The 71,697-nt window shown below is 42.9% G+C and overlaps 1 protein-coding gene across 1 annotated transcript; it reads left to right on the forward strand.

The window, feature by feature from the left end:
* Positions 1-1,268: 1,268 nt before the first annotated feature.
* Positions 1,269-37,406, forward strand: Sucla2 (succinate-CoA ligase ADP-forming subunit beta). The gene is made up of 11 exons (XM_075948968.1): positions 1,269-1,424; positions 7,970-8,150; positions 11,807-11,906; positions 12,038-12,200; positions 17,052-17,180; positions 19,339-19,477; positions 31,187-31,348; positions 31,440-31,582; positions 33,353-33,473; positions 34,931-35,019; positions 36,623-37,406. The coding sequence occupies exons 1-11, from the start codon at positions 1,335-1,337 to the stop codon at positions 36,695-36,697; spliced, it is 1,392 nt and encodes a 463-aa protein (XP_075805083.1). The 5' UTR covers positions 1,269-1,334; the 3' UTR covers positions 36,698-37,406.
* The last annotated feature ends 34,291 nt before the right edge of the window (positions 37,407-71,697 follow it).

Consider the following 71,697-nt stretch of genomic DNA (forward strand, 5'->3'; position numbering starts at 1 on the left):
TCTCTTCACTTTGATGTCTTTTCTCTGAGGACTGAATGAGTTTCGGTAGGCTTGCTTACAGGAGTGTTGGCTACTCCACTGAAGAAACTGCCTCTCCACCATCAACCACTGACTGTCAATTAATCCTCAGGGAGGGGTGGGGCCTCATGAGGCTCTTACCCCCTCCATGACAGGATGCTGATGGGTCTCATTTATAGTGGGGTATTTCTCCACCTTCTTTTCTTCCCCTCTCCTTTCCACCTTTCCTTCCTTCCTTCCTTCCTTCCTTCCTTCCTTCCTTCCTTCCTTCCTTCCTTCCTTTCTTTCTTTCTTTCTTTCTTTCTTTCTTTCTTTCTTTCTTTCTTTCTTCCTAAGACAGGGTCTTGCTGACAGACATCCTGCCACAGCTTCCAGTGTGCTAGGATTGTGGGTAAACATCACCAGGCATTTGTTGGGGGTGGGTATATTTTTTAAATTAGCATATAGCTAACAGGTTTCCTTATGACATTTTTATATGTGGGTTTGATTGATCCCCTTCCTCCTCTCCTTTACCTCCCTGTCTCTTCTCACCTGTGTCCCCAGGAATATTAGTTTCTGCTCTCCCGCAGGCTCCTCTGTAGTTTCCTGGACTCTAACCTTTGCTCACAAATGAATACTCATAACAATTTAAAGATAGGATCTTTAAATGAGAAAGAACATATAATATGTCTTTCTGGGTCCTGGATTACCTCACTTAATATATTTTCCGGTTCAAAAGTGGTAGTATTTTCTCTTAATTGTATGTGTGTGGTGCTGTATGGATGTGCATGCGGGTGTAGGTGCCTAGGGAGGCCAGAAGAGGGTTTTAGATCTCTTTGACAATAGCGCCCTTCCTGACGTGGGTGCTGGGAATTGAGCTTAAGTCTTCTGCAACAGCAGTACCAGCTTAACCACTAAGCCACCCCTTTCAAAGACATTTTGCTAATGTTTTCAGAGTGTAGTCGGCTTTAGTGATTTCCGAGTATCAGGGCGCTGTCTCTTTTATTTAAGCTTTAGTATCCTAAAGACTCAAAACAAACCTACATTCACCATCACGAATTAACCCCATTTTTGAGTTGAGGTCACTAGGGCTCAGAGAAGATATGGCAACGCTGCAGTTCTCTAGGAAGTGTTCTGGGGCAACCTTTGAGGCCTAGGTGAAAGTTCTGAGGGTCAAAGTCAGATCTGTGCTTGCCTAACCAGGCCAGTCCCGCAGCGACAGGGTTAACCCGAGGCTCCGCCCCCTGGATTGTCCAGGGGTCGAGGGCCCGGTGCGCGGCTGCGGTGGTGGCGTCTGTGCGCCTGCGCGCTGCCGAGGGGACGGGTCGGACTCAGCAATGGCGGCGTCCATGTTCTACGGCCGGCAGTTGGCCACGGCCGCCCTGAGGAGCCACCGGCCGCAGCCTACGCTGCGGGCCGCCGCCCAGGTAGGTCCGCCTGGCCAGCTTCAGCCTCGGGGGGTCGGCGGCCGGGCGGCGGGGCTGTCCGCGGCGCTGGCACATCCCGGGTGTCTTGCGGGGCGCAGCGGCGAGGCTGCGAGCCAGGAGTGCGAGCCGGCTCTCCGGCAGCTCCGTTCCGCTCCGGCCCGAGTCCTCGGGAGGCCCTGTCCGGCGTCCTCGCTGCCCGCTTCGGCTCCGGGAGCGTGGCGGGGCTCGCCGAGAGCAGCCCGGTGCCGTCCTGGCCGAGGGTCGATGCTTCCGGGCTCCTTTTGGGTAAGGGGATGCCCTTCAAGTGTACCTTCGCGTCCCGGGAGCTGTCGTCCGGTGGGAAGGGCTTCGGAGCTCCAGCGAGTCGGCCTGTCCACCCTCCCCAAATAGCCGTGATCGGCCAGCCCCGGTAGTGAGTGCAGGTAACGAGTTTGAATTTTCAGATGATGAGCCGGGAGAGTAGGGAAGGGCTCTTTCGGAGCGCTTCGTTTCTGGACAGGCTGAAGTGGTAGTACCGACTTCTGTTTGTTGCTTTGCTTCTTGACATTTAGAGTGTGGCAGATGTTGACCTAAGGTCTTCAGGCTTGTCAGCAGCCCTGGGGTTGTCATTAAGACCAATTGCCATTGATGACGATCTGGTGGCAGAGAGAAGAACTTTGGCCTAAGAGACAGCAGCTGAGATGATGGCTGAGGTTTAATTCCACAGCTGTCCCTTTCTGAAACTGTGTGCTTGTGTCCGCTGTACAACTCAAGGACAGAAAAACGGAGTCTGGGGGTGCTGCTGTGCATTTGGTAGAGTGCCTGCATATAGGAAACCCTGGGTTCCAGCCCCAGCATCCCTAAAATCTTAGCACTCAAGGTAGCCAAAAGGATCAGGTCATTCAAGGTCATCATTTTCTACTTAGAGTTCAAGGCCAGCCTAGGCTGCAGGAGACCCTGTCTCAAAAGAACAAAAACAAACCACTTAAACAACAACCAGCCCTATAAAAATTGGTCTTCAGTGTTGATACCTTAAAACTGCAAGAGCAAGATCAGCTTCCTAATATAGTTCCAGAGTTTTTGGTTATGTTCTGAGGTAACTTCAGACACGTCTTAGTTGAAAAGATTTAGGCCCTCCACACTGCACTTCCTTAAGTAATGCTGCCGAGTTTAGAGAGTAAGGGTTTCGTCAACAGGTGGATTTTCATTTCATTGTAATAGTTTATCCGTTTGGAAACTGTTAGAAATGCCTTTGCATCTTCCTATGGGATGTGTAATGCACTGTCTTTGTTAGTGCTCTTTTCCTGCCTCTCCAGCATTAAGGGTATATATCTTTGGAGTTTGCCAGGAGTCTGACATCTTGCTCTTGATGTGGACACGTTCTCTTGGGATGAAACTTGTTCAAGGTCACACATTAAATTTAGCAATTCAGTTCTGTAAAAAGAAATTGTGGGTTTGTCTAGGAATTGTTCATTTTTCTTTTTCCTTAAGTTTCCTTTTTTATTTGATACATAATGTTTTAAATCATGTATACTTATGATCAAATCAGGGTAATTAGTATTTTTTTACCTGAAATAGTTGTCATTTCTTTGTGATGAGAACATACATAGCCACCTTTCCGGTTTATTTAAAAAAGAAGTACATTAGTGTTTCCCACAGCCACTGCAGTAGAGCACCTAAACCTCCTCCTCCTATCCAACTGTAACTTCTGATGCTGCCCGTCCTTGGGATTGCGTAGGGATTGTATTGCTAATAGAATTTAAAACTAAGGAAATTGGAAGTTATAGCAGTTGGTGCTGCAAGGACACAATTTATCTAAATACTTCAGATGTTAAAACTCTTTTAAAGAGCTGGGCATGGTGTTACATGACTTTAATCCCAGGCTTCTGGGAGGCAGAGGCAGGTGGATGGCTGAGTTCCAGGTCAGCTGGTCTATAGAATGTGGATAGGCAGGGCTACAAAGAGAAACCCTGTCTCAAAAACCATCTCCCTCCCAAATAAAACCAACCAAATCAAACTCAAGTTAGTGGAAGTGTTCCAACAGCAGTGCAGTGGGTACTGTGACGCTTTCACCTAATTGAGCATCCATATCCCCCCCCCCCCCCCCGCCCCAAGTCGCCCTGTATAGTCCTGCCTGTCCTGGAACTCCACTAGATGATGCTGGCCTCAACTCACAGACATCTGTTTGCCCTCTGCTGCTGCCACTGAGGCTGCCACCACCTGGCTCCATAAGAGCCAAAATCACCTAACAAAAATCTAAGTACTACACATGAGAAGCCCTCGTTTGTTGTTAGCCCAAGAAACTCCCAAAACGTATGCCCTGTTACTGTTGTTGCCCTTGGTTACCTCAAAGAAGTGGAAAGTAAGTCTCGGTTCCTGAAGACACCATGTGCTTCAGAAACATGGCCCAGACATCCCTGATCTGGAACTGTTCCAAATGCCCCCTCCCTGAAGACTGGCTCTCATGGTACCAAAAGGCACCCTGAAATCTTCCCAAAGGAGGGAGACAACCAAGAGTTCTACCCTGCTGTGTTGCCTGTGAACCACACTGACCGCGTGGTACTCTGAGGGCGTGCACGGTCGGGGCTCACAGACCTTAATGGTAATGAAGAGGGAGACCATGCTGTGTACTAGAAACCTAGCTACCACTCAGTGCTACTGAAGTCATGGTTATTGGAGGAAAATCAACAACCACTAATATTAAACCAGCACGTTCCTACAACAGTCTATGAACATTTTCCTTGTACCCACAGATAAGTGTAGTCTTCTGCCCTCATCAAGGAAACTTCTCTTGGCAACAAATGGAGACCACTACAGAAAACCACAATCAACCAAAATGCAGAGTTGTGGAGTCCAGTCCCAATGGATACGTCTACAGAACATTCTCATACCTGAGTCTCAGGGGACATTGATGAAGGGGCCATAATGATTGTAAGAGCCAGAGAGTCAGGATCAGGAAGTTTGTTCTGAGATTGTGTCTTTTAGTAACACCAGAGGCTATACCCATGAGGTCTCACCAATATGACTGCCCAAATATGAGTTGAACAAGGATGACACCAATGGGCATGCCAAACTGGATGAAGAAAAGTCCACGAGGCCTCCACCTTACACCAAGAACTATAGGCAACTAAGAGAAAGCTGGAAGTGGGAGAGTACATCAATTAGTTGCTTAGTGCTGAACGACCATCCCTGAAAACATACATACATATAGGGATATATTTAGGACTATATATGTATATGTGAATACATATATACATGTAATAACAACTAGTGAAAAAGCCATAAGTATGAAGGAGAGAAGAGAGGGGTATATGGGAGAGTTTGGAGGAGGGAGGACAGGAAAGGTAAGGAATAAATATTGTAATTAAATTTTAATCTAAATTATACACACACAAACACACACATATAAAATGACAGTTTCTTTTTGCTCAACTACCTCAGATGAGTTGCAAGTATCATGGCCCTTCACCCCTAGATACTTATACATACATACATACACACACATATATATTCTCTAAGAATGTATACATTTAAGAATCTCTCTCTCTCTCTCTCTCTCTCTCTCTCTCTCTCTCTCTGTGTGTGTGTGTGTGTGTGTGTATATATATATATATATATATATATATATATATATATATATATATATATTCTTTAAGAATAAAACTTTTAGCCAGGTGTGATGGCCCACACAACTAATCCCAGCACTGAAGCAGGCAGATCTCTGTGAGTTCAAGGCCAGCCTGGTCTACAGTGCGAGCTTCAGGACAGCCAGGGCTACACAGAGGAACCCTGTCTTAAAAAGCAAAATAAAACAAAACCAAAACCAAATAAAAAAATAAACATTTTGGAACCCTTAGTATGTGCAGTACCAGCTACCTAGGGACTGAGATGTCAGGATCACTTAATTCCTGGAGTTCTAGACCAGCTGGGCCATCTCAAAATAAACCAGACCAAGACAAACACACCCCAGTCTTCGAGGACTAAGACCTTTTCCAGGTAACCACAGTGCACTCTATGCGCAGGAATTTCATCACTGAGTTAAAGTGAGTGATGTGCAGTCCGGCAGTACCCTTTAGAGTTTATGTTTTAGGAAGTAGCATCCTTTTCTGTGGCATTTCTCTTTGATATGTGCAGCTAAGGAGGTGCCATCTAGTGACATAGACTGCTGAGTGACTTTTTTTTTTTTTTGCTTTTGGGTTTTTTGGAGACAAGGTTTCTTTGTGTAACAGCCCTAGCTGTCATGGAACTAGCTCTTCTAGACTAGCCTGGCCTCGAACTCATAGAGATTCACCTACCTCTGCCTCCGGAGTGCTGGGATTAAAGGCTTGCGCCACCACCCACTTAGAAACTTTTGTGTGTGTGTGTGATTGACTTTTTTTTTAAAAAAAAGATTTATTTTTAATTATGCGTATGTGTACGTGTGTGGGTGGCCACAGAATCTGATGCCTCCAAAGCTGCAGTTACATGCATCTGTGAGCCATTTAGCGTGGGTGTTGGGAACAGAACTTGGGCCCTCAAAAGAACAACAGTCTGTGCTCCTTACCCTCTAGCCCCAGCACTGAAGTTTGCAGCATTAGTGGCACACTGTCTCCTAGAGAAACATTAAAAAAAAATGAGTGTGACCACTTTCACTAGGTTTGTCTAGGTTCTTCCCTTCACCTTTATTTTTGAGGTCTAGTTTATGTGCGATAAAATCTATGGTTCGATTCAATGGCTATATTGGTTTTTATGTTTGTGTACAACTCTGAAATCTCCACTGAGATAAGATAGGTAGGTAGCTGGGTTGTCAGCTCGCAGAGGGCTCCTTGTCCTCCTCCTCCTCTTATCGTTTCTTCTTCCTCATCCCCTTCCCGTGTGTGTGTGTGTGTGTGTGTGTGTGTGTGTGTGTGTGTGTGAACTCTTTGTGCACATGGAGTATAGAGGACAACTTTGTGGAGTTAATTTTCTCCCACCCTTACTGGATTTGGGGCTTGAACTCAGGGTCACTAGGCTTGTATGGCAAGCCACTTTTACCCACTGAACCATGTTGTCAACCTTAGCCAGGCTTAACTAGATGAATTAGCAATGCATTGCTGTTTTATGTGCTTGACTTGTTAGGTTAGAGGTGCTCAAACTAGGGTCCATAAGAACCAACTAAGTGATTTATTACCAGTTCTGATTTCTTTGAGTCCAGTTCAGATATTCTGGTTTTATAGAGAATCCCATCTTAAGAAACAGTCTTAATTTTGATGCGATAGTTCAAAAATAAATTTCTTTCATTTCAAGAAACAGACTTTATGTAAAGGTCTTTAAGTCTTATGTTACTGTTTTTTTTAATGGGAATTATGTTTTTGTGTGTTTGATTTCATGCGGGAGTAATGGGAGTGTATAGCTAAAGCATAAAAGTCTGATTTCAGTGCAGTCTTGGAAGATTTTTGTGGCTAATCTGTTCTGTATATTGCCTTGGAGGGTTGTAGGAATTGAGGGTTTTAAAATTAGGAAAGGCAGGGTTTTCATCATCTTACTAGGTTTAGCTTAGACTGACTTGAGGTGTTGGGACTGATAGATGTTAGAGATCTAACTGATGAGTGTGCTTTCTGAGCAGTGGTCTTGGTACAGGAAGCTGCGAAGCTAGCTGCCTATTTCTCTCTCATTCAGCAGGAAGATATAAGTTAAAGATTTCTTTTTGACATTCTTTTTAATAAGAAAAAAATGTGTGTGTGTGTGTGTGTGTGTGTGAGAGAGAGAGAGAGAGAGAGAGAGAGAGAGAGAGAGAGAGAGAGAGAGAATGTCTGAGTGTTCCCCACAATGTGTGGATACTCACTTTTGCAAGGGATCTGAGGATTAAACTTAGTTCACGAGGCTTGTACTGCAAATATTCTCTCTGAGCTACCCCTTTGGCCTTTTTGGTCATAATTCTGATTAAACTGGAAACAGGGACGTTGTAATTTTCTCTCTGTGTGAGCGTTCTTTCTCATTCTTATTGCCAGCTGGCATGTTTGTTTCCTAACTGTCCTTGTGCACAGATACACACTAGACTTTACCTTAAGGATATCTGCACTCTTCTATTTCTAGTTCCTGTGTGCTTTAAATATTTAATAGAGTGAATGAACATTCAGCATGATTGAAAAGGGAAGGGGTTTGTAGTTGTATGTTCCCCAAGTCATTCTGCTTTCACATTATCTAATGCCAGGTAGTGTAGATCCCAGAGAAGGGTACAGAAAACAACGTGGGAAACAGTTTAGTTTTGTGGAAAAAGATGAGATTGACCTTAGAGCCTTTGAATTTATCATTCAGCTAGCCATTTCCTGTAGGCTAGTGGAGATAAGTGGTGGAGCTCAGATGTCAGGTAAGGACTAGGGATGAGTGATGAGGAAGCAGTTAAAAAATTACAAGGTAACACCTGATATTTAACTGGTAGGCCTGCTTTTAGTTTTACATTGCAATTCAGGTACTCTATCATGTTTGGATGATTTAATGTATCACTCTATAACCCAATATGAAGAGGTGGTTCATTGTTCTTTCTTTCTTGTAAAACAACTGCCAGACCACTGTCATTCTTAAATATGCCTCCATTCTTTTTTCAGGTTCTGGGAAATTCTGGATTGTTTAACAAGCATGGACTCCAAATGCAGCAGCAGCAGCAAAGGAATCTTTCACTGCATGAATACTTGAGTATGGACTTATTGCGGGAAGCTGGAGTCTGTGTTCCCAAAGGCTTCGTGGCAAAGTCATCAGATGAAGTTTATGCAATCGCCAAAAAATTAGGTATTTGAAAACAAACAAACAAATAAAAACGCTTAGTCACCTTGTCACAAACTTGAATAAGATGGAAGCTTTACTTGTGGTTTGATAACTTTTGACATTTGTTTATTTTGGGAGGTAGGTTCTCACATTGCCAAGAATATCTTTGAACTAAGATTCTCCTATCTTTACCTCTTAAAAAATGCTGGGATTAGTGATTAGGTGCATGCTACCACATTTGACTTGGCCTTTTTTTTTAATATTTTTGAGAAGGTAGGATTTTACAATTATTGAAAATTTACAGTTATTATAAGATAATTTTGAACTGTAGTGTAGTGACTTAGGAACCACTTATATTGGTGATAGGATGTGGTTTGAAATCCTCTTCTTAGCTAGAACAGACTTATGGGAAAAGTGAGTCTTTATACTTTGTAGCTTGAAGGATGGTGGCTGTGGCGAGGTTTTTTTGTTTTGTTTTAGAAAAATTTTGGTGGGGAATCTTAACTGTTCATGTGTGGTTGTGGAGAGGGGGCACGGACGTCTTTGCTTCCTATGTGGGAAACAGATGAGTAGGGATAAAGAAGCTGAGCTAGGCTAAGCTCCGTAGGAGCTAGTGGTGTCTTACCTGCTTACCCAACCATCCCAAAGGCTTAGAAGGATGCCTGATAGGTGTAGGAGGAAGCTGCTTGTTGGTTCCTGGCTGCTCAGCCCCGAAATAATCACACAGAAATCATATTATTTAAATCACCTCTTGGCCCATTAGCTCTAGCTTCTTATTGGCTAATTCTTACATCTTAATTTAACCCATCTCCGTTAATCTGTGCATCTCCATGAGGTCGTGGCCTACCAGCAAAGTTTCAGCACATCTATGTCCGGTGGTGGCTCCTAGGCTTCTCTCTGACTCCACCTCCTTTCTCCAGCATTTCATTTAGTTTTCCCCACCTAGCTCTGTTCCCCATAGCTCTGCTATAGGCCCAAAGCAGTTCCTTTATTAACCAAAGATATTCACAGCATACAGAGGGGAATCCCACATCAGTTAGGTAATCGGTATGTATTAGAGTTTGTTAAACAGGTTCTGGAGTTGCCCATATTTACTATTACATTCTTTTATTGAGAGAATCCTTAATAACTTCCATTAATTTGTTGTAGAAGTATCTTAAACAAGTTTTAATTTTAGGAAATAAGTCTAAATTTACATTTTAAAAGGTTTAGCATGAAAACATAATGAAATAGTGTAGTGTCTGTACATCGTTTTCTGTGTTTGAAGTGTGAGCAGTGTTTATGTGGGGAGTAGGTGGTCATCTTGGGTGGGCTTGTGGTTACTATGACTTTAAATGTGTTCAGTGAACTTTGTGCTAATTAGCTTTTCACACAGACTACAGAGCAGCTAGTCTAAGTGTTAAACCTAGACTACTAAGAAGTGTTTAAACTTACGCTTACTTTAGCTGTAAAAGCAGAAAATGAGAATGTTACTATATAAATTGTTTTCAGTGAGATGGCTACTCTTTTCCTGACTTGAGAGTATGACTTTATAGTTTTTATTGTTATAATAATTTTTTTCAGATTATTCAATAAAAGTTTTGTGGAATACTAATTTTAGTGAAATGCTTGTTAATTATAAATGCAGTAGGGTTTGAATTTGTGTATGGTCAGTGTTAGCAGGTCCTGATTTGTTTATTAATGACGTTAGTAAAACTGTACCTATTTCCAAAATATTACTTTCTTCACTTAGTTGAGTTTTGTTTCCCTGAAACAATTGAAAAACTTTTTTAAAAAACAAACAAGACAATTATTTTGATACTTTTATATTCGTGACAACTTTTATGGATTAGGACGTAGACCTGTGAAGGGCAGATGGAACTCTGACTTTTTAAAAATATGATACTTTTAAAAAAATTATTTGTGTGTGAGTACATGTGTACCACGTGTATACAGTTGCCCATAGGGCCCAGAAGACGGTATGGGACTTCCCTGGAACTGGAGTTCCAGGTGGTTGTGAACCTGCAAGATCTCCAGGTCATCTCTCCAGCCTTGGGAGCTCTGCCCTTGAGGCCAGTGGAAGGGCACTATCTAGGCTCTCCAGTCATGACAAGTTTTAAGAGAACGTTTTAGTCTCAATGTTGTGCTTTTAATGCCTTCCAAAGCTTTAGTCTGAGAATTGCTCAAATACTTTTAGTATACTATTGCAGAAATGCCTAATCTTTGAAAGGCAGAGATTTTTAAATTTATTTATTTATTCTTCTCTCATATTTACATCCCAACCACTGTTTCCCCTCTCTCCTTTCCTCCCAGTCCCTCATTCTGCCTCTCCCCCAGATCCACTCCTCCTCCATTTCCTTTTAGAAAAGGGCAGTCCTCCTGGGATATCAAACAAATATGGCATAACAAGTTACAGTAAGACTAGATCCATGCTCTTGTATCAAGACTGGACAAGGCAACCCAGTAGGAGGAAAAGGGTCCCAGGAGCAGGCAAAAGAGTCAGAGGCAGCCCCTGATCCTTCTGTTAGGAGTCCCATAAGAATACCAAGCTATACAACCATACCATTTATGCAGATGACCTAGGTGAAACCCATAAAGGCTCCCTGATTGTCACTTCAGTACTTCAGTTTGAGCCCCTATGAACTCTGGTTAGGTGATTCTATGAGTTGTGTTCTTATGTTGTCCTTGGCTTCTGTGGCTCCTCTTCTGTGAAATTCTCTAAACTCAGCCTAATGTTTGACTGTGGGTCTCTACATCTGTTCCTATTAGTTGCTGGATGAGGCCTCTCTGATTGATGATTGTGCTAGGCTCTGTAGTATGAGCATAGCAGAATATCCTATGATTCATTTTATTCTCTCTCTCTCTTCTTTTTTTTGCTAGTCACGTTTTGTTCTGTCCTTGGCCTCAGGGATATACTATATCCTGCCTCTGGTTCCTGGCCCTCCAGACAGTGTGAGGCGTAGACTCCCTCTTATGGCATGGGTCTCAAATTGGACCAGTTGTTGGTTGTTACTCCTGCACGTTCTGTGCCACCTGGACCTCAGCACATCTTGTAGGCAGGACACATTTAGGTAGAAGGTTTTGTTGCTGAATTAGTGTCCTATTCCCTCCACTGGAAGCCTTGCCTGGTTACAGAAGATGGCCAGTTGAGGCTTAGTATTTTTCATTACTAAGGAGTCTTTGCTAGGGTCGCCCTTGTAAGTTCCAAGGAGTTCCTATTGCCCTAGGTTTCTACCTTGCCCCCCAAATGCCCCTTCAGTTCCAGTCTTCTCTCCCAGTACTCTCTCCCTCGTTCCCTCCACCCCCACTTGATTCCTCTTGTTTCAATCCCCACCTGTCCCAAGTCAACCCACGAAGTCTGTTCTATTTCCCTGCTCCAGGGAGATCTCCCTCCAGCTTTGAGCCCTGCCTGCTTGTTACTTAGGGTCTCTAGGTCTGTGGATTATCCTTTACTTTACAGCTAATATCCACTTATGACTTAGTCCATATCATGTTTGTCTAATCTTTTAATGGCATATATCTTTAAGATGGTGAATGTTCTACTTTTCAAATCTGGAAAATCTTACATGGAATGCCTCGGTCTGACATGGTAGATTAATGGGACTTCATTTAATAACACCTATTAGTGTGAGTGTTCAATAAAATATTGTCTTGCACATGATTCCCCACTTTCTGTGTAATAAAAAGTATTTTTCTTCTAGGGTCAAAGGATGTTGTGATAAAGGCACAGGTTTTAGCTGGCGGCAGAGGAAAAGGAACGTTTACAAGTGGCCTCAAAGGAGGAGTGAAGATAGTCTTCTCGTAAGTCACAGTTTTTAAAAGAAAAGTCTTTATTTAAATCACCACATTGTTGAAAACACTGAGCTTTACTTGTGGTACAGATTTTTTTCACATGGAAAACAGAAGGATTTGAATTCTTTTTCTTATTATAGTCCAGAAGAAGCAAAAGCTGTTTCCTCCCAGATGATTGGGAAAAAATTGATCACCAAGCAGACAGGAGCGAAGGGTAGAATATGCAATCAAGTTTTGGTCTGTGAACGGAAATATCCAAGGAGAGAATATTACTTTGCAATAACAATGGAGCGGTCCTTTCAAGTGAGTACTTGTAGACAAGACACATGAGGAATTATTTATGACATTCAGTTTCAGAAGCTGAACATTATGTATATGAGGAATAAGAAGTATTATCCATAACGCACACATAATGAGAATTTATCATTTTTGAAAAACAGTGTGGTAAAATTTGACATGTAATACAATTTTTTAAAAACTGAGCTGACTAGTGGTAGCTCATGCCTTTAATCCCAGCACTTGGGAAGCAGAGGCAGTCAGATTTCTGTGAGTTCGAGGCCAGCCTGGTCTACAAGAGCTAGTGCCTAGATAGGCTCCAAAGCCCCAGAGAAGCCCTATCTTGAAAAACAAAAACAAAAAAACAAAGACAAAAAAAAAAAACTATCGAAAAGATCCCACTGTAATACTTAATACTTTGGGTTTTCAAGTTGTTAATGTTCATTTATAATAGCTTAAGTCTCTGGAGATCATAATTGAGTTAATGAACTGAGAAAATTAGTTTCTTGTGTGGCAAAATAGTCTTATCAAAACGAAAGTCAGAATAAAAAAACCGTTTATCTCTTGTCATCGTGTTCTTTTTCCACTTCTGGGTATATTCTGTTTTCCTCTTGGTTAGGTTTTTCTGTTTGACTGGGTCATTTGGTATGAGTTTAAGGGTACATTAAATAGTGAGTGATAGAGTTTTGAAGGAACATGGCAATTTAAGGAGCATTAGTACTACTACCCTCTGTGGAGCCTAACGCTCAAGCATTGAACATGGGAGGCATTAACTTGAGTTACACCCTTTTCCAGACAAGATGCGTGGTGGATATCCTATACTGTATCCTATACTGGCCTTTTGAGCTCAGTAAGTTTTTATAGCCTATTTGGTGTGTTAACTAGTAATGTTTAGTTAATATAAGCATGTTAAAATTTTTAATTTTTATGAGCGGTATTTCTTGAGGTATAACACTAGGTGGTAGTAAGAACCCACTTAATGTGATTTTAAAAAGCATTCTTTCACTTTTCAGTGGAGGGAAAATATTGCTCTGTGTGGTATAATTTAATTTTGTAAGTTATTTCAGAAATTACAAGGCAGTAATCTCATCACACAGATTTGCAGAAGTTTTATCACTTCCTTTCTTTACACATTCTTTTCCTACTTGGTATACGTGAGTACCTATTGTTGTGTTTGTAAATATCTGGACAAACCAAGGGAGACGTTAGGTTTTGTTTCGCTAGTGAGTGTGTATGTGTGTGTTCATGTGTGCGAGTGTACAGCCATGCATAGGTGTGTGCCATGGGGCTGTATGGAGATCAACAAGCTCCCAGGACCCACCTGTCTCCACCTGCAGAGGATTATGGGATACTGTGTTGTGCCCAGATTTCTTTCTATTTTAAAGGTTTGTTTTGAGACAGTCTTACTCTGAAGCCCATACTGGCCTCAGACTTGTAGGGATTCTTTTGCCTTCGCTTCCTGGGTGCTAGGATTACGACTTCTGGCCAGAATATCTTACCTTGAGCATAATGAATGCAGCAAATTGAATGTTTTATTGTTAAGGAAACTGAATATGTTATTAAAGATAGAGCATCTGGGAGAAGGATCAAATTTGAGTTCATTTTAAGAACTTGAATATTCAGAGAAGTATTTGGGTCTTATTAATGGAAGCATACTTTTATTTCCATTGTAAAAGTATGTGTATTAATTCAGAATCAGAATACTGTAATAGTGAAATCGTTTTACCAAAAGCACTATGCTCATTTTGTTTGAGACAGAGCTTTTCTCTACATCCCAGGATGGCAAATTATAAAGCTCTTTGATACTATCATCTTAGATTGATGCAGAATTGTTTGTGCTTTCTAGAGTATGATCAACTTTGGAAAAATCCCATGCATAGGTTTTGGTTAACCAAACAAATCAGGCAGCAGCTGGGGACATGGCTCAGCACTCAAATAGCATGAATAGGCCCTAGGTTTTAGAACCAACCATCTTAAAAGTCAGTCAACAATTATAGCTAGAAAGCAAAAGGTATTTATTGATTGAATTACAATTGTTCACACGGCTGGGTATGGTTATGCCTGCGTATAATCCCAGCACTGAGGAAACTGATGCAGGAAGCAGAAGACTCTTTTGAGTTTGAGACCTCTTGAGCTTCCTAGGGAGTACCAGGCCAGCTAGCGCGCCTCTCTCTTCTATACTTTAGTTGGAGATTCCTCTGGTCTTTGGTAGTAGTAACACATGAGAATACTTGAGCAGGTATTTCTTTTTTCTTTTCTTTTTTTATTGAGAAAAGGAGAAAAAAAAAACAAGTTTCCACCTCCTCCCAGCCTCCCATTTCCCTCCCCTTCCTCCCACCCTTCGCCCCCTCCTCCCACCCTTCTCCCCCTCCCCCCACTCCTTTCCCCCTCCCTCTCCAGTCCAAAGAGCAGTCAGGGTTTTCTGCCCTGTGGTAAGTCCTAGGTCCTCCCCCCTCTGTCCATATCTAGGAAGGTGAACATCCAAACTGGCTAGGCTCCCACAAAGCCAGCACATTACGTAGGATCAAAACCCTGTGCCATTGTCCTTTGCGTCTCATCAGCCCTCATTGTTCGCCATGTTCAGAGAGTCCAGTTTTATCCTATGCTTTTTCAGTCACAGTCCAGCTGGCCTTGGTGAGCTCCCAATAGATCAGCTCCACTGTCTCAGTGGGTGGGTGCACCCCTCGTGGTCCCGACTTCTTTGTTGAGCAGGTATTTCTGTGGGTTGGTGTGCAGACCAACAGACGTGGAGTAACCTCTCTAGTGCTTTGTTAAGTGAGTTACTGATGTTTGCCTACTGTCTTTGCATTGCCTTTGTCCTTAAAAAATCGAATTCATCAAATGGACTTTGCTACTTTATTTTTCTAGTAAACTTGATAATCTGTTAAATAAGTGGTTCACTTGACTGCCAGATTTTGGCTTTTGTAAAAAGTACTAAAACAATTCCATAAAAATTTTCTTAAATAGATCTTTACTATACTTTACTATAGTGAGTGGCTACTATAAACTTTAAATTCAAACTTATTTTAAGGGAAGGATTCTTGAAAGACAAAACAACAACAACAACAAAGAGCATAGGTTATGAACGTGAAAATAACATTATTAGTGTAAATATATTTGAACTTAGAGCTATCTAATTCCTAGAAGCTAAATTGTTTTGAAATATTATGATGGATTTGAAAATTAAAACTAGCCAGTGGTGGTGCACACCTTTAATCCCAGCACTTGGAGGCAGAGGCAGGAGGATCTCTTGTGTTTGAGGCCAGCGTGGTCTACAAGAGCTAATTCCAGTATAGGCATCAAAGCTACAGAGAAACCCTGTCTCGAAAAACCAAACAAACCAAACCAAACCAAACCAAACCAAACAAAAAACCAAAAAAAAAAACAAAAACCAAAACCAAAAAACAAACCCAAAGAACTAAAACCAAAACTCATTTTGAAGTACTTTTCAAATGCCTGTAGAGAATGAACAAATCTTTATTAACCTGTAAAAGATATCATAGACTAAGTTTCCTCTTCCTTCTTTTCCCTCCCTCCCTCTCTTCCCTCCCTTCTTTCTTTCTTTTCCTCTCTTACTTTCTACTGATTTCTTTGTTATTTGAATCTTGCTCTATTTGACAGTTTATTCATGTTGATCTTTTTTAGCTGGCTAATTCTTAGTTTTGTTAATTATTTTTAAATTCATGTCATATTATCACCAAATGGCTATCCTATGTTCTAGTATGTTACCATTGATTAAGTTTTATGATAGCTGCTTAAATCACTCCTCTTCTGAGGTACTCTGACTGCTACCCCTCCCTTGTCGTCTGGAAGCAGTTAAGAGCAGTGTTTTACTAGGGTTTCTATTTTTGTGAAGAGACACCATGACCATGGCAACTATTATAAAGGAAAACATTCAATTGTGGTGGCTTGCTTACAGTTCAGAGGTTTGGTTCATTTTTTTCATGGTGGAAAGCAAGGCAGCATGCAAACAGTCATGGTGCTAGAGAAGGAGCTGAGAGTTCTTACATCTTACAATAGGAAGTGGTCTGTGAGCATATGTGAGCCCTCACAGCCCACCTCCACAGTGACATACTTCCTCCAATGAGACCATGCCTACTCCAACAAGGCCACACACCTCAGTAGTACCACTCCCGTTGGGAGCCATTTTCTTTCAAACCACCACAGGCAATATGCACCTCATAACCCCTAATAATATTTAAGGTGACCTCTGAGAGTGGGCAATGAAGGGCTAGGAGATAGACAGATTCCCTGATAGACAGACAGGGAGAGGAGCCATGACTAGGAATAAAGGTGGTGAACTTTCAAGATAGCTTTTTCTTCATTCTTCTGACCAAAGACAAGTCTGGCAGCTTAAAAAGGCCTTGTGGACTTTTCTCCTGACAGTGAGGCCCCTGCTGATTTAATCATTGTGCTTATGCCTTATTTTCTTCATGCTTTTTGTAGCAATAGCCAGGGCTGTTATTGCAAGGTGGTTTGTTTTTATTTACTTGTAGGAGGACTAAGAGCTCAGAAAACCTGCAAATTTTTCCTTAGATGCTTTCTTGTTTTCACTTAAGCAGTACTTTAATGCCCCTTGTTTTATGTGTGAAAAATGCATGTTATATTTCATATATTTGATTATATATATTTGAAATAAGTGTGTTTTTAAATCTTTTTCTTTTACAGGCTAGGTATCAATTTTTTCTTTTTCTGCTTCTTTTACATTTCTCTCAGTTAAATATTTATAGTGGTTACTTGTTGGAGATATGCTACATTGTAAAGAAAATTTAAATATGATGTGGGAACAGTAGATAGAAATCTGATAGTGCATAGGTTAATTTTAAAATTGTATTGAGTCTACAGTAAAATTTGATACTTTGTCTTCTTCCTCTCCAGGGCCCTGTATTGATAGGAAGTGCACAAGGTGGCGTTAACATTGAAGATGTGGCTGCTGAGAATCCTGACGCCATTATTAAAGAACCTGTTGATATAATAGAAGGCATCAGAAAGGAACAAGCTGTGACAGTATGTTGTGTTCTGAAACATCTTTAGTTTTTAGTGAGATAATTATAATACTTAAGAAAATATAGTTAACTTTGTAAAACACTAAACAAAGCAGTTTGTATTTTGAAATTACAGTTTTTGAAAGTACCTACAGTATTTTTCTTTGTAGGCTTCATAAATGTTTCTGTTTTTTCTTTAAAAACAGGGCTACTTTTAATTGTCCACCGTGCCATTGCTGTATCAGTAACACTAGCAATAATTCCTTAATGTTTTCATATACCCAGTCATTGTCAGCTCCCTAATGATCTCAGTATTGCTTCTTAGAGAAGTCAAGACCATAAGAGGCCCTTCACTATGACTCATTAGTGAGTCATACAGCACTTTTTTTTCTTATGTATAGGTCTCCTTTTCCTCACTTTTGAATTTCAGTTTATTTGTTGAAGAATCGGATGATTATCGATCATTGTTTTCATAGTGTAAGTCATTTTAAATGTTCCTTGTCCCCATTTTTTCCCTGTAAATTGTGAACAGTGCTAGAGAGGCTATCTTAAAGCACACAGAGTCACATTTGTTTACTGTTCCTCTGGTTTTCTGTTCTTTCCTCCCCTCCTCCCAGCCTCTATACATCCTTTTCCAAACAAAATGTGGTATCTTTGAGGATTGCTTGATATTTTACTGATGTTGCTAAATTAGATTATTTGGTTTATGTATAAAAGTAAGTTAAATAGTTTGCTGTGGATATAAACACAAGGCTCATCAGTTGCTGTGAGTACAACATTGTTAAAAGTGAAGCCTAGCAACAGCAGAATTTGACTGGCACGGGGCTCCCAGAACAGTGGGCTTTCTCTAGTGAGACCATGGCTTAAACTGGTGAGTGGCATAAACAGGCAAAAGGCAGACTTGACTCATTAGGAGTTCTGTGAGGGTGAAGTTCAGATGAGGAAGCAAATATTTGTAAGAGCTAAGATGAAGCATTTTGAGAGCAGCAGGAATGGGCGCATCTCTCAGTGCTTGGCAATGTATTGCATATTGGATTAATGAGAACCATTTTGCACTTCTCTGGTATTTAATTATATATAAAACTAATGAAAATCTGTATAGTGAAATGGTGCTTATATAGTATTATTTTTAATTTAAAAAATCTCTTCACCAAATGACATTTTTGTTGGCTACTTTATTTTTTGCTACTTTATTTTTATTGTTTGACTCTACATGAATCATATTTGCTCTCAAAGGATTTAAGGTTCTTCTGTTACTGAAAATCAAGAATGTGTTGCACCCTTTGAAGGTTGAAACAGAAAAGAATTCTCTGTAGTGTTTCTGAGCAGACTACTGTCCTGTGTATCACCGTTTAAAATTTCTCAAGGAACTTTGAAACTGATAATTGTTCTAGCTGGGAAAATAGCTCGGCGGTAGAGCACTTGGCATGCATGTAAGAAGTCCTAGGTGCTGTTCCTGGCAGGAACCCAGCAAAAGAGATGTATACTCTCTTCATCATAGAAACTGTGAACGAGAACTGATGGCTTGTGACTTCGATATTTGTTGTTTAAAATGCTCCTAGATATCTAGTCTCTGATTCAGGTTTCTGCTCAATTCTGTAGCTCTTATAGATACCTAATCTCCAGGGCATGCCAGAGTTGGGTTTTGAATGGATAAGCTGGTGTCCTTTATCTATATCTGTTCTATTGGCCCAGTAGACATGCCTTGGTGTTACCTTAAAGGGGAAGTAGGATGCTTTCATAACTTTGATCAGTGTTTGGACCATTGAGATTATCAGCCCACTTTTTAGATGTAGTTTTAACAAAATGTAAGTCTCTCTTCTCTGTATCGTTCTAATGTAATCTAATCATGCTAAAGTGAGCATGTAAGTCTTTATTCCAGTTTAGGTTGACTGGGAATTGGGCAGTTGGGAAGCTATGGAATGAATGCTGGGACTGTAATTCAGGATAATGGCCAGCACTTGAGCTCTGAGTCATTTTCTGATTTGTAAAATGGGCGTAAAACATACCCTGTGAGGATTTTGAAACAAGTTTTGTTGTTTAAACCTTTAGTGGTGGCTCTTTAGTGAGTGTTAACTACAACTCATGCTCAGCTTTTGAAATGTTAGTTTTTGTTTGCAGTAGTTTAATGCTGATTGGACATGTGTAAATTGCTACTAAAAACGGCAAATTACTTTCAGCTTGCACAGAAGATGGGATTTCCAGCGAACGCTGTGGATTCTGCAGCAGAAAACATGGTCAAGCTTTATAACCTTTTTCTGAAGTATGATGCGACTATGGTAGAAATAAACCCATTGGTAGAAGATTCCAATGGACAGGGTAATGTATCTTCTTCTGTCGGGTGCCGTGTGTCATCTGTTGTTAGTGCCACAAGCAGGCAGGACTCGTTCCTGTGTAGCTGTTTGTGTTCTCATGAATTGATGTAGGCAGATTTGAAGAAAACCCACTGAAATGCAGATTGAGTTGCACTGTCTCCTATGGTGACCGCCAGTCAGTCACAGTCACGGGTGTCTAGTTAAATTAATGAAAATGGTAATGAAAGTCCAGGTGAGTAGTCATGGCAGTCACATCCAGGGGTCATCGTATCAGAAGGGACAGAAGTGGAGCATTTCCACCTGGGCAGAGGGGCCTGAGGGGCAGTGCCAGGTTGGAGTAATGAGGGCTGTGGCAAGAGTTAGTTGTGATCTGGGCCTGCATGCTTGGATCTTTTGTGTGAAAGAATATGCTCAGGCATGAAGTCGTTTCATTATTTGGAGCCACTAGAGAAGAGTAGCTTGTCTGGGCTCTCTTGAGCGTATGTGTGACTGGCACATCATTTAAATCACTGTGCCCTCCATGTAGCCAGTTTTTGTCTTTTTTTTTTTTAATGGAAGTTATTTTTTTTTCCCTACCTTAATTTTGTATTAACTGCTTCTACTGCTGAAATTTCTTTGGTTTTGTTTATAGGGTTTTTGGACATTTAGCTCTCTTTAAGGATCTGTAGTCCTGTTTTCACTTTTTTACCTATGGTTTTTTCTGTTCTTTATCAAAGAAGCCAATTTTATTTAGTCATTTATATGATAATGTAAAAAATGAATAAATTGTCTTGTAATAGTAAGCCCAGTTTGCAAACAATATAATGAAACATTTCTGAGGAGTGAGGGATTCCCATGTAAAACATCTGGTATTGCTGTTCTGATGATGCTGTTGAGAGAGGTCAGTCAACACTGGAAACAAGCCCTCGGACTCGCTGCAGCTGAATTACAGCAGCTACGTGCTGCTGTGGACTGCTGTTGTGGACTGCTGTTGTGAGCTGCTGTTGCGGGCTGCTGTTGTGGACTGCTGTTGTGAGCTGCTGTTGTGAGCTGTTGCGGACTGCTGTTGTGAGCTGCTGTTGTGAGCTGCTGTTGTGAGCTGTTGTGGACTGCTGTTGTGAGCTGTTGTGGACTGCTGTTGTGGGCTGCTGTTGTGGGCTGCTGTTGTGGGCTGCTGTTGTGGACTGCTGTTGTGAGCTGCTGTTGTGAGCTGTTGCGGACTGCTGTTGTGAGCTGCTGTTGTGAGCTGCTGTTGTGAGCTGCTGTTGTGAGCTGCTGTTGTGGACTGCTGTTGTGAGCTGCTGTTGTGAGCTGCTGTTGTGAGCTGCTGTTGTGAGCTGCTGTTGTGAGCTGCTGTTGTGAGCTGCTGTGGACTGCTGTTGTGAGCTGCTGTTGTGGACTGCTGTTGTGAGCTGCTGTTGTGAGCTGCTGTTGTGAGCTGCTGTTGTGGGCTGCTGTTGTGAGCTGCTGTTGTGAGCTGCTGTTGTGAGCTGCTGTTGTGGGCTGCTGTTGTGAGCTGCTGTTGTGGGCTGCTGTTGTGGGCTGCTGTTGTGAGCTGCTGTTGTGAGCTGCTGTTGTGAGCTGCTGTTGTGAGCTGCTGTTGTGAGCTGTTGCGGACTGCTGTTGTGAGCTGCTGTTGTGAGCTGCTGTTGTGAGCTGCTGTTGTGGGCTGCTGTTGTGAGCTGCTGTTGTGAGCTGCTGTTGTGAGCTGCTGTTGTGGACTGCTGTTGTGAGCTGCTGTTGTGAGCTGCTGTTGTGGACTGCTGTTGTGAGCTGCTGTTGTGGACTGCTGTTGTGAGCTGCTGTTGTGGACTGCTGTTGTGAGCTGCTGTTGTGGACTGCTGTTGTGAGCTGCTGTTGTGGACTGCTGTTGTGAGCTGCTGTTGTGGACTGCTGTTATGAGCTGCTGTTGTGAGCTGCTGTTGTGCTCTTGACTGGGTGTGCTTGTTTTCAGCTTGGCTTTTCTTAGTTTTCTTATGTGTGTGTTTGGGACATTGTGTGCTTATTAAAAATGTCAGTGCCCAGGGGAAGTGCCATGGCCAGGACTGTCTGTCTGTGCAGGGCCTACCAGGCCACACTGCGCTCTGTTGGTGCCTTGCACATCTTAGCCTTAAAATTACGTAGAACCTTTTCTAGTTATATCTTTACTACATCTGTGATTGTGTTTCATATATATTTTAGAAAATTTGTGGGTCAAATAGTATTTTTAAGGTATGTTTTGATCTTTCAGTAATAAGGCTTTATGAGATCTTTTTCCCTGGCAGGTTTCTCTTCATGCCTTCTCTCCTGTCCCTTTCTGTCATTGTTATATATCTTTAGAGTCAGTCTCCTGTCCCTCCTAGCCCATCATTCTCATGTATCCTCAGAGTCGCGAAATGTTAACATTCTGGGCTTTATCTTCAAACCTACCATGAAGAAATGGTGTTTTGTCTAATTTGGTCAGTTCTTTGATTTCTACTAATGTGTGCGTGTGTGTGTTTTCCATGTTTGTTGAACATGTTTTCTGTTGATGCTCTTTGTTCACCAGTGTCAGTTTTCTGTGTCTGATAAAACAATTCATAGCTCGAAGTGACTTAGAACTAGTTCTTTCCCTTCGTAGTTCTAAGCTAGAAAGTCCAAGCTCATTTTCACATAAATTCCTGTATCGGCGTAAATGAATGCAGACAGATTGTAATAATATATACAGCTTTAATGGGGAAATAGACTTACAGAACCACAGGTTCCCGCGGAGAACAGGAAAGCAGAAGGGGCAGTTGGGAGCACACCAGCAATCTTTATAAGTAAAAAATATCCTCGGGGGACCCCGCCCCCTGCTAGCAAGTTGATTGGCTGGGTCTCTCCTACAAATTCCAGTGTTAGCAGGGGTGCATGTTTTCAGAGGCTGTAGTGAAGTGTCTTTTCCTTAAGTTCACCCCTTCCTGCTAGTGCTCCTTGGTCTGTAGGTGCTTCATTTCAGTCTCTGTGTTGGTTCTTTCTCTTCTATGTGTGTCTCCCTTGTCTCCTTGCTTTCTCTTGTAAGGATGCTTTTGGTTGCTGTAATCCAGGGTAATATCTAATGTCAGTGTCCTTATCTTAACCACATCTGTAGAAATCCCCTTATATCAAGTATTACAGTTTCTGTGCATTAGTGACTTGCTTGCTGTAGTACACAAATTTGTTGAGTTTTTCTTACTACTTTGGTGACATCTAGATATTTTCATATTAGTTTCATATTACTCAAAATTAAAACAATGTAATTAAGTATGTTTACTCAACCTTAAAAACTTCTCTGCCCTAACCTGTTTTTCTGTTCTGATTTTTGGTTGTCTTTTTTTATTTACTATTCATTTTTACTTAAAACATTAGGAAATATGTTCTTAATTATTTTCTTAAACATTGTAAGCTATATGCATTTTGCATCTTGCCTTATTCACTTAGTAATGTATCATGTTGATATCTCCAAGTATACAGGCTTTTTGTTTATTGAAGATGCTAACTTCTTTGACATTTGATCGGTCTGTTTTTCTTAATTTTATTGTTTAATTTTGCTCACCTCAGGGAAACTTACTTAAGCTTTTAGTTTTTGTTTTAGTTAAGGTTTCTACTGCTGTGAAGAACACCATGACCATGGCAACTCTTAGAAAGGAAAACAATTAATTGGGGCTGGCTTACAGTTTCACAGGTTCAGTCCATTACCATCATGGCAGGCAGCATGAGAGCATGCAGTCAGTCGTGATGCTGGAGAGGAGCTAAGAGTTCTGTATCTTATACAAAGGCCGTAGGAAGAAGACTGTCTCACCCTGGGCATAGCTTGAGCATATGAGACCTCAAAGCCTGCCTTCACAGCAACATACTTCCTCCAATGAGACCACACCTCCTAATACCGCCTCTCTCTACAGGCCAAACAAGCACATGAGTCTATGGGGGCCATTTTTATTTAAACTACCTCATTCTACTCCCTGGCCTTGGGCCCAACTTTACAAAAGTTCTTATAGTCTACAACAGTCTAAAACTTGTATTAAAAATTCAAAGTTCAGCCTACAAACCACAATCCCAGAGAACTTAGACAACAGTGAGGACACTAAGAGAGACTTACATAGATATAATCTACATGGGAAGTAGAAAGTAGAAAAAGACAAGATCTGAGTAAATTGGGAGCATGGGGACCTTGGGAGAGAGTCGAAGTGGGAGGGGAGAGGGAGGGAGGGGAGCAGAGAGAAATGTATAGCTCTATAAATATTAATAAAAAATGTTGAATAACTGTTAAAAAAATCCAAAGTTCGAAGTTTCTTCTGAGATTCATGCAATCTTTTAATTGTAATCCCCTGTAAAATCGAAATCAAAAAGCATATCACATACTTCTAACATATGATGGCACAGTATATACATTATTATTCCAAAATGGAGGCCAAGGAGCATAGTGAGGACCAAAGCAAGGCCAACCCCCTACTGCGCAAACTCCAGACCCTGCATCTCCATGTCTGATGGCAAAGTGCTCTTCAGATCTCCAACTCCTTTTGTCTTTGTTGATCTCAACATGCTTCTCTCTCTTGGGCTGGTTTCACTCCCTGTTAGCAGCTCTCCTCAGCAGGTCTCCTGTGGCTCTGGCATCTTCATCGTTATAGGGTTTCCAAGGCAGTCCAGGCTTCACTTTCACAGCTTCACACCTCTTTGGGCCTCGTGCAGGGACTCTGCTGACACATGACTTGCCTCTGACTTTCCTTAGACATGGAGAAGAGTCCATAATCCCTTTCTCTATCCCTGACCCTATAGCCAGAACCGTGGGCTGAAGCTGCCAAGTTCTGTTGCTTACTTGTGCTGGAACATGGCCCCTTATTCAGTTGCATTTCATTTGCTTTCTGTTTTCAATGGTTTCCTTCACTGTCTAAACTTGTCTATTCTGGAACTCGCTCTGTAGACCAGGCTGTCCTTGAATTTAAACATCTGCCAGCCTCTGCCTTCTGAGTGCTGGGATTAAAGGCATGCACCACCAAACCTAGCTCTGAGCTTTCCTTTTAGTTTCTTTTCACAGGTTAGAAACTTAGCTGATTGGAGACTTACCCTGAGGTCACCACTCCCTTTATTTCATTTAATATACAACTCTTCTTTAATCTGTTTATTTCCTGAACATAGGACTTAACTCCATTCTACCTTCTGGTGCCCCTTTTCACCTCATTCTGTACATTTTGTATTTACTTGCTCAGCTTGCTCCTTTTCATTATAAAGTGTTATATAATGTTCATAAGAGGGAACATTGGTAACCACAAAACAGAGTCTGTACTAGGCTGTTTTGAGATTTCCTTTTCCATTTTAATTCAAAAAGCTCTTCACTTTCACCTCAGGCAGACTTTTTGGACAAGGGCAAAAAGCAGCCACATTCTTAGCCAAAGTATCACAAAAACAGTCTCTAGGCCACGTACTAAACTTCTCCTCTGAAACCACGTGAGCCAGGCCTGCACAGTTCAAATTACCCTCAGCACCAGTCTCCCATGTCCAGACTAGTAGTATGGCCTATTAAACGCCCTTCAAGAATTCCCCTGTTTCCTAATCCAAAGTCCCCAAATCCACATTCCTCCAAACAAAAGCCTGGTCAGTCCTATCACAGAGATTCCCCACTCCTGGTACCAGCTTCTTAGGATTTCTACTGTTTTGAAGAGACAGCCATGACGGTGGCAACTTTTATGAGGAAAACATTTAATTGGGGGTGGTTTACAGTTTCAGAGGCTTAGTCCATTACCTTCCTGACAGGAGACAGCAGCAGCTGAAGAAGGGATTTGGAGTTGTATGTCTTGATCCACAGGCAGCATAAGGAGACTGTGTATCACATTGGGTGTAGCTTGAGCATATGAGAGCTCAAAACCTTCCTCTGCAGTGACACACTTCCTCCAGCAAGGCTATACCTCCTAATAGTGCTGCTTCTTATGAGCATATGAGAGCTCAAAACCTTCCTCTGCAGTGACACACTTCCTCCAGCAAGGCTATACCTCCTAATAGTGCTGCTTCTTATGAGCATATGAGAGCTCAAAACCTTCCTCTGCAGTGACACACTTCCTCCAGCAAGGCTATACCTCCTAATAGTGCTGCTTCTTATGGGCCAAGTATTCAAACACATGAGTCTGTGGAGGCCATTCTTATTCAAAGCACCACAGCTTTCAATCGTATAACACAATTAGTAAAAACTCAGAGACAGATAGTGGGGTTCAACCTGAAGGTCAGAAAAGTAAAACAGCCAGCCACTGGCTCATATTTCTACCTTACTCTGAAATGGTGATACTGCCTCAGGAATCTCAGAATGAGACTTACTGAGAGCTGTCTCCTCCCGTCTTATATTCCTCTCTAGGACTGGGATTAAAGGCCTGAACCACTACTACCTGGTTTCTACGGCAAACTAATGTGGCTACTGGGATTAAAGGTGTGTGTCACCACACTGGTCTGACTAGTGTGGCTGTTTTGCCTCTGATCTTCAGGCAAGCTTTCTTTATTAAAATACAAATGAAATATTACTACAAGTTTGACTTTGTTTATTTTCAAGATGAGATTATTTCTACCTACCTCAATATTAGTAACTATTCATATGTAATGTGTTCTTTTGTTATTGTTTGATTTAATAACTTTTAAGTTTAAAAAAATTCCAGCTCTTTGGAGGCAGAGGCGGGTGGATCTCTGTGAGTTCAAGGCCAGCCTTGACTACAGAGTGAGTTCTAGGACAGCCAGGGATACACAGAGAAACCCTGTTCTGAAAAACAAAACAAACAACCAAAAACCCTTTAAGTTTTTAGAGTTAATTATGATTTTACTTGGGTTCTATTTCTTCTTTCTAAAGATGCACTTTTTCCAATATTGTTAAATAAACTTTTTCAGTTTTTTTTGTACCTTGACTGTTCACATCCAAGCATCTGAATCTGTCCATTTTTGTGATGTACACTATAGTATGTGAAAAAGTCATACACAGAAAATGGGTGGTGCCACTAGATAAGAAATTTTAAAATGTTCAGCTCTTAGGCAGAGTAAAGGTGGTTTCCAGGCGTCTGGTGTGGGGAAATGAGAAGATACCTTGGTCAGAATATTAACTTTCAACTATGAGTATCTCTAAGACCTAACTGTGGCAGGTGATGCACAGAGCATTAGAATGAAGGTGAGAGGTCATAGTTTGACTAGGCCGAACCTACTGGGTTTCTGATGCGAGCCTCTCTTGATGATGGGTTTACAGGGATGGAAACATATTGAAAAGTCCCACCATGGGGGCAGGAAACCAAGAAGATCCTGGGTTCAGGCTTGCCCTTTAATTATAGCTTGCTTTCATATAAACTAGCCAACGCCAAAAGAACCACGTTAACCCATTCAGAGAGCAGCACCCTCTAATGGTTGGCTGTACTAGCCTTTCCTCTTAAAGGTTCCAGCATGTCCTACATATCACAGGACTGACCCTCTAAACTACAGAACCTTTGGGGGACTCTTGGAAATCGTATCATACTTTGAATACTAACTCAGGTCTCATACTAACACCAAGCACTCGTACCCATAGAGTCATCTTTCTAGCCACTGGTTGCCACCATTTCTACTAGAGCAAGACTTTGGTGTTTACTATAGATTTTAATTCTACCTTACTGTTTTTATTTTTCTTAGTTGAAACAGAACGCCTTCTGTGCATCTCAGCTTGCTCTCCATTTTTTTTTATCTTCTATTATGTATTAAACAGTTTTGAATTCTCACTTCACAAACATTCATTCTAAGTATAGTATATTTATAGTAAATTAAAAAAAACTATGTATTTTTCATTATCGAGAGTGCACTAATGCCAGCTGCTGCTGTAAGCCCAAATGTGCTCTCCCTCTTTAGTTCTTTAACATTGACAGATACTTCTGTGAGGTCGGTGTTATTGCTGTCTTTATTTTATACATTATAAAATTGGGAATCAAGATATCAAGCTTGCCTGAAGAATTGTGACTACCTGTAAAGATGTGCTGTCTGCCCCAGATCAATGACCTACAGGACTTGAGCTCCTCATCCCAGCACAGCTTCTGTTAGGGACATGGATACTGCTATGCTGGGAGCAGGGGGAGCCTTTAAAAAGCTGGATTGTAGGGTCTAGTTATAAGCATTACAGATTGACAGATGGTACATGTTTAGTTTCAAAAGTATTCTTTAAAATATATTTATCTTTTTGTAAACTGTTGTCATAAAACATAATATATAGTATAAATTTGGAGACATTTCCATAGCAGTCTTTAAAATGGTAGTTTAAGACATATTTGGTAACTAAATTTAGACTTGCTGTTTTGTGTAGTTTTGTGGGAGCATATCTACCGGGTAGGATGAAGTACACATCTTAATGTATTCAGTGAAGTTGTCTGAATAATGGAAAGATGGAGACTTAAGAGACTGTTTTTTAAGTAAAGGCAAAACAAGGTCTAAAATCAGGAAAATATAAAAAATTATGAGTTGGCCATAGTAGTACGTGCCTTTAATCCTACCACTTGGAAGGCATAGGCAGGCATACCTCTATGAGACTGAGGCTAGCCTGGCTTACATAGTGAGTTCTAGGTCAACTAAGACCACATAGTGAGATCCTATCTTTAAAAAAAAAACAAAACAAAACTGAATGGATTTGCTTAAATAGCTTATCATCCATTGTCATTAGACCTCTTAGAGGTCCTCCAGTGATTACTTCCATTCCCTGCCAGAATTTCAATCAAAATGAATATGACAGATTAATTACAGAATTAGATAATCTGCCTACTCAAATACTAGTCCATAGTAGGACAGAATTTGTCCGAGATTAGCAGAGAACTTGTTTTCCTGGGCAGCTCACTCCAAGATAACATATATTTTTGATATTTGCTTTCATTAGATAGATAATTTGTTATTCATCTTCTGGGAAGAAGTGAATATAAAGAGGAGGAAATAGGCCAGAAATCATGTTAATAGTGAATCCTTGTTTTCTTGACCTTACCTCAACTCTGATATATCGACGTAGACATAGAGCTCTGAACAAGAAGATATTCACTTTCTATTTGGGCTATCCCACTTGGACTCAGAGGCCACTCTTCCCAGTCTTAACTTGCTAACCTTTGGCTAGTCTCTGGGCACACTTGTGGCAAGCTCACATATTTGCTCCCAGAAGTTTCTAGTAAATAATACACTCATTACAGCTAGAAGAAAGTGTTAGATGAATCCTGAAAAAGTATCTTCTTTTTCCCATAGTAAATTATATTTAATTATTTTGTTTACAATATCAGGAGTTCCTGCAGTGATGTTAAATTAGGGAATAAAGATATTCTAGCCAGGCTGTGGTTATGCGTGCCTGTAATCCCAGCATTTGGGAGGCAGAGTCAGGTGGATCTCTGTGAGTTCAAGGCCTTCCTGGTCTATAGAGTGAGCTCTAGGACAGCCAGGTCTGTTACACAGAGAAACCCTGTCTTGAAACAAACAAAGATATTCTAAATACTGCAATAATAAACTGCCTAAGGACACATCTGGAACCCAAAGACTAAAGGAATGTGGTGAAGCCTAAAGAACCTTAATTTATGGTAGATTATTTTCTCACACCTTTTTTTGTGTTTTATACTTCTGTTGGGATGACTGTGTCTTCCAGCTATATTTTCCACCCTTTCCCACTGTTTTTGTTTGTTTTGTTTTATGTGAGTCTTTAGGTGAGTTGCCTTCACTTGACTTTATATTCAGAAGGAAAGCTAACTACATTAGTAGCAAATATAGTGGTTTAGTAGCCATTCCAGTGTTACGTGTGAATAGTACAAGACACTTGTGCCCCCAATAGGTTCAGAGACAGCAGTACAAGGACACTTATTGTGGGAAATGTAGTTTTTAGGTTTCTTGTTTATTTTTTTGAGATTCATTTTTATTTGTAAGTGCTTGCCTGAAAGTATATCTATGTACCTCATATGTGCCGTGCCTGGGGATGTCAGAAGAGGGAGTCAGGTTCCCTGGGATTGTATCTATAGTTGTCAGCCACTATGTGTGTACTGGGAATTGAGTCTGGTCCTCTGGAAGAACAACCAATGCTTTTAACTGCTGAATCATCTCTCCAGCCCTGAGTTTCTTATTGTAGAGCTAAGGAATCACTCAAATAACAAAGGAATAAAGAGTTAAAGTAAATGGAAAGGAGAGTATATTGTTTCTGTACTTATGACGAGTAGTAGAGACAATATCGAGTATTAGGGTTAAAGAAAGGATAGGCAGAAGCTTTTTTCAGAGAGTTACAGTTAAAACACACAGCAAAGTATAAAAGCATTAACACTAAAACCAATTTAAAAAATAAAGCAATAAAATGTAATATTGTAGTCCCTAAAGTGTACTAGTTAGATAGATTAAAGACATGCTTGCCCTACTACACTGGCCCTTTTTCCACTGGTGGGGGCGAGGGCTGCAGTCTCAGTAGTTCATCAGTAGAAATCAGTGTGTCCTTCTGAGTGATAGCCACTTGGTGCCAGAGCGCTCTGATCTGGCTCCTTAGGCCTGCAGATTATAACCTCATCTCTGGTGCTTTGAAGATCAACCTGTGCAGAGCTTTCTGTGATAGAGGCCGTGTGGGTGCTGGAAGCCTGATCACCTGTGTTTACTTTTTTGGGCCTGTCAAGGTTTTACTCTGCCTGAACCAAGTTCCAGCTTCCATGTCCCATGATGAAGCAGGCAGTGATGGGTGTGTTGGATGTAGAAGCATTAAAAATCCCCAGCTCTTCTCTAAATTGAGAATCTCCCAGCTTCTGAATCTTGTACAAGAATTCTGCTTCTGTGTTCTTACCCTATTCTGAGGAGGAAAGGGTAGGGTGTGGAAAGACCAAGTCAGAAGTCACTTTCATGGGGCTGTTTGTGCTGGGCATGGTTCACATGCCTGTAATTCCTGGGGAAGCCTAAGGAGGAGGAGTGTGAGTCCTACTCATAAGACCCTGTCTGGAACAGCCAGGGTTTGGGATGTAGATCAGGGGAGAACTTCCCTACTGTGTGCTGTGCTCTGGGTTAGATACACATAATACCTCAAAAAAAAAAAAAGTTAAAGGAAAAAAGTAAGAATGATATAGGAGCAAAATTGGAGCAAGTAGTTTACCAGGTTGGTAGTTCCTTAGTATTCTTTGCTTTAGCACCCATTCACAATCCTGGGTTTGGGAGTTTTACTTATTTTGTTCCCCTTTTCTGCTTATTCTTCGTAATCTTTTTAAACTTTGATTCACATTTTCAGTTCAGAAATACAAAGAAATAGGCAAAGACCCTCTGGTCCACGGGCCATAGTTTGCTGACCCATTCAAGGTTACGACCTGTGCTGCCAAGGAAGAGCAAGGAGGAGGACTTGAGGGACATTTGCATCAGTGTTAACACTGTTTTGCAAGTTGGGAGATTTAACCATTATAAAAGCGGGAGTGGATTTAGGATTTTTCAGCAAACAGTATCCTTCAGTGGTAAGAAGGTGTGGTGTCTGGGTCCAAGGGAAAGGTTTTAGCTAAGAACACAGCCAGTTAATTCTTGGAAGGGTTACTCATGTGTAATGTTGTTTAGGAAAGTTTTCTTCTTTTTGTTATTTGATGCTGGGATAGCTGTAGGAAAAGTAAGTGGGGTATTTTAAATTCCTATTTTTCTTTGAAAAACAGTTTGAATTCATTATGAACATAAATTGAAGTACTTTGAGTCAGCAACAAATTAAAATGTGCTCTTTCCTCTTAAACCAAACCATGTATAATATTGGATAGTTCTTTGTTTCTGTCATAAAATTAAGATTACTTTCTTCATTTTCCTCTCAAAGTGTTATGTATGGACGCAAAGATCAATTTTGATTCAAATTCAGCATATCGCCAAAAGAAGATCTTTGATCTCCAGGACTGGACCCAGGAAGACGAAAGGGACAAACAGGCAGCTAATGCAGATCTTAACTACATTGGCCTGGATGGGAACATAGGCTGCCTAGGTACCTACTGGGTTTTCCTGTTAGAGTTGGTTTTGCACAACTTCATGTATTTTCTCTGTTCCTTATCCGAATCATCTTTCCCTCTTGATAGTAAATGGTGCTGGGTTGGCTATGGCCACAATGGATATAATAAAACTACATGGAGGGACTCCAGCCAATTTTCTTGATGTTGGTGGAGGCGCCACAGTCCACCAAGTAACAGAAGCATTTAAGCTTATCACTTCAGATAAGAAGGTAAGAGTGGGGCTTACGGCTTAGAACTGGAGTTGTGAGAAGTGACTTAGTTAATCGGGAGATGTCATTATGCTGGTTCAACATTACAATTCAGAGCACTCATAGTTTAAAAATAGGGATTGAAATCTTATAACTGAGATACAAGTAAGAGAACCTTTGACGGAATTAATGTTGAAATTTAGCAAACAGTGAAGAAATTTGATTAAATTAGATAAAGATAATATTAATGCCTCTAGTGAACTAGCATGGGAACCATTCATATAGAAGAGTCTTGGTGGTATTATTTGACTGCAAAAGCCTGGGAGAATGTGAAAATAGATGTACCCATGCATAATTACTTAGTTCATTAATAAATATTATTGATGTTGCTGACAATATTTAGGTTTTTGACATTAGACTTTAGGAAAAGGAAATCACAGATGATACTAGAAGATGGAGAAATATTCCTTGTTCCTGGATAGAATCAGAAAAGATTTTTTACTGTCTTTCCCTTGGAATCTTATAGAGTTATTTACCACATGTATTATTACTGTTGTTTTATACTAAGGATTCAGCTAAAATGAGACATACTGGGTGTTGGTGCCTGTTGTAGTGCAGGGGCAAGTCGTTAAGGACTTTAGAACACATGTATGGCCATGTAAACAATTGTTGTAAATATGTTATACTTTTAAAAGCATTGTTTATTTTCATTCATGTATATGTGTGTGTCTGTGTGTATATGTGCGAGTGGGTGCCCATAGAATCCAGAAGATCTCCTGAAGCTGGATTTGCAGGTGCTCATAAGCCACCTAATGTGGGTGCTGGGAACTGAGCTCTGGTCCTCTGCAAGAATACGGTCATTCTTCCCTGCTGAGCTCTCTCTCCAGCCCCAGGATTAAACAACTTCTAATGATTGGACATAGACTTGAAAGTCCTCAGCATATTGGGACAACTTGAGTTCTTAGGAGTTGGGAGATGAGGAAAACAACAGAACCTGGCCCCTCAGTCTTGTCGAAGGAGACAGAATAAAATGGTAGAGATAGGATCCCATCAGGAGAGGCTGGTGTCCAACAACAGTGAAGAGGAGCACTGAAAGAGCACCTGAGATGGCAGAGGAGGAGTTGTAGAAGTAGTATGACTCGTATTGATAGGGCTGAATGTAGCACAAATAGTAAAAACCCAGAGACAGATGTTGGGGTTCAACCTGAAGGTCAGAAAAGCAAAGCAGCCAGCCACTGACTCACCTCTACCTCAGACCGAAACGGCGATCCTGCCTCCAGTAATCTCAGAATGAGACTGAGCTGAGACCTGTCTCCTCCCTTTTTATATTCCTCCCTTGGGCTGGGATTAAAGGTGTGTGTCACCACTGCCCAGTCTGTAAGGCTAACCAGTGTGGCTATTTTACTCTCTGATCTTCAGGCAAGCTTTATTTATTAAAATACAAATGAAATGTCACTACAGCTGAATGCAGACAGTAGTAGGTGATGGATACTAATAGAGATGCTCTCTGTGACATTGCTGTAGGATATGACCTGCAATGTTGTGTTGGTAAATAGGAAGAAGACTGAATCACAAGGTTTTGTTGTAAGGGATGTAGTAGAAAACAAATCTAAGCAAATATTGAAATTAGTGGAAGTAAGTTTTGGTTGGTAGTGAACTGAAAGATAGAAAAGGAAATGATGGTTTTATTTGAAAATGTTTCCATGGAACTTGTTTTTATAAGACACATATCCTGCTGTTTTGGAAGAAAAGTACAAATACTTATTCCTTTAATATTTACTTTATTGATAGGTGCAGGCTATTCTGGTCAACATTTTTGGAGGAATTATGAGATGTGATGTTATTGCAAAAGGAATAGTTATGGCAGTTAAAGATTTAGAAATCAAAATACCTGTTGTGGTACGGTTACAAGGTGAGTGTTAAAAGTTTGTTTCCGATCGTTTAAATGCTGTACTTGTAAGGAGCACAGTTAATTTAAAGTATAATTTTACAAATAGCTATATTCTTTCCTTGAAAGCATTAAATACAAAAGTTGGAAACTGTTAGTTATTTTTCTGTTGCTGTGATAAAATACCATGATCAAATGCAGCTTAAGGTGTGGGTGGGGCACACCTTTAATCCCAGCACTCAGGAGGCAGAAGCAGGCAGATCTCTGAGTTTAAGGCCAGCCTGGTCTACAAAGGGAGTTCCAGAAAAGCTGGGGTTACACAGAGAAACTCTGTCTCAAAAAAAAAAAAACAACACAAAAACAAAAAGGCAACCTAAGGAAGAATTTATTTTGCCTTACAGTTTCAGAGGACAAGATAGGCATAATGTGGGACGGGCACTGTGCAGGAGAGGAAGCTGAGATCACATCTCAGTCACACACACAGTAAAGTAGGATGAGGCCACCAACCACCTCTAGTGATGCACTTCCTCCACCAAGGCCCTCTACCCTAGGAGCTCTGTAGCCTTCCCAAACACTACATGGGCACTGATGTTCAGATACATGAACTTGTCAGGGACATCTCTCTCTCAGACACCCAATGTGACTTTTTTTTTTAAAATTTACTACATTGGGCAAAAATGCTCAAAGTTTTGCTCTGTGTAATGTGATATGTTAGACTTTTTCTTCTGGACTACCAATCAGCTCCTAAGTCATGGCAAGGAGACTTATTATTAGTTATGGATGCTCAGCCTTATCACTTAATCTGTCTGTATCTGTTTTTCCTTGGGGCTTGTTTACCTTTCCTTTTTTCTGTTTATCTTCCTTTCCTGCTGTCTCCACGTCTTGCTGGCACTGCACGGCTTCTGGCCCCAGGCGTGTCCCTCTTTCTCCCTTGTGCTCTCCTCTTTCTCCTTTGCCTATATTTCTTCTTCTTCTCTCTGCCCACCAGCCCCTCCTTTCCTTCTCCTGCCTAACTATTGGCAGTTCAGCTTTATATTAGACCAATCAGGTGCCTTGGGCAGGCAGGGTGAAACAGATGCAACACATCTTTACATCATTAAACACACATCCTTACATCATTTTAAACAAGTGCACCATAAACAAATGTAACTTTACCTTTACACAGTTAAAGTGATATTCCACAACTTAAATGTAACGTATCTTTACTTAGTTAAAATAATATACCATAACAGTGATTTTTTTATTGTGATTTTTTTTCTGAGATTCTGGCTTTGCTTTTATTACTATGGATATGGTAAAATGAAGTATTTCACAAGGTAGTTCCAAGTTCTTAGGATATTTTTCTTAAATATTTGTGTTAAATAATAGAAACTCCTGTGCTACATATAGTGTGAAAAAGATTGTACGTATTATATGTGTGTGCATGCATATATACACACATATTTAACTCATTTACTTATATTTGCATAAATCATTTCTAGGTACACAAGTTGATGATGCGAAGGTACTAATAGCAGACAGTGGACTTAAAATTCTTGCTTGTGATGATTTGGATGAAGCTGCTAAAATGGTAAGTGGGCTCTGATGATGGAAAGAATCTATAGACCTTTAGATTCTGAAATGAACCAGCTAATACTGCTAATATTAGTACTGCTATATTATTACTGCTAATATTAGTGCTTAATCTAGTTATATGGAAAAACAAACTTAATTCTGGGGAGTGACACACATACACACACACACATATGTGTGTGTGTGTGTGTGTATATATATAGATATAGATATGTATATGTGTGTGTGTATTGCAGTGGGGGATAAAGATTATGCTCAGCCTCAAATGCAGCAGGAAAGGCGGGAATTTCTGTCTAAGGATCCAGTTAGGTGGTGAGCCAGTAGGAGATTATTAGAAGAAATCAACATAAGTGAGGGGGGATTCTTATTCAAATTGTATAATGCAGAAGAGTTTGAAGGCAATGAGAATTTAAAAATTGTTTTTCAGAACCTCTCATACCTTATATCTATTATCCATCTTAAACAGTGACCAATTTATACCCAATCTGGTCTAATCTAAGTTCTTACCTATTTCTTCTCTCGTTCATTATTAGTTAGTAAATTCCCATGTGCATCATTTTATACATCCAAACCATGTATATGAAGGTGAAGTAGTGTGCTGACGAAAAGGAATTCCTGTTGTCTAAACAGGATGTGGCATTCCGCTGTGAAAGTTGAGCAGTTATCTCATACCATCTAGGCTCTTCTGTTAGACTCGGGGTCAGACTGTTTGTCCTGTAGCTGGGTAATATATAAGTGCATGTCTTAATCTGTAGCCCTCATGTTTTAAAGTAATCCTCCTCCGGAGTTTATCTGCTAAATACTTTGTTGTAGTCCTGTAGAGTCTCTCTTGGTCTGGATTTAATAGTTGTAACCCTGAGTATCATCTATTTATTATGTTCTTCTGTTCTCTGTATTTTTCTCCTAAACTGGACGTTCAGTTTGTAGTATTGACTATGATTGACAACCCCCCCCCCCAATCGCAGGAATTCTCCTGGTGGTAAAATTTCCATGTATATAGATGAAGAAATAGCTTATATAAATTCACTTATTTCAGCTCATATTTCTCTAACTCCAGACTCTTTTTTTTTCTAACTACTCTACTAGGAGAAAAGCTGAGTTTTGGTTTTAGATGTTTAATTTGTATGACATTTTGTATAGAAATAGCTAGTCTCATATCTTACAGGGCATTAGAATTTTTGTTGGTTAGTGTTACCTTACAGAAAATATACCAGCAATTCTTATATCCAAACTCCTACCCTAATATTATCAATTAAGCTTGTAAGCTTTTTCAAAGTAGGTTTTGTTTTATTTAGTTGTGCTTTGAATTGTGGGATATCTTACAAGGATACTTACTGTTTTTGTCTTCAAGATAAAATTTAGGTAAGACATATCTAGTATTGATCTTTATCAGACATATTTAGTTGCGTAGGTTATGAAGAATGTCGGACATGACAATCTTGCAAGTGTCAGTTCCTAAAAGGCAGTTGTGTGACTTACAGCAATGTCAGAACACCCCTAGTGTTTTAGGTGAAAAAGGTTCTATATTCATTTTGCCTTGGTTTATAATGTGTGTTCACCTTTTATGAACATAGATTCAGAGATGCCCTGTTCTCTTCCAGGTTGTGAAGCTCTCTGAAATTGTGACCTTAGCTAAAGAAGCCCACGTGGATGTGAAGTTTCAGTTGCCAATCTGAGTGAGAACTTGGAGGCTGGCTGACGGTGTTAATGTGCTGTAGCTCTTTATTATACGGTGGTCTCTGCTATTGTCCCTTTCCTTTTCAGTGTGTGGGGAATGTCACTGCCCACGTAGCGCCTCACGATTCTTAGAAAGCATTTGGTCTGTGTTTGAGTCTGCTGCTCAGAATGGACTGTTTATATAAAGAATGTATGATACAAATTGCTGGTTTCTTTTGTTTCAGCCATCTTTTTTGCTTCCTCTATAGAACATCACTTGCAGTATGCCTATTTTCTGTTGTTGGATACAAAGTTCTTCATTGCTAAGAGTCCTATAAATAAAATAACTAACTACAAAGATAAAGCTTTATTCTTTAGTATGAAAATATATCTAATAATTGCCTCATTAGAACAGTGGTATGTGAAAACAATGTTTTATATAAGAAATATTTATCTTCAGAATCAATATCTTAAATGTATCAGTCATTATTTATACACAGAACTTTGAAGCACTCCTCAGAATATCTTCTAAGTATATTAGAGAAGTAAGCTGTTGATTATTTGAACGTCGTTTTAATCATTACAGGACAATGATAACTGCAAGTCTTCATGTTTCTGCAGGTAAAAACACCTGCAGGGTCATCAACCTAAATCTTAAGATATATATAACGAACTTGGTGGGCAAAATTAAGATTGCCAATTTAAGTTAATAAAAGTTTCCCAATGTAATTTGGAGTAGTGTATTGTTTCTTTCTTTTGAAATAGCAATTGTAGGTGATCATGTTAGTAAGTAAGGAGCCCGTTTGTAGATTGTACAGCTGGATATGACAGTACACACATGTCTAAAGCTTTCTGTAGAGGATTCAGTAGAATTCTGTTCACAGGCATACTTTCTAGTACATATCGTTACTACTTTTTATGTGTATGTTTGTATCTTTGAATTTGGGGCGGGTATGTGGGGATGTCTTTCTCTTTATAGCCTTCTCTACCTCTTACTTAAAAAGCCCATTTTAACACTGAAAATCTCTAGTAATAGTTAAGTTATAGTCATACACACTACAGTAGTTTCTGTGGAGACTAAACAAATTTTAAGTGTTCGTGTGGTTTACACGGATGATTTTGAGGTTTGAATTTGTGGCCTCCTGTGTCAGGCAAACAGTTGGCTACCGAGTTACATCACTAATCCTAATTTTGCCTCTTAATTGGTAGATACCTAAATCTCCTCGATGATATTACTTTTAGCATATGCACATAGCCAGGAGGGAAAAGCAAAAACAAAATCAGTGCTCAGGCAACGTGCTGAAGTTGTTGATGTTTTGGTGACATATTTCTATCTGGCAAAGAATTGTATTTGGAAGAAAATTTAAATACCAACTATAAATGTTATGTGGGGGCCAAGTGTGAAGGATCGCAGTGAGAACCATGGGCGCTTCTGTGCGGACAGGAGTGAGAGAAGTGTGGAAGTCAGTTTTCAGATGTCAGTGATTTGTAGTGTAAAATATAAAACTAAAGGTTTGAGTTTAAAGAGTTGGAAACAACAGACAGTAAGTAGTGTTGACTTAGAAATTGGTGTCTAAAGTGACTCCGAAGAGCTGGGATTCTAAAGCCGTGTGCCCGAGTGCCAGGATCGGGTCCACTCAGTGTGACCACAGTGACATGGAGGGGCTGAGATAAGGAGGCCAGGCGTTCCTGGAAATCAGGGGTGCTTCGCTGACTAACATTTGTGCTCATATAGGAGGATCTCTGTCTTGTGGAGTCAGATCATTCATTATGGTCTACATGATCAGTACCAGAATTACCTAGAAAGACCTTCTCTCAAGGGAAAAACAATCCTTTTGTTTTTTAAATTTTATTTTTTAATTAGTGTATAAGTAGTGGGCTTCTGTAAGGCTTTTAAATACATCCTTAGTCTTGGTTTAAAAAAAAAAACCTCACCACTCCCTTTCCCGACCCTGCCAAATCCCCGTTTAAAGCTCTATATACCCGGTTTCCTATTGCATGGATTCCGCTTTCTCCTCCATTGATGCCCCTCCCACCCCGTTTCCTGACCCTCCAGACACTCCCCGTTAAACCCACAAGTCTAAAATATCAAAGCTAGGCCTTGGTTAGTTCTTATTTAGTGGATTTTCCAGTTTATTTCATTTTCCTGAAAATTTCCCAGTTTCATTTTTCCCGTGCTGATGATGACTCTGCTCTCTTCGTGCACCATACTTTACTATACACCGGTTGGTGGATGTCTAGCCCAGTTCAGTTTCCTGTCCACTTAGTAGCACAGCAGTGAGCGTGGCTGTGCAGTATCTGTGTACAAGCAGGACGCGGAGTCCTTTGGATACATGCTCAGAAATGGTGTAGCTGGATGTTCTTGTGTTAGCCTCTTGAGGAGCCTCCACACCGTTCTACTGGCTATAGTATTAATTTACACTCAGGCCATGTGTCCCCTTTCCCACATCTTGACTAGCATTTGATCGCCATTCTGATTGGCGTGAGGTCAAGATAGTTTTAGTTGGCATTTCCCTGATGGCTGAATATTTAAATCATTGCTTAGCATTAGAAAGAAAAAAATCCTGCTAGCCATTTTTATTTCTTTTGAGAATCTGTTCATTTCCCTACTTCCTACCCCTTAAAATTGGGTTATTTTCTATATTTTTAATTCTTTAAGCTATTTGCACATTGGTGTATAGCTGTCAAGGATTTTCTCACATTCTCTGGGCTGCCTCTTCATTTATTGACTGCGTTACAATTTCATCGGGTCTCGTTTGTTGACTATTGGCTGTATTTTCTGTGTGATCAGTCTTCTTCAGAAAGATCTTACCTTACCTGTGCCTAGACTTGAAGTGAATGCCTGTGCTTCTATCAGTTGCGGGGTAAAGGGTCTTATGTTGAGGCTCCTAATCCATTGTGGAGGTTGAGAGATTAGGATCTAGTTTCATTCTACATGTAGAGAACCAGTTTCCCCCGCACCATTTGTGGCGGATGCTGGTTTCTCCAGTGTGTATTTTTGGCATCTTAGTAAAAAATCAGGAGGTTGTAGGTTCATGGGCTTCTATCTGGGCCCTCAGCTCTATTCCACTGATCTTCATGTCTGTTTTTGTGACAGTACCATGCTGGGTTTTTTGTCTGTTTGTTTAGTATGACTCTGTAGTAGATCTGGAATCAGATAATGGTGATGACTCAGGAGTTAAGAGCACTGGCTGCTCTTCCAGAGGTCCTGAGTTTAATTCCCAGCAACCACATGGTGTCTCACAACCATCCATAATGAGATCTGGTGCCGTCATCTGGCCTGCAGATACGCATACAGGCAGAATGTTATATACATAATAAGTAAATCTTTATATTAAAAAAAACCTTAAAAATATCTGATGGCTTTTGAATTTCATTGGTATCTTGTATGACCCCAGTTTTTTCTAGTAAATTCAATGTGTTTAGTTTGGCTAAGAGTCCACCTTATTTACCTTTTCAAAGACTTCTTTATTTCATTGATTCTTTTTGCCTTATTACTTTGTTTCCATATCATTCATCCTTACTCTGGTCCTAGGAAGCTCTTTCTCTTTCTTGTTGTTTTTCCAGACCCTGAAGGTTAGCCATTATATTAGTTACTCTTTTCTGTCGCTGTAATAAGATATGACCAAAAGCAGCTTTGGCTTACCGGTCTGGATGGTGTCGGTAATGGCAAAGACGGCATGGCAGCAGGTGGCTGGAGCAGGAAGCTGACAGATCACAAAGAACAAGAAGTAGAACAAGGCAGTAACCCCCGCTCCCCAAGCCCACCCGAACTGACATACAAGGCTCTGCATCCTAACGCTTCCCTAACTTCCCCAAACAGTGCTACCAGCTGCAGACCAAGTGTTGAAATACTTGAGTTTATGAGAGACATTTCTCATTCCAGCTGCTACAGTCATTCAGTTATTTGTTTGGGAGCTCTGTGATTTCTTAATGTACACTTAGAGCCCAAATAAAAATCATCCAGGACTGCTTTCAGTGTATCTCGGAGGTTATTTTGTGTTTTCATTTTTATGTGAGTTTAGGAATGTTTTTATTTTCTTCTTGGTTTCTTTAAGGGCCCACCCACTGTTCAGTAGTGTGTTGTTCAATCTCCATGGCTTTGTGTGTACATTAAGGTTTCTCTTGCTTTTGCTTTGAAGTCTTACTCCATTGTGATCAGATAGATTACAAGGAATTGTTTTGCTTTTCTTATTATTTGTTAAGACTTGCTTTGTTTCCTCATATGTGATCTATTTTATAGAAAGTTTTGTGAGCTGTTAAGAAAAATTCTTCATATTTGGATGGGATGTTCTGTCGAAATCTGTTAGATCCATTTGATCTGTGATGTAATTTCAGGTAGTTTTCTTTTTTGTGAGGATGACCTATCTGTTGGTGAGAGTGGTATATTATACTGAAGTCACTGTTTCTGTGCTGGGGTGAATCTGCTGCTTTAAGTCTTGTAGTGTGTGCTTTATGAAATTGGATATATCTGCGTTTGGTCTGTTTATGTTTAGGATTTTAATGTCATCTTGATGGATTGTGCCTTTCATTGGTATGAAGTAGCCTTCATTATCTGTAGTAATAGGAGCGGCGGGGCTGCGTCCCCAGCACCCCGGCCGCCTTGCTAGCTTATGCCCCAAAATAACAACACACAAATTGTATTCATTTAAACATTGCTTGGCCCACTAGCTCTAGCCCTTACTGGCTAATTCTGATACCCCCATCAAGCCATCACTAATAAACTGTGTAGCACCTGTCTTACTGGGAAAGAGTCAGCATGTCTGGCCTGGTGGCTTGGTTCATCGTGTCTGCCCGCGAGCGGGAAGCATGGCCTCTGCTCCAGAGAGCAGAGCTGTCGAGTCTGAGCTCACTTCCTCTTCCTCCCAGCATTCTGTTCTGTTTACTCCTCCCACCTATGAGGCCAAGCAGTTTCTTTATTACTTAACCAATGACCTTCCTCCATCAATTATCTTTTCTCCCTAGTTTTAGTTTATAGTCTTTTTTTCAGATATTGAACGGTGACACCGGCTTGTTCCCTAGGTCTGCTGGTTAGAACACCTTTTTTATGTCTTTTGTGGTGAGATGTGTTTCGTGGAGGCAACAAAGAGTTCTTGCTTTTTTATCTTCCGACTTGTATTGGGGTTCTCTGGAATGAACATATATATGGGATTTATTAGAGTGGCTTACAAGCTGTGGTCCAGCTAGTCCAATAATGGCTGTCTCCCAACAAAAGTCAAGAATACAGTAGTTGGCTGGGCAGTGGTGGTGCACGCCTTTCATCCCAGGACTTGGGAGGCAGAGGCAGGTGGATCTCACTGTGTTCAAGGCCAGCCTGGTCTACAGAGCTAGTTCTAGGACATCTAGAGCTTTTACACAGAGAAACCCTATCTTGGGGGTGGTGGCGGGGGGGGGGTAGTTGTTCTGTCCATGAGGCTGGATGTCTCAGCTGCTCTTTGGCCTATGTTGGAGTGCTGAAAAATTGGTTCCAATAGCAGCGAAGGAATGTCCCAGCAGTGGGCTAGATGAAGTTGCCAGCGAGAGTGAGGGCAAGCAGGCAGAAAGAAGCAAAACAAAACCCCTAAAAAAAACAAAAATTCCAAATTGATTCCTTCTTTGATATTTGGTGTGCCCGGCTAGTTGCATGTTACTGACTCCAGGTGTAGCTGGAGGAGCTAAGGTCTCTTTCTCAGCCCTCTGTCCCCAACAGCCACATTCACCTCGGCAACATATTTGGGATTTCCGTGACCCTGACCAAGGTCCAGATGTATTAACCAAAATAATGTTTGTATCAATGAAACATATAACTGATAAAAGTGTAAATCAGCCGGGCGGTGGTGGCGCACGCCTTTAGTCCCAGCACTTGGGAGGCAGAGGCAGGCGGATCTCCGTGAGTTCGAGACCAGCCTGGTCTACAAGAGCTAGTTCCAGGACAGGCTCCAAAAACCACAGAGAAACCCTGTCTCGAAAAACCAAAAAAAAAAAAAAGTGTAAATCAAAGTGAATTGTTTTGTTGTGTGGAGTAACTGCTCTGTTCTGCTGAAACAGATCATGCATTGATATAGTCGTGGTCTGTGTGGTTTTTGGCTTTAAAAACCCTGTACCCCTGACTTTGGCGCCAAGAGTCTTTCCGAGACACTGGCCAAGAGCAGGTCATTGCTCTTACACTCTGCACTGGCTCACTATGCTGATGGGGTCTCAGTGTCTCTCCTGGATTATTTCATAGACAAGTTGGCCACCAAGATCAGCCACCTTTTGATTGGGGATATTGAGGCCGTTAATGCTCAGAGTTGTCCCTGAACAATATATTCAGTTCCTATCATTTTATTCTTTCCTCTCTCACTTGACTATTTTAGCATCGTTTATTATTTCTTGTGGCCTTGTGGATGGTTTTTGCTTTTTGTTTTTCAACCTCAAAGATTCCTTCAAATACCTTCTGTAGAGCTGGCTTAGTGGTCATAATTCTCTAGTGTTTTTATCATGAAAAGCTTTTATCTTTCCTTCAGTTCTGACCGATGGCTTTGCTGGGCATAGCAGTCTGGGTTGGCAACTGTTGTCTTTAGAGTGTTTTTAAAGTTTCTGTTGAGGAATAGGCCGTTATTCTGATAGCCCTGCCTTTATATGCGATTTGGCGTTTCTCTCTTGCAGCTCTCAGTACGCACCCATCGCTCTGTGCACTTAGTGCTTTGACTGGGATAGGGAAAAGGGGCCTGGTCTGCTTGGTGTCCTAATGTCTGGGCTGGCATCTCCTCCCAGCATTCCACTATGTTTTAATATTGCTGTTTCTCTGTGGGAATTCTCAGTGTCCTGATGAGAGCATAGCTAGCCGGTGAGACTGCAAGAAGAGGAGCCAGCCACACCCATTCAGATTGTGGAGCAATTTTCTTCTGAGACAAAACCCTTCAGAGAAGCTTGCTAAGACACAGGATGGTTTAAGCTGTTGCTTCTCAACCTGTGGGTCACAACCCCTTGGTGAGCCTTGAATGACCCTTTCACAGGGGTCGCCTCAGACTGTCAGAAAACAGATATTTACATTACGATTCATAACAGTAGCAAAATTACAGTTATGAAGTAGCAATGAAAATAATTAGGGTTGGAGGTCACCACAGCATGAGGGTCGCAGGTTAGGAAGGTTGAGAACTGGGGTTCTAAGGGGAGGTGAAACATTCTGCAGGGAAGCTCCTTAAGCTCCGAAAGTAAATAACCTCAAGGGCCCTGATGAAACTGACCACCTAGGCTCCTCTCTCCTCCCCAAATGTGTGTAACCTGTAATGACTGCTGAGAGACCCTTAGATCAGCCAAGCTGCCTAGAAGAGGCTCAGACCAGCTGAGCCAGGACACCCTCCCACCTGTGAGCTGCCTCAGGCTGTCTGATGCATCGTAGGTGTCCAGCTTTTGTGAGCCAGCACGCATTGCTGCGGTGAGCTTTTGGTGATGCACCTGTGTTTGAGTCATTTCTGGTCCCATTAATTGACCCCAATAAGACTCATTTGTTTGCCAAGTTGAATTTGGGTGGTGTCCTCACTGTGATGCCATCAGCTTGGAAGCTGTGGTGAGTAGACTTTTGTGTTTCTCTGGCAATCATGGAACATAGCATTCGTGAGGACTTTCATGTTTCAGGCTGAAAAACATGCTGATGTTTTACACGAAACAGTATACCATCACACCCAGTGGTGCTCTGTGTTAGTTTTATTAACCAATTTGAATGATAACTTTTCAAAAATGTAGAACTTAAAATTTTAATGTGGTGACCTCATTCTTTGGTAAAATAAAAGTTGTTACCGGAAAATGAAGTGTTAAAAGTCAGGCAAAGTAATCAGTTCCCCTTTAATTAATTTTGATGCAACACTGTAAAATGCCCTTTTAGATTGTTACAAATGTTTCCCAGTGCTCAGCTATTCACGGCCATCACCAGTCCATGGATCATGTTTTCCCGAGAGCCAAGAATAGCTCCGTCCCTGTTGGTGAAGCGTGTCAACACTGGAAGTGCAAGTCAGCTGTAAGAAAATCCTCAGGAGCGGAGAGCGGCTGCTCAGCCTCATGTGACTCGGGGTTTGTGAATCTCCATAGCCGTCGCTTTAGTCACAAAGCCCTGGAGTCTCATCACCCCCAGCACAGTGGCAAGTCAGTAACACAAGCTGGGGAGTGAACACATTCATTCACCTGTCTGTGTAAAACGGCCCTAGTCTCCGAGGGGAAGAGATGGCTTATTTTTGGGCTAAATGGTGAGTGGTCGTAGCCCACAAATTCAGGTTTTTCCGTGTTCTGATGTGGATTCAAGTTCATCATATAGTTACACAATAGTCACCAGACACTTCTCAGATGCGTTGGTGGGAGGGGCTGGGTTAGTTTGGGTTGGTGGAAGTGAATGGCCTGTTAATGCCTTCCAAAAAGAGTTTACCTGGTAGGCCAAGGGTGTTACATCAGACGTGAGGGTGAGCAGTGAAGGGTTTTAACGGGCTTGAAATAAAGATAACTTGGCTATGGATCTGCAGCGTCCCAACTACACAGCAATCATGACACTTAAATCAGTCAACCTTGTAGACAGCTTAAGTATGGCTTCCCCGTCCACTTCCCAGATGCCCAGTAGGAATGGGTCTGCTGAGACTAGTGGAGTGGTTGAGGGTGATCGTTCCAGGACGGCAGGATGAACTCGTGGGAAGGAAACCAGAGGCAAACTATGACTGTTCCTGATTAGTTCCGAAGCATAAACACCTCTCTCTCTCTCTCTCTCTCTCTCTCTCTCTCTCTCTCTCTCTCTCTCTCTCTCTCTCTCTCTGTCTCTGTCTCTGTCTCTCCCTCCCTCCCTCCCTCCCTCCCTCCCTCCCTCCCTCCTTCCCTCCCTCCCTCCCTCCCTCCCTCTCTCTCTCTCTCTCTCCAACTTGTGTTACATAGTGTTGAGGGAAGCAAGCATCATTTCAGAAAAATATAGCTGTTTTGGTAAATGAGACTAAAAAACTGAAAACCTACTAGGAAGCTATAAAAAAAACCCATAAAACCAAATGAGAACCACCTGTGCTGCCGGGCTAGCATTCTGCTGGTCTCTGCAGAAGCACAGTGCTGTGCTGGGGCTAGCCTTGGAACTACAGAGCCGCAGTCTATGAGTGCCTCTGTGCCCACCTGCCAAAGACGGTCGCCGCATATAGACATGCACTAGTGGCCAGGGCGCACACCCATTGGCCTACTTCAAGTCCCCATCGCCCAGATTTCATCACTCCCCAGCGACGCCATCAAGCTATGAATCCATGAGTGGACTAATCCTCTGTCGACATCAGAGCCCCTAAACTCTAGCTACTCCTCAAAGCCCATCAGCCGACAGCCAACTCTCAGACGTGAGCCTTCTTCGGGCTACATTATCTGTTTCTGAAATGTCATGTATCTCCCATTACTAAATCATTGTGTGTTCTTGAGTGTGTAGGAAACATTTACAGGGAGACTCTAGTGTTTGCTTTTCTTGCCGTGAACCCCAGGTTGGCCTTGGGCTCTGCTGTGCAGTCTCAGTTACCCTCAAGCTTGTGATCCTCCAGCCTTAGCTTCACTTGAGTGCTAGGATTACAGACCTGAGGCGCGTGGTTTACAGGGAGACTTGGGAAAGTGATCTAGGCTATACTGTTTGAGCTCCAGTCTGTTAAACAATTTGAGCTGCTGTGAAATTGGAGCGCTCATTTGTCTAGTGATTCACTACTCGGGTCTAGTGGGCCCCGGCTCTTGAGAGGCCACACGAATGTGTTGATAGCAGGGCAGAGTGCCAGGCACTGAGCCCAGGCCTTTCACACGCTAAGCAAGTGCTGGGCTGCTGAGCTGCACCCCACCCAGTCTGAATCTTCCTTAATGCTTTTTCTTTCTCTGGCAAAGCTCAGAGAGCCCCAGGGAAAGTAAACTGGTCATGACTTTGATAAATATTCCGAGTCAGTAATGTTACAGACCATTTCTGAGCATGTGAGAGCTCTTTCGTTAGAGGTCTCTTAATTCACCACCATTGAATTTATCAGGCTGTTGATTCTCGTGTGTGTGTGACATCATCCATTTACGTAAAATATCTGGACTTCATCAGCCTTTTCCGAGACCATGTGACAGTTATGGAGCCACTTTTGACTCCTCTTCCAGCGTGACCCCCAGGACCTTGTGTGACTCCTCCCCTTGCTGTCCTCCCCTGTCAGATTCTGCCCTTTGGGGCTCGTCATGTACTCGACTGTCCAAGACCAAGTGCTTCACGACCATTGCTAACAGCAGGCAGACATCAGCACCTTGCCTGGTGCTTGTTTTGTAGTTTTCATTGCTGTCAAGGCAGAATGGTAAGGGGTTTAAAGACACCTACACACTGTCTTGTGTAGTCACTACAATGGCACGGCTATGTTTGTCTGTGACTTAGTCTACTCATGTGAGCAGTGTCTGGCAAGCCAGTCATCTAGGTGGCCGGTGAGTAAGAGGGCACACTGAAGAAGTCGGCTGTTTTGAAATGTCCCATTGAGAAGAAAGCAAATTGAAACTTGTGCTATCTCTGAGGTGAAGAAATTTTATTAAAATCATAGAGAAATATCCAAGGATTCATTGTTCCTTAATTCAGCGCCATGAAATACCTAGTCTCCTTGAGAAATGGGTTACCCAGCAACAAGAAACCCACGGGGTCAAGGGCCCTGAAACACAGGCCTAGGCATTGCAGTTCATTTGGTTCGCTCAAACACTGATCAGTAGACACTGTGTGGCAGAGCCTTGTTGTAAATGGTGTTTGCATCAGCTGGTCAGCAACACGTGTTCACGAGGCTTTTGGCTTTTGGAAATGTTTACGACAGGGACAGGTGCCCTCAACTGTTGCTTTGGACTTTTAGTTTTTGTTTCTTTTGTGACAGCAAAGAATCTAAAAAGGAAAACTTTTCTGGGGGCTGAGCTGCAGATTCAGGTACATACTTATCTTTGGATGTCTGGGAAGCTTGCAGTTCCTCCAGCCCATACCCAGAGATTCTGGTTGAGCTAGGTGTCTACCGTGAATACTTGCATGCCCCAGGTGATTCTAATATAGACTATCACTTGAAAAACAAGATTAAGACGGATTTAAGGCACCATTCACGATCATGACAGGACCTCATTTTGGTGGATTCCTTCCAGATCTCAAATATTATGTCCACCTGCTCCAGACACAGCGTTTTGCATGTATGTTGTGAGAAGTCACATTTAGGGGCTGAGGCCTAGCATTGCCCCTTATTTTTATTTATGTGTGTCTTTTGGAATGTATACCATATGTGTGTGAGTACCCCGGAGGCTAGAAGAATGCACTGGATCCCTGGAACGGTAGCTACAGGAGGCCGTGAACTGCTATGAACTCTACAAGAGGCTGTGAGGTGCTGGCAACTAAACTCTGGTCGTCTCCAAGAGCAGTGGGCATTCTTCATCACCAAGTCATCACTCTGCCCCTCACTGGATAGCAGAAGTCATCATTTTCGGCCTTGTATCCTAAGGTCACTTCGGGTGTCAGTCTGAGGCTGCATGCCCCTGACTTGTAACCAGGCTAAGGATTCTTTTTTTACCAGAATGTCAGTTATATTGCTGAGCACAGCAGAGGGATCGGGCTGGGGGCAAGTAGATTCAGTACCAACTTGACTAATATTTGAGCCACAGAGTGTGCACACAGCATTTGGTGTTAGAGGAGCACCTTTCTCTGTGACCCTGGGTAGGAGAAGTAGAAGAGACAAGACCACCACAGACCAGCTCTGCTCACCAGACTCGACTTCAGGTAACTGGCTAGAATTCCTATGGTTTGACTTGGTTCCTTGGCTCAATCTACCCTGTCCAACTGCGGAAATGCCAAAGAAAGAAAATGCAGTTAGAACATTTGGAGAACGTGCTAACTCGTCAGCCGGTGGCTTCTGGATTAAGGGAAGAGTGGTGGATAAGGCAATGTCTTCCCCAAAGAAGTGGGAGCTGAGTCTGGTGAGCACTTTGGTTTATTTTTAAGATTTTATTTTTAAGGTGTGTGTGTGTTCAGGTGCCTGTAGCAACCTGACATTAGATACTCCTTTGAGCTGTAGTTACAGGGGGCCATGGGTGCTGGGAAGTGAGCTCGGGTCCTCTACAAGAGCAGGGCACAATGTTCTCCTCTGAGTCATCTTTCCAGTGCTCTGGTGAAGACGATTGGCAGTGGTTCAGAATCATCCTATACTTGCTATTGCACCTACAGGGATTAGATTCTCCGTTCTTAACTTGTTCATCCCAATGCCCATACTCGACAATGATGACCAAGACAGAGAGGTCTCTTCTAATGACCCTAGAATTCAAGGATACAGTAATTTCAAGGAACAACGTTCAGTATTCATTCAATTCACTCAGTACACACTGAGGATCTCTTATGTACCACCCAGGGCCATGTTGGGGCCTGTAGACTCCTGACCCCCTGAGTTTCTTTGCCTGCCTCAGACCCTTTGTCTGCTATAGTGAGACAACTTGTTTTCCTGTGCCTGCAGCTGCTCTGAGCACGAGACCCTCGTGAGTTCCTAATGGCAGGGGAGTGGTTTCTGGTGGGTTTTCCAGCTGAAAATCCCAAGAGCTGGGGCATGGCTATCAGATAAGGATCCCTACATAAGCTTCCCTGGAGTACATTAAAGTTGGGATTCTTGTTTCAAGGATGACCCGAGTCCCCGTGTCTCTGTCTGTGTGCGTGTGTTTTTAAATCTCCAGTCCTTTCCCCAGCTCGTGTACCACCCCGTAGTGCAGGCACTATAGGGCCCGATCAATGAATGACACATAATCCCTCACATAAGCAGCTAACTCCAAAACAGCATCCACCAAATACATAACCATGAGCTGAGAACCCACTGATGAGAGGCAACTGCTTTGATAATCATGAGGTATGAGTTTCAGTCTAATCAAATCTGGCAAATGCTTATTTTTTTCAGTTGGAATCATTTTGATATCTAACTACAGCGAGTACTGACCTTTTGTTCCACACACTTAGACAAAATGTACAACGAAATGAGCTTCCCATTGCCTCCATCTTGCAGCCGAAGCTGCAGCTCCCTTCCCTGCTCGTTTACATGATAGCTGTGAGGTCCTGTGTCAGTTTTACACGGTGCTCCTGCTCTCCTGACATTTCCTTCCTTTAAAAAACAGACAGACAAAGACGTGGTTAAAGGTCATTTGTGCTCGCTCCCTTCCACTGGCGTTAGTGTTTCTACCCACAGTGACAGGGAGAACTCCCAGCTCAGACCAATTCACTCAAGCAGGTGGAGCTGGGACAGCGGTCCAAACGGGCACACTCAGAGGTGACAAGTGAGGACAGAGGTCTCTGTGAGACAGTGGGGGATAAGCTCTCCCCACCAGATTTAAATAGATCAGTGAGACAAATTTTTAAAAAGTGAGGGTGGTGATGGTGGTGGGAAATCCAAATAATCACTCAATGTGAGCTGAATTTTTAAGTTCTTCCAGGATAGCTCAACTATAACAGTAGCAGTCCAGATGTTTCCATAGCTTGATTATAACAGTGGCAATCCAGATGTTTTCAAGACACTTCAACTATAGCAGTAGCAATCCAGATGTTTCCAAGTTACCTCAGCTATAGCAGTGGCAATCCAGATGTTTCCCAGAAGAGAAGGCAGAGCCCTGGCTTTCCTGGCAGTCCTGTGTCAGGCTCCCAAGGCTGCTGCTGCTGCTTTGGTAACTTCTCCGTCTCAAAGATGGGAAGAGCCAGGATCATAAACGAAGTGGCCTCGTTCACAATGCTGCAGTGGAGAAATATGCGTCTTTTGGGTCATAAAAGAGAGATCAAAAGTGGCTCCGGCGGTACCGTCGTCAGGTCCAGAGTCCTTCCACAGTGTCCTCGAGCTGTCCACTGTTGTCCTCTAGCTCGTCCCCACCCCTAACCGCTGTCCCTTTCATCCTGCAGAGGATGCAGGGGTGGCCAGTGTGGGAGCAGTGGCCGTGATGGTGTGGGCAGCAAACCGTTCTGAGTACTGACTTGGTACCAGGTGTCGCGCTAAGTATTCAAGACGGAAACTACTTGGATCTGGTCTCTCTCCTCAGTTCTCATTTGATGTTGTGGTTGATTTGTCCAGGTTTGGCAATTTTAACTGCTGTTCGTCCTATATTCTTTGAGTGTAGCAACCAGGCGGACATCCCAGGGTGAAGGGAATTTGAATCGAAAGATCTGCTAAAATGCTTTTGGCTTGTCCCTGGTTAGCTCTGGTGGTCAATGTGATATCGCCTTACCTGAAAAATTGTCTAGATCAGACTGGCCTGTGGGCATGTTTGTAACGGACTGTCTTGGGTGTATTAGTGCAGGAGGGGCCAGGGCAGTGTGGGCAGTGTGGGCAGTGTGGGCAGTGTGGGCAGTGTGGGCAGTGTGGGCAGTGTGGGCAGTGTGGGCAGTGTGGGCAGTGTCATTTGCTGCACAGCTGGTCCTGGAGGGTATAAGAGTGAACAAGCAGCCTTCCCTCGGGGGCTCTTTTTCCAGCGTCCGCCCTCACTCCCATCGTTGGTGGATTCTGACCTGCAAGTGTAAGCCAGGAAAACCCTTTCCTTCCTCCTCAAGTTGCTTTGGTCAGAGTGTTTTTGTCACAGTGGTAGAATGAGAGGAGGCCAGGTCATTGAGTCCCCAACCAAATGGCTGAGCTGGCACCAACCCAGCAGAACTCCAGCTGCTGTTGAACATCTGTCAGGAAATCACATTATTGGAATCAAAGTGATCGCAGACGGGTTTGCCTATCCCCATTATCCCCTTATCACTGTATCGGGGGTCTCCTATGTGCCAGCTGCACTTTTCAGACGCAGAGTTGCACCAGCGAACACAACAGGCACACGCGCATGCCTGCCCTCAGGCAGCTTGGGACCTGACTCAATATCTGAATGTCTCTTGAGAGTTGGCCACGCCTCTCAACATGGACATTTTCCCTCTAAGGGGCTCCCTGCTAATCAGAGTTTCCTGTCCTCAAACAGCTCTGAGCATTGGAAAGATTCCTAGTTAGAGAATGTCAAACCTCTCTGCCTGTAGCGTTGATTCGCATGTTTGACCGAGGTGCTTCTGTCTTCAGTCAGCTATGTATAGAGTTAACTCTTGTTTCATATGGTGGAAATATCTTTGTTCCTTTCAGCTCCCCCGTTGCCAGTTTGTGTGTAGAAACACATGTGAACACAGGAGACACTGCTGGGGCAGTTGCATCTTGGCTTTGCATGGATATCTTCAGGTTGCAGTTCTTAGAGTCCCCTGAAGCACAGGCGTGGCGCGCTCTTTCCACCCACTAACCCTGTCCTGCGCACAGTCACAGCAGCGCTTTGTGGCAGGACTCGACCCTGAGAAGCAAAGGCTAAATGACTCACTCAGGGGCTCTCAGTGCCACAACCTGGGCCAGCCTCTCTGCCTTGGCTCTTCCTTCACTGTGCTGGCTTTAGTGGAGACGTGATGTTAGGCTTTAAAATCTTTCTGTCCTTTGTAGTCATTGCTGAAAGAACCGTGAACTCAATCCGGAAGGGTCTTTTTCCAAGTGTTAGCAGGACAGCAGTGAGCTGCTCCTGGCAGTATTCATAACACCCCAGTTCTTTGTTCCCTGGTCTTTCCCCCTCCTCCATTCTGTTGGCCCTCCTTTCCGCTCTCTGTTTTTAAGTTTGGCTTTGTTTCCCTTCTGGTTCATGGGCTTTAATCTTAGGGATGAGAGGATACTGTGACCTCAGAGCTGACACGTTGTCGGTCCCTGTCAGGAGCGGAGGTTAGACTTTCAGCGCCTCTGAATCCACAAGGGTGGAATAGGGAGTTAAATGCTAACCGGACTGGTAGGTATCCAGACTGTAAAGTACATCGCTCCTGCGAGAGATTCTATGCCCCAGGCGGGGAGGCAGTGCGAAAGCACACAAAGGCAGTACGCCACTTTGCAGATGGCTGCCGAGTGAGAGCATTGGTTAAGGACACAGAACAGACATCACATTTATAACGAAAGGGTGCTTTTTTCATGAGTACATTCCAGAAAGGCTGTCAGTGCAGCACAGGAGTAGGCACAGACCTCAGAGGGAGGGATGTGACCGACTCCCTAGAGGTGACAAAATCAGATAACCCTTTTGTCCATGAGTGACGAGGAGTTCACCTCTGTCCCACCTGCTATCAGTAAAGGGCCGTGCCTGGGGAGGATGGCTAAAACCCACTTCCTTGTTACAATTAGTTAGCGCCTTGGGTCAACACTGCTCAGTATGTTTCCCTCACTTCTACTCAAGACAGTGTTTCAGTTATGCACCCAGTGATGATCTGCTGTTATCTCATAAGATCTCAGCCACCTTTAAGACAGTGCCAGAGATTCTTTTCTTTGTCAATCCATGGTATTCAGCTAAAGATGCCTCCCTGGCTTCCTGGTGTGACACCATCTGGCTCGAGAGAGGATGCTTGCAGGGGATTCCTTTCTGAATGGTAAAGCCCCTGCCTCCCATCCACTGTAGCTCCTACTCCAGGGTTTCCTAGACTCTTCTTTCAGCACTGGGACCTCTCGTGGCTCGCAAGAAAACTCTGATCCCTTCTGCGGAACAAAGTGGCGAACCAAGTGCTTAGATACCAGAGGGAACTGGGAAGATAAAGAAAGACGACAGAAGCAGCATCTCTGCCCTTTGGGGGTTTAGAGCCCAAAGCGGGGGAATACCTTCTGCTTTTACCAGACGGTGGTTTCTACAGACATAGAAGCCCCAAGAAGTGGGAGCAGCGCTTCACCATGCTGAAGATCAGGGGGAGGATTTCAAAGCCAGATCTGGAAGAACGAACGTAAGGGTGGGGGTGGGGGAGCTAGGCGAGAAGGCTTCCCGGTAAGGAGTGGCCCGGATGCACGTGGGTAGGTCCCAAGTACACCAAGCTGTGAACCAGTAGGGCACAGTCAAGAAGGGGTGAGTGGAACCAGGGGATTGGTGGGGGAAGTGGAGGAACTGTGTTCCTTCAGGCTTTCCTAAGCTCCCAGCAGTCAAGAGGGCTCAAGGCATAAAGGAACTTAATTGTATGAAGAATGGGTTAAATTTCTCCCCTCTCCTACCAAGCCGATTGTCCCAACACTGTTTATTACAAGTGTCAGTATAGCGCTATTTCCATCGTCTTGTGTCATTGGCTCTGTTTGGGGACTTTCCCGCTTCTTTAGTGATCTGGTTGTCTACGCCTGTGTGTTATAGAGACTTTGTAATGTGCTTTGGTGTCTGGTTGGACTAGTTCTCCTCAGTGTTTCTCTTTTGGTGTTTTCCTAATCACTTTTGTATGTTTGTGGTTTATTTATTTTTAAATTTTATGTGTATGCATCTTTTACCTGCATGCATGTCTGTGTCCTAGTGTTTGCCTGATGCTTAGAGGGACCACAAGAGGTTGTTGGATGCTCATGAATAGGAATTCTCAGTGGTAGTGAGTCACTGTGTGGTTGCTGGGACGCAAACACAGGTCCTTTGGAAGAGTAGCAGGTACTCTTAGCCTCTGAGCCATTCCCCCGCTCCTTATCTGTTTATTTGGAGACAGGATTTCATGGATCCCAGCCTCGGTGGGAATCAGCTATGCAGCCAAGGATGACTTTGACCTGCTGATTCTCCAGCCTCTCCCTTCTATGCAGTACTGAGGGGTCAACTCAGGACTCCATGCCTGTTAGGCAAAACTTTCCCTAGGATCGTCTTTTATCATTTGGGTCTTGACTGCAGTTAGCCCCGAGGACAGGGTGCTTGTGAAGAAGCCATGAGTCTCTGTACTCCTGTCCCCTCTGCAGTAGGACATAGCTACAGTGATGGGAATGATGTCTGGCATCATTCAGAAAGTTGGGCCTCAGAGCAACAATTCCTAACCCCCATTCTCATTATGGAAAAGACTAAATTAAATTAAAACCACACAGAGAGATGCAGTGGCATTGTATTTCTTATTTTTTTAAAAAGAGTTCCTCCTATTCCAATCCCTCCAATCTGTCTTCAATTTCCTGGTCTTCTTTTCTTTAATCAAATTATTATTATTTTGTCATATATGTGACCTGCTTACTCCATTCAGTGTTGCTTATGTGGACATATTTGTAGGGCTGACCAGTTGGTACTAGATAACCAATCGGGGCTCATTCCTGGGGAAGAGTGATTCTGTCTCAGCAGTTGTCAATTATCTGTAGCTCTTCATTCAAGAGTGGGGCCCCTCAAGATCTCCCGATTCCAGTTGGCACTGGAAATGTTCAGGTCTTGTTTAGCCAACCATACTGTTGAGATTTCATAGGGGCAGCTCCCCTGTCATATCTAAAGACACACTTGTTCACTAGACTTCTAGTCCTCCTGTGTAGAGGGCATGGCATTCTTGTGTTTATCTCTTTAAAGAAAGAGCTGTGTAGACCTGTCTTCCTTCCAGAAGGTTGGGAGTGGACATAGTTAATAACCTGGTGACCTTTGCTATCTGTAGGGTCAGGCCACACCCAAATCCCCCAGAATGTTTATTTTAGTCTCTCCCTCTCTAGGCCTTTATTATCTTTGTTTCTCAGTCAGTAGGGAAGATGTCACCTGTACGTTTAGCCTGGTGACCTCTATGATATCTCGGTTAGAGTCCACACCAGATCCCAGACTCATCTTCATGGAAGAGGTCACATGTACTTTGCAAAGGGTTTCGATGTAGCCTTAAGCTTTATGGTGCACATGGGATTGAAATAATTGCTACCAGGACATTGTATTTAATTCTATCTAAAATAAACTGCCTGGTGTCAGACTCCAGGATTTTGAACCAGCCTGGGTAAGTTGTGGGGAGCCGAGTTTCCTTCTTGCCTCTCGTGGTTCATTTCTCTGCTGGCAGTAGAACCTTCTCCACCCTCTGGCTTTTGCCATCCTTCCACCCCCTCCTCCTTGGCGGTCCCAAGCCTTAGGCATTTGCATTCTAAGCGCCTCTCCAAGCGGTTATACTGTGTAGCGATCCGAGCCAGAAATCCCAGTGCTGGATGGATTCGCTCCCTGGAATCTCACCGTTGCCCTTTACAACAGCTGGGCCGTGGAGAGTGGAGGTGGCGCGTGGTTAGCGGATGTGACTGTGACAGGGTGGTGTTTGGGAGGGGAATCATGACAGTGGAAGCGTCAGCCACAGCCCGAGAGGACGGATGTTGCTGCCTGCAGCAGTCCAAGGAGTTCTTTTCAGAGACCTCTACTCAGGCGAAGGCCGGAAGGATTCTTAGATCACAGGAAAGAATTTCAAGATGAGTCAATACAAAACTGGAGGTCCTTAGGGAGAGCGTCTAGTATAGATTGGACCACAGGCATTGAGATGGGGCGGGAGAGAAGGACGCAGGAGATGCCTGGAGTTGGCACCGGTAAACCAGGAAGAGGTCACATTTAGGTGTCTCAGGAATTGCTAGAGTTACAGTAATTTGGTGGCTTAGGAAGTTACACTCTTCAAAGTAAAATGTTTTGGTGTGCTTCTAAGGAACTTTTTTTTTTTTAATACATCAGCTCTTTATTTTCTTTCCATAACAGAGAATATCTGTGTGGATTCCTTTCCCCAAATACCCACTAACTTCCTTGTCCCTCTGCCTCTCCCTCTTTCTACCCCATCTCTCCCTCCCCCTTCCTCTCCCTCTCTAATTTTTTTGTTTTTTAAAAATGTTATTGATTTTATTGAAGTATACATTTTTCTCTGCTCCTCTCCCGTTCTCTCCCCTCCCCTTCAACCCTCTCCCACGGTCCCCATGCTCCCAACTTTTTCAGGAGATCTTGTCTTTTTCTACTCCCCATGTAGATTAGATCCATGGATATCTCTCTTAGGGTCCCCATTGTTGTCTAGGTTCTCTGGGATTGTGATTTGTAGGCTGTTTTTTTTTTTTTTTACTCTACATCTAAAAACGACTTATGAGTGAGTACACATGATATTTCTTCTAAGGAACTTTTTAAAAGTAAATGAGGCCATGGGGTGGCTACCCTATGCAGGTTAACAGGCTGATAAGATTTCAAACAAGTTAAAAATGAGAGGCGTCCTTAGCCACGAGGAAGCCAAGGCATGTGCTCTGACTGTAACGTGGTTAGCACACATACATGAGGAAGCCAAGGCATGTGCTCTGACTGTAACGTGGTTAGCACACATACATGAGGAAGCCAAGGCATGTGCTCTGACTGTAACGTGGTTAGCACACATACATGAGAAAGCCAAGGCATGTGCTGTGGCTGTAACGTGGTTCCGAATCCTCAGCACACATACATGAGGAACCTATAGTGTCTGCTCTGACCTAACATGGTTCCAAATCAGTTGATGAGATTCTCTCCATGCTCAGCTGGCAAAGGCGGGGCTCACTGCCCTTCTCTGCCCCACGCTTCCTCTTCTTTCCATTCTGCCACAGAGGATGCTGGCTGCCAAGGGGACGCGAGAATTCCCAGCAGAGATAGAACATCATCTTCGCACCACAGTGTTTGCCAACCAGCTTGCTCCATTCGCAGAATCATTAGGCACACACGTGACTTTCTTGAACTTCAAATATTTGCTGTGCTAACATGCTTTCACGTGTGTGCTGGGAGAGAGCAAGTTATTTACCAAATGATAACAGGATTCAGGAGTCGCACAACACTACAGTAGCCGTGAATTACTCTCAAGATACAAGAATTTGGAGGCGTATGGGTGTGGTGCAAATCCATACCTCTGGGTTTACTTCTGGAACTTTTTTTATAGCATTCTAGGCTAGCATCACTGAAAGTCCATGTGCCTGCCAATGGATATGAACCATCATTCAGATTTTCATGCTGTGTTCTTCAATGAGTAGTCCATATCCTTTTTATTTACAATTTTGCCAGTTATAACTGAGATGCAGTTAGGGAGAAAGAGAAGGAAAGAAATGAAAACACTTTGAAAATTTCTGTTCTTTTTGTTAATTAAGAAACGGTCCCAGGAACATAATTTTCAGTAAATATTTTGCATGATTTTGTGGGACTCCTTGTCTGAAGAGTCAGGTAACCAGTCTCTCATGAGTGTAGATGGTAAAGATTGTTTGAGACGAAGAAGAGGGCTGGCAGGAGGGCCTGGGACACAAGAGAGGTCAGTGTGTGTAGGTGCGAGTGTTGCCATGATTGAAGCATATTATATATATTGGTATAACAATGTTGGAACAATGAAGTATATTATATATATGGGTATAACAATCAAAATACTCAAAGCTGGGCAGGGGAGGTGGCTCCATGGTCTAAGCATTTGTGACCTAAGCACAAGGCCATGAGTTGGATCCCCAGCACTAACAGAAAAGCTGGGCCTAGTGGCGCGAGTCTGTAGCATTGGGGAGGCAGAGGCAGGAGGAGCCCCAGAGCTTTCTGTCTAACTCTGGGGGAGCAGAAGAACACAGCTGACCTTGACCTCAGGCCTCTAAGCACGCGCACATGGGTGTGCACACATGTGCACATATACACCCCCCCCCCCATATACTCAAGTTGAGAATAAGAGAGAACCAGCCATACGGTTCCCCTCTTTCTTTGAAGCCACCCTCTGGCTAGGATTTCATGGGCTGTCTCTGACCCTAAAGTCAGGAGACGAGAGCAGCTGTGGTTTGTTTTAAGTTGATGGAGGTCAAGATACTGGTTACTGCGATTAGGTCGTTGCACATCACAGACATGCATCAGGTTATCATGGTGGACCCCACGAGCAGGCAGAGCTAAAGGGACAGAAGAGATTTAATGCATGCTTTTCTTTTTTCTTGTTCAGTCCTCTGTGCTGTCACTAATTAACACCAGCATAATTTTATGTGACTTTCCTTCTTCATGTCTCATTATTCTCCCTCCAGTGTAGGAAGCTGCCGTCCACATCGTTTCCTATTCTCTCTCTTTCTCGAGAAAAACGTCCAACTTAAAAGCCATTTTCTTTAGTTTGCTCTTACAGAAGCCCTCTGGGGACCTCTCTTTTGCCAACAAAAGAACCATTTCCTGACCAGCAGCAGCGATCAACACCTTTGCAATCGATTCCCTCTAAGGTTGGTGTTGGCCAATACTTGAAGGCATCTAACTTTAGAGAAAAAAATAAAAATAATGTTTGCTATCATGAATGAAATATCATGTTATAGAAAGTCCATTTCTGATGTTTTGAAGTACTAACCATTCTCTCTTTCTCTCCCCTCTTTGGGACAGTATCTTACGCAGCTCAGTCAAACTGGCCTTGAAACTCTGATCCTCTTGTCTGTTATCCCCAACTGCCAAGATGACCGGTATGTCACCATGCCCAGCTTGTGTGGTTTGGTTTCAAAAGCTATACCCCCACCCCCGACACACACCACAAAGCTGCTCCATTGTTTGCTCTGGATCCAGTTCATTCCCAATCTGAACTGACAAGAGGGACGAACACCAATGCAGAGAAAAAAGATGCACAAGGAAAACGTATCTCTTGGCGTATGACAAAAGTTACCCAGTGGTAATGAAGGCATGGCAGACACAGTGGCCATTGTCATGTGTGAAAGGCGAAATTGTTAAAAAGGCAGGTGGGCTTGTTCTGTTTGCTTCATAGGCAAAATATGTATCCATGGATACAGCCATAAGGGAAGTCCTGGTCAGGACCCCAGGAGCTGCTGGGTTGCTTCCTAAGATGTAGGGATGGTGGGTGACCATTCACAGGACCTATGTAAAGCATGTGTGTGTGTGTGTGGGGGTTTTCTATGTTATTTTATTTTATGCATGTGACCTTAGAAGGCAGAAGAGTGTGTTGGGCCTCTGGGACTGGAGTTACAAATTGTTCTGTGAACACCATATGAGTGTTGGGAATCAAACCCAGGTCCTCTGGAAAAGCAGCCAGTGCTCTTAACCACTGGCTTAATTTAAAGAAGCCCCGAGTCTTGTCAACACACTGTAAAATGTAGGCTAAAATTTTAGGTTGCGGATAAGTCCTTCATTTACAGAAGAACAATTTCCCATATTAAACATCGACTGTTATGTAGTTTATGAATGTTCACATACACAAAAAATGCTGCTCTCCATCGAAGTGTCCCGGCCAGGCGTGGACGGTGAGCCTGCGATCCCATCTTTCGGGAGGCTCAGGCAGAAGGATTGCACCCAACCGACACTGCTGGGCCCTTTCTCAAAAAACAGAAACCAAGGCAGTGATCCAAAAATTTGAGGCTTATTAACACACATGTGGTCAGTTCCATCAAGCCCAGGGGCTTTCATGGAGTCCCAGAGACCGGGGGTTATTGGAGATCCGGATGTAAATGATCAGCACTGGGATCCTGAGCCCAGAATCAGCAGAAGGGTAGACTTATTAAGACACTTTTGGGGAAATCCTTGACTGCTGCGCTCAACACAAACATCTCTTGCCTTTGTTTTTTGGAAACGCCACCTTGATAAGGGTGACGTGAGGTCAGTTCACTCAAGGTGTTACCTCATCCCTTTAAAGTTGTGTGTTTGGGATTGTTCAGGATTTTGTAACATAGCAATAATGTGAAAAACATTTTTCTTTTCCTTTTTTTTTAAAAAAAAATATTTATTTATTTATTATGTATACAATATTCTGTCCACATGTGTGCCTGTAGGCCAGAAGAGGGCACCAGACCTCATTATAGATGGTTGTGAGCCACCATGTGGTTGCTGGGATTTGAACTCAGGACCTTTGGAAGAGCAGGCAATGCTCTTAACTGCTGAGCCATCTCTCCAGCCCCCTTTTATTTTCCTATTATGAAAAGAAAGAAATCAGAGAAGTTTCTCCTTGCCTTTTCTGAAACTGGAAGACCCTCTGTGGTCTGATAAGTCTTTTTTCCTTTCATGACTTTGTTAATTACTGCCGACATTGGTTCACATCATGGTTCCCCAGTTCAAGTCCGCATACCCTGCAAGCGCTTTGCGGGGCCCAGGCTGTGAGGTGTGTGTCTCAGTGTGCGGCAGTGTGAAGTGAATCAAAGACTGAGAAACTTCCATCTATTTCTTAGCCCCATCGTTCTCGGGAGTCAGGAAAGAAATATCTTGAAAATGGGCTCCAGAGGCATCCCCAGATAGGATTTGATCCAAACCCACTCAGATATGCTATCCCCGGAAGTGGTACGAAGCGTTCCCTAAGTTGCTCTGCTTTTTGTGGCCAGGGATCTCTCTTTCCAAATTCACTTTTGGTTAGTTATATATAAGTGGTTGTTTTACACATTTAATTTAAACGTTTCTTGTGGGCACTTGAGAGAACTGCTAGCCTGCAGTCACAGGACTAGCAGGGGGGAGCGTTTACAGCTCCGCCCATGTGGGATCTGTTGGCTCTTATTTGGGGACTTTTTATTCCATTCAGTCCTGGTGAAAATGTAATCATCCAATGGTTAACTCCAAAACTCATGGGAAAACAAGAAAAGAAAAAAGTAGAGAAGATGCTTTTCTCTTGAAAAAAAAAAAGTTGAAATGGGACCCATTTGACTTAGGAGCTATGGTCTGCTGTCTGCATGCGTTCTAAACAACTAATTTTACAGAACTCTCAGTAAGCCTAAGGACTTGTTCAAAATCGTCAGCATCCCCCCTTCCTTGGCAGCTAGCACAGCTCAAGCCCCAGCTGGTCTAGTGTTTCAGGTTCTGTGTGTCCCTGCTGTGGCCTGGCCTCAGTGACCAGTCAGGGAGTGGTACATTTTGTGACCCAGCTGGAAAGTTGTGGCTGTCCTCCCATGCTCCCTTAAGGTCTGTATTCTCTTCAGAACAACATCCTCTGCAGTCTCCCATGGAGCACAGCAAACAAACACTGGCCTTTTCTTGCCTCCTTATTAGCTAGTGGGAAGACCCGAAATGCAGTGAACCAGGGCTCTAATCGACATCAGCAGGAGCCACCCTCTCCGTTTGCAGCGCTGCTGCGTTAGCTCATCCACGAAGGTCTGGCGCTGCTACGTTAGCTCATCCACGGAGGTCTGGCGCTGCTGCGTTAACTCATCCACAGAGGTCTGAAACGATTCAGACTGATGCTCCTTACCATCCCTCCGCCTGCCCATCATTCAAGAGTGCTTTCTTGATGCTTTCTAATCCTTTCACCTATACCAGTTATCCTTCTGAGATTTCTTGTTAACTTAGAGAGAAAAATGTGTTGAAACCCAGAGCAAACAGCATCTAAGAGCAGAACACCGGACTTCCGGGTGATCTGTGGACTCTAGACTCCTTCCCCACTTAGAGGGTCTCTTTAAAACAACTGGAGTTTGGGGCTGGAGAGATGGCTCAGGGGGTAAGGGTACTAGCTGCTCTTCCAGAGGTCCCGAGTTCAATTCCCAGCAACCACATGGTGGCTCACAACCATCTGTAATGTAATGAGACCTGGTGCCTTCCTTGCCAGCAGTACATTGTATGCTTAATAAATAAATAAGTAAATCTTAAAAAAAACAACTGGAGTCTGATACATTCAGACAGGCTTTAGGGAACTAACAACACTTTCCCACAGACTCCTTCTCTAGTCGAGTAGGCGTAGGAAATCCCCTCGGAGGGCTGGGCGCAAGGATGTGATGGAGGAAATGAGGGAGGTTAGGGCTCAGGAACTTCTGGGGATAAAGATGACTTAGAGTGAGGAGGAAGTCATCGGAATGTTGATACTCCAATAAGAGAGAAAAGCTCTTTTGGAAGACTGCAAATGAATCTAAATCCCTGTGATTTTTGTTTTGCTTATGTCTCTGTGTTTGCCTGAATATCTGTCTGGTGTTGCTTTTTGCCTTTGTGGTAGCAAATTGACATAGACATAAACGAGGACTCAAATGAAGTTGCAAATGCTTTTCAGCAAGGCTTGTCTAATATTGTCAGTTTAATAAACAAAACTGTGCTTTCTGATCAACAAAACGCTCGTGTGAAGACTGCCTGACAGTACACGGAAACAACTCGGGGTGATAGCTGCCTTTATGCAGTGTCTCAGCGTTTCCTTTGTAGAGGAGAAAATGGGCTATGTCTTCTAAAGGAAGTTAGGAAGTATAAGAGTGTGTTGTGGGGGGAGAAAGGTAACCACGTCTAAGTGTTTGGCTGATATGAGAAAGCTATGAAAGGGTTTTGGAAAAGCATGAGTCTTGACTAAGACTTGATACCTGAACAAGTGAGCAAAAAACGATTTCTAGGTGTTTCCGGAGACTGAGCGTTGACGGTGAAGGTAGACAGTTCAAGACTGAAGCTGATTCCTGTGTGTAAGCCACTCTTGAGACACTGATCTGTTCCTAATGGGACATGTCAAAAGGATTCATTTTTCTTTCTTTTTTTTCTGATTGTTTTTTTTTTCTTGAGACAATGTATGTCTACAGAGTTCTGGATGTTCTGGAACTCACTCCATATACCAGGCTGACCTCAAACTCACAGATATGTCTGCCTCTACCTCCTGATGTTGTGGGACATTCACCAGAGAAGACTGCTCAGATATTGATTTAAGCTAATAGAAAGTCTTTATCAGTCAGCCAGTGACTACCCTGGGTGTTTGGGATCCAACTTTCTCAGGATGAGCTTTTAAGCATAAGACTCGTGTTCTGGGTTGACATACTTCAGTTAACAAGGACAGTTAGCCAAAAGCTTATTTTATGAGTATGGGTATTTTGCCTATATGAATGTCTGTGTGACACATGCATGCCTGGTGCCCAACGAGGCCAGAAGAAAGCATTGGATTCTCTGGAACCAGTTACAGATGGTTGTGAGTTGCCTTGTGGGTACTGGGTCTCAAAAGAGTCCTCTGGAAGAGCAACCAGTGCTCTTAACTGTGGAACCATCTCCCCAGCCTTGACATGGTTTATCTTATGACTGGATTTCTCTTTGCACTTGAGCTGGTTCAAATCGAGTGTCTTTTATACGTTTAAGAACAAACTTTGTTGAGAGAATTCCCAAAAGGCAAACAAAAGCAATGCAAGAGTGGACAAGGGGTCCTGGTCCTCCGCTCTTGTTTGTAGAGCAGCTTGGTCCTGGCCTCCATTCATTTTGGTCCTGGAGCATCACAGCCTCTGGGACGAGAGTCTGCTGGATCCTGCCTGCTGGGCCACTGCCCAGTTCAGCGGTTGGCTGGGACCATGTGGAATCTTTTCCAGGGGAAAAAGGAAGAAGGATATTTGCTGATTAAGGCAGAGGCCACTGTATGCCTGGGTGTGATTTCTTCTCTTAAAAACGCTCCTCACTTCATGGAGTGGATTGACCACACTCCAAGGCAGGCCCCGCACCCATGGTTTTAGTTTCTGTGATAATAATAAAAGTAATAATATTATTTTAATAGTTATCTTTATTTTAATAATATTTAATAGTTATTTTTAATAATTATTACTATTATTTATTTTCTTTAGAGGCAGAGAGAGGAAGTTGGGTAGGGACGGAGGTGGGGAGAATCTGAGAGGAGCCAGGGCATACGGATATGATCAAAATATATAGCATGAAATTCTAAAAGAATAAATAAAACTATTATTTAAAATAAAAATATTCCTGACTTGATTGTTGCTTGGATGCTTAAGGAAGGAAAAGGTATGTATTCATCCGAAATTCTTTATGTCAGTGTTTATGCATGTGTGTGCATGTGCATGTATGTGTAAATGCATGTGTGCCCATGTGTTATTTGGAGGTCCGAGATCGATGTTGAGGGCCTTCCCTGATCGCTTTGCACTTTAGTTTTTGAGGCGGAGTCTCTCACTGAATGGTGAAGTCATTGATTGGCTCTACCAACCGTCCAGTGAGCTTCAGAGGGCTGCCTGTGTCTTCCCCACCAGTGTTAGGGGGACAGTGGACCACTGCACACGGCTTTGATGTACGTGCTGGGGATCTGAATTCAGGTCCTGTGCTTGTTCTGCATGCACTGATTGACTGGACCATCCAGCCCCATATGTGAAAATTTGACTAATGTATTACCAAGAAATACAAAGTCTGGAGGTTTCTGAAAAACTCATCCCTCATCCCATTCTTTCATTCTGGATACACACACACACACACACACACTACTTCAGTATCCTGACTGCCTCTCATCGGCAGCTAGGCTTTCTTGAGCAAAGCCTGCTATGATTTTAAACAATGGTGATATGAGCGTTATGACATTTATAATGCTTTTTCCATATTTAAGGATATCAAACTTACAAAGCCCTTAGAGATGCGTCACACCTGCAGGCTATAGGCCGCCCATAGTGGCTAAAGATAACTCTGAGTGTGGCCCATATCAAAAATTATACATTTACTTAAAACATGATTGTGTTGTCGTTGCAACTGGGTTGTTTGGTTGTCAAGAATGAACTTTGTAGGTGACAATGTCAGGTCACAGTGCCAAACAGTTGGAAGTGCTTAGTGATAATGGCCTTGGAAAATACTGAAAGGCAGCGATTATTATTGATGTTTTGAAGGTATTTTATTTATGTTCTAGAATTCCAAACTAACCTGAACACAGGACGGAGACCTGGTAGCTTTGACTGAAACTTGCTGATCAAAATATCCTTCACTATTCTTCACTGTTTGAGACTGAAGTCCTGAGCTTCAAAATACACTACCTTAAGAAAAAATCTTAAAAATGAGATTCAGAAAAATAAGCATCTTTTGCCTTTTATGTGTGGACTCATGTAATTGTTATTATTAGACCAAATATCCAGGACATTTCCAGTATCTTAGTAGCTTCTTTACTGTCTTCTCCCAGTCAGCATCCATCCTCTCTTCCATGGGTAACCCTTGTTCTGACCTCTTTCCTTACAGATCTGTATTTCCAGTTCGTGAAATTATGGAATCATGAAGTGTGTACTCCTGGTGTCTACTCTCTTTCGGTCAACCCATGTTGCTGAATATAAAAGGGGTTCATTCTGTTATGGCTGGGTATTGATGTGAGTCTGAACCAGTTTTGGACCGTTGATGTACATTTGGGTTGTGTCTGTTTTTTGTATGTAATGAGCACACGTCTTTCGGAGGAGGTTTTTGTTGTCTTTAATGAGTTGATCCATTTCTATGAGATTTATCATTTTGATTTTGAACTCTAGCTCTTTGCCTCTGCAAGTGTCGGATTTCTCAGTTTTCTCATAGTTCTGATCCAAGAGTATGGGACGAGGAAAGGGAGTAACTAGGACCCAAGGGACAGCTTAGCACTTACAGGGGTTTCGGGAGTATTTGTCGCCTCCCTTTGGACTTTGGAAGTAAGTCAAGGCCCAGAAAGTGATGTGTCTTATCCAGGTTGGACGAGGAAAGAGCTCCAGGGGCCCCATCCAATGGTGTGAAAGGCGACAAACCAATAGAACTTGATCTGCTTCTTCACAGACCTTCAAGACAGTGCCTGTCTTCATCAGTAATTCTGCCAGGAGCGGATTCCCAGCTGAGAATGGGAAGCGTGTTACAGCTGACATAGTTTATTCTTGCTTTGGAGGATCCAGCAGAAAACTGGCTACTGGACCACATGGGCTAACTCCAACACTTCAGAATTGGTGCTTTGATTTTGACGGTCAACAGCATCGAGGACAGGGACCTGTGCTCTTAGTACTTAGATTTTACAGTTACCGTAATTTCTCATTTGAAGAAGGTATTTCAGCTCTTCTCACTGCGGATATTATGTTCCCAACTGTTCTAATTTGCCAAACAAGCTTTACAAAGAGCCTAGCTAACACTTTAAAAAATGAATTTGGTTTTAGAAGACAAGGTGACACAACACAATGTCACCAGCTTTGGTGTTGCTTGAGTAATTTGTACCCTACACTATTTAGCTGTTCCCATCAATCAGTCTCCTTATAGGCTGTTGGCAGAGAAGGAGGATGCTGGTCTAGCTTTCTTCCTCCCAATAAGAACGTATGGAAGTGGCCACCAAAGCGAATGTAAAGAATTGCTGTATGGCTACGTGGTAGTCAGTGGCGTTGATGTTCTTTCTTTATTTGAGTCTTTTGTTTGTTTATTTGTTTGTTTTGTTTTAGAGACAGGGTTTCTCTGTAGCTTTGGAACCAAGTCCTGGAACTAGCTCTTGTAGACCAGGCTGGCCTAAAACTCACAGAGATCTGCCTGTCTCTGCTTCTTGAGTGCTGGGGTTAAAGGTGTGCACCACCACTGCCCAGCTTTACTTGAAATATTTTAAAGAAGTTTCTTTCAGTACTGGTCCAAGGATCTTTATTCACTATTAGAGTCAGAATGCCTGGCTTTTAATCCTGCACTGGACAAGTGCTTGCTCCTGATCTCCAGACGTGGATTCCCTATCTGTGAATTTCAGCCAATGTCCTAGAAGGGCCTAACCCGGGGTGTCATGTGTTGAGATAACAAGCCTAACCAAAGGTTTTTCTCTCAGTCTCTCCCCTCCTCATCCCTCCATCCTTTCCTCCCTCCCTCCTTTCCCTACCTCTCTCTCTGTCTCTCTCTGTGTGTCTCTCTCTATCTTCCTCTCTTTCTCTCCTGTCACCTTTCTTTCTTTCTTTCTTTCTTTCTTTCTTTCTTTCTTTCTTTCTTTCTTTCTTTCTTTCTTGTTGTAATATGAGTGGCGGGGCTGCGTCCCCAGCACCCCGGCTGCCTGGCTAGCTTATGCCCTGAAATAACAACTCACAAACTGTATTCATTTAAACACTGCTTGGCCCATTTCTATTTAGCCTCTTCTAGGCTAATTCTCACATATTAATTTAGCCCATTTCTAATCATCTGAGTAGCACCGCTAGGTGCGCTTACGGGGAAGATTCTAGCCTACGTCCATCCTGGGTTGGAGCTTCATTGCGTGTGTCTCAGAGAGCAGAGCTATCGCATCTCTGCCCGGGAGAGAGGAGCATGGTGTCTCTGAGCTCACTTCCTCTTCCTCCCAGCATTCTGTTTTCTTTACTCCTCCCACCTATGTTCTAACCTATCAGGGCCAAGCAGTTTCTTTATTGCTTAACCAGTGAAATCAACAGATTGATATATGACACTCCCACATCACTTTCTATGTAACTTATCTAAGGCCACACGGCAAAGATAGAGTAGGTTCAGCCACTTCTGTCTTTATCCAGTCCTGGGCATGTGCTGTGCTATGCATTCCTTTCACAACTGGGTTTCTTTCAGGTCTGAGCAAAGGTTTCACACTTATTTAAATTCCACGTCCAGTTTCTAAGTCTCCACAGGGGTTGTCCCTAGAGGACCTAATTTTGTTTGCTGTCCCTGTGGACAGCAGCCAGACTGGCAGACAGCTGTTTATCCTGAGGTGGCTCTCAGGACTTGACACACAGTTCTGGCCGTGGTTGTGGGGCAAAGGTGAGTTAGGGACTTGCACAGTCAGCTCCTGGAAGCAACAGCCAGTTCTTCTGGAGAAAGGACCCTGGAAGGAGAAACCTGAGACATTCTCCACGGGAGTAGGACATTGATGAAGGGGGTGCTTCAAAGGGGACCTCAGGGGGGAAATCCTTCTGCTCTCCTGCTGGAGCCGTGCTGGCCAGCACGGAGTTCAGATCTCTGTCACTTGGAGAAATAAGAGACCAGCTCTTCTGAGGAAACACTGTGTTCCTAGGCCACCTGGAACCCCAGCACTGCCCAGTTGGTGGATTTGGGGGACTTTGATTTTGAGAACTTTCTTTAGGTGTTGTACCTGATGCTCTTTCCTTTCAGCATGGATGTCAGTGTGAGGGTCTGTGGTGATGGGATGGCTTCCAAAGCTTCTCGCCTCCAGCAGGGGATCCAATCACAAAAGCCCCGCAGCCCTGGTTCTTTCCTGTCACGCCTTCTCCGTCTTCCTTCATATTTTCATCTGCAAGCTGGGCTTCGATGTGAACATTATTAGCCCATCTCCACACTTCTTTGGGTATATCTAAGAATATTACTGAAACACTTTGAGACCTGTTCCCCTCCCTCCCCCGATAGAGCTTATTAAGGACTCACTAAGGCCAGCTGTTTCAAGGACGTACACAGAACTGTTTGGTTTTCTCTTTCCTCCATTATCTTCAAGCCGTGGGTGCCTCACAGGGAGCAGCCTTGGCTTTTGTGGGGTGCTAATCTAAGTCTGTGGGTTTCTATGGGCTACCTTTCTCCCTTCTCTTATTAGCCCCTCACCGGGACAGGAGCAGTCCTGAGGAAGACAAACACCTTAGTTGTTTGGAAATCCGACGACACGTGTGAGAGAGGAAACCTTGGGTTTTGGCTGAAGTTGAGCTTTTGATTGACCTGTCCTTCCTGCATATGCTCCACGGCCTCTGACCTTGGAGAATTAGATGTGTTCTGCCAATGCCTCTCGCTGTGTCTGGCATGCAGTCAATGTTTGTTGTATGGAATTGTTTCTGATGAGGGTGGCACAGAGCCCAGGTACATTGGCTGAGCATCAGAAACATCATGGGGTGGCTTCCTGCTGGGGAAGTCTTCCTGTGCCATGTAAGTTTTGAACAATTCGTCTGAGACCATCTGCATTTGCGGTACACAAGTACCGCAAACTGTGGCTGCAACAATAAGGATTTACTGTCTCAGCTCAGGAAGCTGAAGTCTGGGGTCAGTATGTTGTCAGGCTTGGCTTCCCTGAAGCCCTCTGCCCTTGACTGGCAGATGGCATGTCTCTGTGTCCTCACATGCCCTTCCCTTGCATGTGCCCTCCTCCCGTTTATTTCTCGTTCTGTTCAAATGACCTCTAGTCTATTCCTGTTTCTCACTCTCCTTTTTCTTTCTTTCTTGTTGTCTTTTTTTTGTTGTTTTTTGTTTTGTTTTTGAGACAAGGTCTCACTATATAGCTTTGGTTTGTCTGAAGCTCATGATATAGATCAGGCTGGCATTGAACACATAGAGATCCACCTGCTTCTGCTCCCAAGGGGTGGGATTAAAGGCTTGCGCCCTCGCCCTCAGTCCTTTTCTTGAAAGGCCATAAGTTAGACTAGACAAAGGTCTACCCATAGGGCTTCTCCTACCATTGATGATCTCTTTAAAGCCATGGTTATATCCTGAGCTGTTGGGGAATGGGGCCTCCGTAGAGGGGTTAATTTGGATAACTAAAGTTAAAAGGAGCATAATTTGACGCATACACCACATATGTTTTTGTACTTTCGAAATCAAGAAACCAGGGACTGGACAGGACTTTAATTATCAAGTTCTCCTCACTCATTTACAGATTAGGAACCATGAAGAATGCTGCTGGGCCCAATGTTTGTTCTCTCTCTCTCTCTCTCTCTCTCTCTCTCTCTCTCTCTCTCTCTCTCTCTCTGCGCAAGTGCACGTGTGTGTGTCTGTGTGTGCGTGTGTGTCTGTGTGTGTGCGCGTGTGATCAACTGGGAAGCAGCGAGGCCCATTGATTCAGATTGTCCTCTGTGCCCCTACATCTTCGGAGATAAAGATTTCCCTTTGGATAGAGGGTCTCTGACCCGCTTCAGAGAAGGTACTAGTACCGTTCCCGCTCTGCTGTTCTTCAAAGGTCAAGGGGCTATGTTCTGAACGCCATCACTGTGGGGGGCCAAGGAAGCCTTGAGTGAATACCTAAGAGTGACTGAAGTGCTGAGGAAATGTGTATGGTCACGGGCAAGGCCGTGTCAAGAACCAATACGTCAGACCCATGAGAAATTGGCGAAGCCTCCCAACCCCTCACCCCAGGTCAGGCTCTCAGGCACGGCACAGCCTCCCTCTGGTCTGAGAGCTAACGAAGACAGCTGCAGCTTCCTCCAATAGGATGGTCACGGTCTGCTGACCTTCAGAGACCTCCTGCTGAGGCCAGCTAACTCTTCCCTGTGTTGTACATTAACACACGAACTTTCCAGATTGTTGTGTATATGGTGCCCTACGTCAGAGTGAGCACAGCCCTCCTGACCCCAGCTTTTCTGTCTGTGTGTCTGTCTTTCTTATTCCCTCACTGTCCCCAAATCAGGTCAAGGTGCCCAGCCATGTTGGTCACAATAAGCAACCATTTGTTCTCAGAATCTTAGCTTGTTTCTCTTCTGAGATGTCAGCATGCTTCGTACTAAACCTGCTGGACGGTTTTGTTATGTTTGTACTCCAGGATGGTTTTGAACTCCTGATGTCCCTACTCAGCCTCCCAAGTTCTAGTGTCACAGGTATGTGCCACTTGATACTCAGTGTTTCTACTAGTTTCTAAAAATTATTTAGTAAGTACTCTTAATGGATAGTACTTTCTCATCTAATTTCTACCCATGCTATGCAGAATAAGTTAGATGAACATTATCAACAGATTTATATCAAAATGCAGAAGCCACTAGTCTCTATTTGTATCATATGTCATTTGCCTTTATTTAGAAGTTGTAAAGAAGGTCATTCTATGGATTCAATAAATACCTCTACTCTTATACTTCCCAGAATTAAAAAAACTAAACATATCAACTTTTTATTAACCATATATCATAGTCTAACTAATGAATTTCAGGAGTGACCCTTTGTTATAGGACCTCAGGTGAGTCTGACTGTTAAAGATTTCAAAAGTAAATCACACTTTAAAAAAGATGCCAGGAGGCACCCTTCTTATTTGTCGTGGTCATTATTAACAACATAGTTCACTAATATGAAGACAGTGAGAGACTTCGGAGCATGCAGGCCTAAATGGGATGATCCCTAAGTGGGGTGCGTGCATGTCAGTCTCTTCCTCTCATGGCTTAGGGACCTATGCAGGTGAGGAGGACTAATGAGTGTAAGAGTCAGGAGCGGTGGGTGACTCCAGGGAGACATCCTCTTCCAGATGCAACAGGGCTGATGCAGGTACCAACTCACAGAGATCTGTACAAGATCTGCACAAATTAAGGGCAGGCAAAGCTCCATCACTGAGACTGGGAAGTGAGCAGAAGGTTCTACCCCTAGCCAAGAAGCCATTAGCAATGAACACCTCTCGGGCAAGGAAAAATTAATTGTCTCCAAACGGAGTGTGTCATTGTGGATATCACCCACTCTCCACGGCCCTATGCTCAGGAGTAGTTGGCCCCCAGCAATGAACCCCCTTTGTCTTTTTTTTAAATTAGATTTTTTGTTTCTTTTGGTTTTTTTTAGACAATTTTAATATCCGTGTTTTAAAAAATATGGATCCCACAACCCCTAACCTATTTGAACCACTGTTCAGGCTGATGTTTCTGCTCCTTTGGAACAGTATGCTTTCTTCGGTAACACTCGGCCAAACATTTCAACCTCATTCTAAGGTTCCCCAAGGGAATATTACCAGGGTATGTTAAATCTGCATTTCGCTGCCCTTCTTCCCCAAGTTCCTCTAGCTTTCACCCTGGCTCCCCTTTGTGTTCTGTACTGAGGATACAGTTTGGGATATTGTGGACATTTACTACATGACTGGCTAGGGTTTTTTCCTATTTGACACAAATCT

This window comes from Microtus pennsylvanicus, chromosome 15, assembly GCF_037038515.1.
Source record: "Microtus pennsylvanicus isolate mMicPen1 chromosome 15, mMicPen1.hap1, whole genome shotgun sequence".
Taxonomy (NCBI): domain Eukaryota; kingdom Metazoa; phylum Chordata; class Mammalia; order Rodentia; family Cricetidae; genus Microtus; species Microtus pennsylvanicus.

Bases quoted from the DNA above. Each gene is read 5' to 3' on its own strand.
- Sucla2 (XM_075948968.1), top strand. From the start codon at position 1,335: ATGGCGGCGTCCATGTTCTACGGCCGGCAGTTGGCCACGGCCGCCCTG. The intron at 1,425-7,969 runs GTAGGTCCGCCT...TTCTTTTTTCAG, and splicing joins CGCTGCGGGCCGCCGCCCAG to GTTCTGGGAAATTCTGGATT. The intron at 12,201-17,051 runs GTGAGTACTTGT...CTTCCTCTCCAG, and splicing joins CAATGGAGCGGTCCTTTCAA to GGCCCTGTATTGATAGGAAG.